This window comes from Arachis ipaensis, chromosome B3 (genome assembly GCF_059453495.1).
Source record: "Arachis ipaensis isolate K30076 ecotype BB chromosome B3, ASM5945349v1, whole genome shotgun sequence".
NCBI classification, from domain to species: domain Eukaryota; kingdom Viridiplantae; phylum Streptophyta; class Magnoliopsida; order Fabales; family Fabaceae; genus Arachis; species Arachis ipaensis.
Window position 1 is genome coordinate 43895452 of NC_142438.1, and position 72089 is coordinate 43967540.

General features: G+C 38.9%; 1 non-coding gene and 1 pseudogene across 1 annotated transcript; one reads left to right on the forward strand and one right to left on the reverse strand.

Moving 5' to 3' along the window:
* Positions 1-16943: 16943 nt before the first annotated feature.
* On the reverse strand, positions 16944-17047 carry LOC148570457 (small nucleolar RNA R71). Its single transcript, XR_015908419.1, has one exon. It is a non-coding gene; the product is annotated as a small nucleolar RNA R71 (small nucleolar RNA).
* Positions 17048-66426: 49379 nt separating this feature from the next.
* On the forward strand, positions 66427-66517 carry LOC148570458 (small nucleolar RNA R71; annotated as a pseudogene).
* Positions 66518-72089: the final 5572 nt, after the last annotated feature.

Genomic DNA, 72089 nt, shown 5'->3' on the forward strand with positions numbered 1-72089 from the left:
TTCGGATTAGAGAGGAAGCCCTAAAGCATCGAATGGCTCTGAGGTATAATCGGAAGGTAGTCCAGCGAAGCTTCACCACTAATGACCTCATTTTAATCTGAAATGATATCGGAGCAGGTCGGTCAGGAGAAGAGAAGCTAGCAGCTAACTGGAAAGGACCATACCGAGTAGCAGAAGTACTACGGAAAGGTTACTACAAGGTGTCCGACCTCGAAGGGCGAGAGCTACCAAGGTCATGGCATGCCTGTAACCTAAGAAGGTACTATAGCTAGAGAAAAGTAAAGATCTTAGGTCAAGGGGCACTCTTTTTCCTGAAAAGGTTTTTATAATGAGGCGTCAGGCCAAGATCTAAGAAACTGCCCAACTTCTAAGGGTAAGCACTCATATGTACATATATTTATGTTTTTATTTCATTTATTATTCAAATAAAAGTCGCCAATTTCCTAAAAAGTTTCCTACCAAGACGCATTAATCTAAGTGATGAGCGGATATTTTATACGCTTTTTGGGGATAATTTCATATAGTTTTGAGTATGTTTTAGTTAGTTTTTAGTTTATTTCCAGTAGTTTTTAGGAAAAATTCATATTTCTGGACTTTACTATGAGTTGTGTGTTTTTTTGTAATTTCAGGTATTTTTCTGGCTGAAATTGAAGGAGCTGAGCAAAAATCTGATTCAGGCTGAAAAAGGACTGCTAATGCTGTTGGATTCTGACCTCCCTGCACTCAACTTGGATTTTCTGGAGCTACAGAACTCGAAATGGCATGCTTCCAATTGCATTGGAAAGTAGACATCCAGGGCTTTCCAGCAATATATAATAGTCCATACTTTGCACAAGGATAGATGACGTAAACTGGCGTTCAACGCCAGTCCTCTGCCCAATTCTGGCGTCCAGCGCCAGAAAAGGATAAAAAACTGGAGTTGAACGCCCAAATTGGCACAAAAACTGGCGTTCAACTCCACAAATGGCCTCTGCACGTGAATTGCTTAAAGTCTCAGCCCCAGCACACACCAAGTGGGCCCCAGCACACCAAGTGGGCCCCAGAAGTGGATCTCTGCATCATCCATCATAGTCCACTCATATTTTGTAACCCTAGGCTACTGGTTTAGTATTTAAACAACTTTTAGAGACTTATTTTGTATCTCATGACATTTCAGATCTAAACTTTGTATTCTCTGACGGCATGAGTCTCTAAACCCCATTGTTGGGGGTGAGGAGCTCTGCTGTGTCTCGATGAATTAATGCAAGTATTTCTGTTTTCCATTCAAACACGCTTGTTCCTATCTAAGATGTTCATCCGCGCTTAACTGTGATGGAGGTGATGAGCTGTGACACTCATCACCTTCCTTAAATCATGAACGTGTGCCTGACAACCACCTCCGTTCTATATACGATTGAATGAGTATCTCTTAGATTCCTTAATCAGAATCTCCGTGGTATAAGCTAGAACTGATGGCAGCATTCATGAGAATCCGGAAAGTCTAAACCTTGTCTGTGGTATTCCGAGTAGGATTCAAGGATTGAATGACTGTGACGAGCTTCAAACTCATGAAGGCTGGGCGTTAGTGACAGACGCAAAAGGATAGTAAATCCTATTCCAACCGGATCGAGAACCAACCGGTGATTAGCCGTGTTGTGACAGAGCGCGTGAGCGTAGTTTTCACTGGGAGGACGGAAGGTAGCCATTGACAACGGTGATCCACCAACACACAGCTTGCCATAGGAGGGCGTGCGTGCGTGAATCAAAAGACAGAGGAAAGCAGAGATTCAGAAGACAAAGCATCTCCAAAACTCCAACATATTCTCCATTACTGCACAACAAGTAATCTTTAATTTATGTTCTCTTGGTTATTCACAATTCAACTGATAAACATAATTGACTTCCTGACTAAGATTTACAAGATAACCATAGATTGCTTCAAACCAACAATCTCCGTGGGATTCGACCCTTACTCACGTGAGGTATTACTTGGACGACCCAGTGCACTTGCTGGTTAGTGGTACGCGTTGTGAAAAGTGTGATTCACAATTCGTGCACCAAGTTTTTGGCGCCGTTGCCGGGGATTGTTCGTGTTTGAACAACTGACGGATTATTTTGTTGCTTAGATTAGGAAAAATCTTTCTTTTCTTTGGTTTAGAGTCTTTTATTATTTATCCCTTGTTAAAATACTTTAAACTTATAGCTCAGTTATTTAGAACGTGGTGTTTATGTTCATGATAATTGGCTATCATATTTTTTTTAAAAAAAAAAAAACCTTTTTCAAAAATAATTTTTCTATTAAATTCTGTGCCAAACTTTAAGTTTGGTGTTTTCAAAAATAATCTTTCTCAAAATTTTTGAAGGTCCCATAACTCATTTGGCTAGAGCATTAATCTGTGTTCTTGGTAATTGGGTTAGAGTCTTTTATATTCTTTTCAAAACCTTCTTTTTCATAAATAATATTTTCTCTATTAAATTTTGTGACAAACTTAAAGTTTGGTGTTTTCTTGTTGATTTCCCTTTGGTTTTCGAAAATTTTGGTTTGGTTTTCTAAAAATTTTAAGTTTGATGTTCTTTCTTCATGTTCTTGTGTTCTTGTGAGTCTTCAAAGTGTTCTTGAGTTTTCCTTGTGTCTTGATCTTAAAATTTTTAAGTTTGGTGTTCCTTGGTGTTTTCCCTCCAAATTTTTCGAAAACAAGGAGCATTAGATCTAAAAATTTTAAATCTTGTACTATCTTATTATTTTTCTCTCTCCTCACTAAATTCAAAAAAAAAATATCTTTTCAAAATATCTCTTCTAACTTCCTAACTTCTTATCTTTTCAAAATTTGTTTCAACTAACTAACTAACTTTTTGTTTGTTTCTTAACTTTTTCAAAACTACCTAACTAACTCTCCCTCTCTCTAAATTTCGAAAATATCTTCCCTCTTTTTCAAAAATTTCTTTTTTATTAACTAATTAATTTCTTTTTTTCATAAACGAAAAAAAAAAAATTTTCAACTTCAAAATTCAAATTCTTTTTAGTTATTTTATTTAAGTATTTACTTCTTATAAAATAAAATAAATAAAAAGATAAATCAGTCCAAGTTATATCCATAGATCCATCATGGACATAAGTGGAAATGAACAGTCCAGGAGGACTCTGGGGTCATATTCTAACCCCTCTACTGCTTCATATGGGAGTAGCATCTGCATACCCTTCATTGGAGTCAGTAGCTTTGAGTTGAATCCTCAGCTCATTATCATGGTGCAGCAAAGTTGCCAGTATTCCGGTCTTCCACAGGAAGAACCTACAGAGTTTCTGGCACAATTTTTACAAATTGCTGACACAGTACATGATAAGGAAATAGATCAGGATGTCTACAGACTAATTACTGTTTCCATTTGCTGTAAAAGATCAAGCTAAGAGGTGGTTAAATAACCAACCTAAGGCCAGCATAAGAACATGGAAACAGCTGACAGAAAAATTCCTGAATCAATATTTCCCTCCAAAAAGGATGACACAGCTAAGGCTGGACATCCAAGGCTTTAAACAAGGAGATAATGAATCTCTTTATGATGCCTGGGAGAGATACAGAGAGATGCTACGAAAATGCCCCTCTGAAATGTTTTCAGAGTGGGTTCAGTTAGACATCTTCTACTATGGGCTTGCAGAAGGAGCTCAGATGTCTTTAGATTACTCAGCTGGTGGATCTATCCATATGAGAAAGACAATAGAAGAAGCTCAAGAGCTCATTGATACAGTTGCCAGGAATCAGCATCTGTATCTAAGCAGCAACCCTTCAATGAATGAAGAGGTTAAAACAGTAACTGCTGAATTCAGTACTGTAAAACAAGCTGCTGAATTCAATCAGCAATTAGATTTTCTGACAAAGCAGCTAGCTGAATTCAAAGACAGGTTACAGGAGACAAGGATAGCTAATATACATATGGACGAACAGTTTAAGCAAACAAAGCAGCAGCTATCAAAGCAAATAGCAGAAGAATGCCAAGCAGTTCAATTAAGAAGTGGGAAAACATTAAATACCCCACCTCAAGGCATCAAAAATTCAAGAAATGAGCGACCCACCAAAGATTCACCTGAGGACAGTAAGAGCCCAAGGAAAAATAATTCTGGCACTAAAACGCCAGAAAATGGGTGGAAGGCTGGCGCTGAACGCCCAGACCATGCCCAAAACTGGCGTTCAGCGCCAGAAACAAGGCAGGATTGGCGTTCAACGCCAGAAATGGGCAAGAATCTGGCATTGAACGCCTAAATGGGGCAGAATCCAGCGTTGAACGCCCAACAGGGGCATATTTCTGGCGTTCAGGCGCCAGGAACAGACAGTGAGTTGGCGTCTAACGTCACTCCAGCTTCTGACTCTGGTACTCAATTGCCAGTGAGGGATCAGACACACACAAGTGCTGATAACAACCCCTCTAAAAAGGCTTCTTTAACCACTAAGGTTGAGGAATATAAAGCCAAGATACCTTATCCTCAAAAACTCCGGAAAGAGGAGCAGGATAAGCAATTTGCTCGCTTTGCAGATTATCTAAGGACTCTTGAAATAAAGATTCCTTTTGCAGAGGCACTTGAGCAAATACCTTCTTATGCCAAGTTCATGAAAGAGATCTTGAGTCATAAAAAGGAGTGGAGAGAAACAGAAAGAGTTCTCCTCACTGAAGAATGCAGTGCAGTCATTCTAAAAAGCTTTCCTGAAAAGCTTAAAGACCCTGGGAGTTTTCTGATACCATGCATATTGGAAGGTGATTGCACCAAGACAGCCTTATGCGATCTTGGGGAAAGCATCAACCTAATACCTGCATCCACTATCAGGAAGCTTGGCTTAACTGAAGAAGTTAAACCAACCCGGATATGTCTCCAACTTGCTGATGGTTCCACTAAATACCCATCAGGCGTGATTGAGGACATGATTGTCAGAGTTGGGCCATTCGCCTTTCCCACTGACTTTGTTGTGCTGGAAATGGAGGAGCACAAGAGTGCTACTCTCATTCTAGGAAGACCCTTCCTAGCAACTGGACGATCCCTCATTGACGTCCAACAGGGGGAAATAACCCTGAGAGTCAACGATGACGAGTTCAAGTTGAACGCTGTCAAAGCCATGCAGCATCCAGACACATCAACAGACTGCATGAAAGTTGACCTTATTGACTCTTTGGTAGAAGAGATCAACATGGCTGAGAGTCTCGAATCAGAGTTGGAAGACATCTTTAAAGATGTTCAGCCTGATTTGGAGGATTCAGGGGACATGAAAGAGCCTCTGAACTTTCTTCTGAAAGAGGAAAAACCTCCTAAACCAGAGCTCAAGCCACTGCCACCATCCTTGAAATATGCATTTCTAGGAGAAGGTGACACCTTTCCAGTGATCATAAGCTCTGCTTTAAATTCACAGGAAGAGGAAGCACTTATTCAAGTGCTAAGGACACACAAGACAGCTCTTGGGTGGTCCATAGGTGACCTTAAAGGCATAAGCCCAGCTAGATGCATGCACAAAATCCTACTGGAGGATAATGCCAAACCAGTGGTTCAACCACAGAGGCGGCTAAATCCAGCCATGAAGGAAGTGGTGCAGAAAGAGGTCACCAAATTACTAGAGGCTGGGATTATTTATCCCATTTCTGATAGCCCCTGGGTGAGCCCTGTTCAAGTCGTCCCAAAAAAGGGAGGCATGACAGTGATTCATAATGAAAAAAATGAACTGGTTCCTACAAGAACAGTTACAGGGTGGCGCATGTGTATTGACTACAGAAGGCTCAATACAGCCACCAGAAAGGATCATTTTCCTTTACCATTCATAGACCAGATGCTATAGAGACTAGCAGGTCATGATTATTACTGCTTTTTGGATGGCTATTCAGGCTTTAACCAGATTGCAGTGGATCCCCAGGATCAAGAGAAAACAGCATTCACATGTCCATCTGGAGTGTTTGCTTATAGAAGGATGCCATTTGGGCTATGTAATGCGCCTGCAACCTTCCAGAGATGCATGCTCTCTATTTTCTCTGACATGGTGGAAAAATTTCTGGAAGTCTTCATGGATGACTTCTCAGTATATGGAGACTCATTCAGCTCCTGTCTTGATCACCTGAAACTTGTTCTGAAAAGATGCCAAGAAACCAACCTAGTTTTAAATTGGGAAAAGTGTCACTTCATGGTGACTGAAGGAATTGTTCTTGGGCATAAAATCTCAAACAAGGGAATAGAGGTGGATCAAGCAAAAATAGAGGTAATTGAAAAATTACCACCACCTGCCAATGTTAAGGCAATCAGAAGCTTTCTGGGGCATGCAGGATTCTATAGGAGGTTTATAAAGGATTTTTCAAAAATCGCAAAACCTCTAAGCAATCTGTTAGCTGCTGACACGCCATTTGTGTTTGACACAGCATGCCTGCAGGCATTTGAAACGCTGAAAGCTAAGCTGGTCACAGCACCAGTCATTTCTGCACCAGACTGGACATTGCCATTTGAGTTAATGTGTGATGCCAGTGATCATGCCATTGGTGCAGTATTGGGACAGAGGCATGACAAGCTTCTGCATGTCATTTATTATGCCAGTCGCGTTCTAAATGATGCCCAGAAAAATTACACAACCACAGAAAAAGAACTACTTGCAGTGGTTTACGCCATTGACAAGTTCAGATCATACTTAGTAGGATCAAAAGTGATTGTGTATACTGACCATGCTGCTCTTAAATATCTACTCACAAAGCAGGATTCAAAACCCAGGCTCATCAGATGGGTATTGCTTCTGCAAGAGTTTGATATAGAAATAAGAGACAGAAAAGGGACAGAGAACCAAGTGGCTGATCATCTGTCCCGGATAGAGCCAGTGGAAGGGACGTCCCTCCCCTTTCTTGAGATCTCTGAGATGTTCCCTGATGAGCATCTATTTGCCATTTAGAAAGCACCATGGTTTGCCGATATTGCAAACTATAAAGCTGCACGGTTCATACCCAAGGAGTACAATAGAATACAAAAGAAGAAATTAGTCACTGATGCAAAGTACTACTTGTGGGATGAACCCTATCTCTTTAAGAGATGTGCAGACGGAATTATCCGTAGGTGTGTCCCCAGAGAGGAAGCACAGAGAATCCTATGGCATTGCCACGGATCTCAATATGGAGGCCATTTCGGAGGTGAGCGAACAGCCACCAAGGTCCTCCAATGTGGCTTCTATTGGCCCACACTCTATAAAGATTCCCGAGAGTTTGTACGTAATTGTGACAGTTGCCAAAGAGCTGGTAATCTGCCTCATGGTTACGCCATGCCTCAACAAGGAATCTTGGAAATTGAGTTATTTGACGTATGGGGAATTGACTTCATGGGACCTTTTCCACCATCATATTCAAACACTTATATTCTGGTGGCAGTTGACTATGTATCAAAATGGGTTGAGGCTATTGCCACACCCACCAATGATACTAAAACAGTGCTGAAGTTCCTCCAGAAACATATCTTTAGCAGGTTTGGTGTCCCTAGAGTGTTAATCAGTGATGGGGGCACTCACTTCTGCAATAAACAGCTTTACTCTGCCATGGTTCGGTATGGAATTCGCCACAAGGTGGCCACTCCATATCATCCACAAACCAATGGGCAAGCTGAAGTCTCTAACAGAGAATTAAAGAGAATCCTGGAACGGACAGTAAATACCCGTAGAAAGGATTGGGCACGAAGCTTGGATGATGCTCTGTGGGCTTACAGAACAGCATTCAAGACCCCTATAGGGACCTCTCCATACCAACTCGTGTATGGTAAGGCATGTCACCTGCCCGTGGAACTGGAACACAAGGCCTACTGGGCAACCAGATTCCTAAACTTTGATGCCAAACTAGCAGGAGAAAAACGATTGCTCCAGCTAAATGAGCTAGAGGAATTCAGATTCACAGCTTTCGAAAATGCCAAGCTTTATAAAGAAAAATAAAAAAAATGGCATGACAGAAAGCTGTCATCTAGAATCTTTGAACCAGGACAGAAGGTTCTGTTGTTTAACTCTAGACTCAGGCTATTCCCCGGGAAACTAAAATCCCGGTGGAGGGGACCATACGTGATTACAAGTGTATCACCATATGGTTATGTGGAGCTTCAAGATATTGATTCTGATAAGAAGTTCATTGTCAATGGACAGAGAATCAAGCATTATCTTGAGGGCAACATTGAGCAAGAATGCTCAAGGCTGAAGCTAGATTAAAAGCTCAGCAAGGTCCAGCTAAAGACAATAAAGAAGCGCTTGCTGGGAGGCAACCCAGCCATGGGGCAACAATCCTCTAAGCATTTTGCCCTATTTTTATTTTTATTTGTTTATATAAAGTTCACTGACACTAAGGTAAAGAATCATTTGCATAAGTTTACAGGGTTACAGAAGGAATCTACACACAAAACAGAGATAGGGAGCTTACTGGCAAGAAAACGCCAGTGAAGGCCATTTTGGGCGTTCAGCGCCCAAAATGGGCATCCAGTGGGCGCTGAACGCCAGTAAGGATAGCTATCTGGCGTTCAACGCCAGAAAAGGGCAACAACTGGGCGTTGAACGCCCAGGAGAGCAGCATTTGGGCGTTGAACGCCCAAAACAGGCAGTGTTTGGGCGTTCAAACGCCAGGATGGTGGGGAGGAGCTCTCCTTCTACCCATCTCCTTCTTTTTCTTTTGCTTGAGGACAAGCAAAGCTCTAAGTTTGGTGTGCTTATCCGTGATCACTAAGATCATGGCCCCTAAAGGAAAACAACCCACTCCAAGAGGAGCAAGGGCGTGATTTAAAGGAACTGAAGCGCCAGAAATTCTCTCTTGAAGGACCAAGCACCTCACAGACTAGAGGAACATCCACTTCCCAAACCTCAAGGTTGTTGAGTTCTAATCTTAGCCTTAACTCTGTGATAACTGTTCTTATTTTAATTTTACCTTAGGAGTCATATAGTAGTAATTAGTATCTATTTTGATTTTATCTCCAATTAAGCTATAGTTTATTTTTCTCATCATCAGCAAACATGAATAAAGTAGTAGATCTTTTGAATAAGAAGCAATAAAATTTCGAGTTTTAATAAGAGAAATTCTAATTAGTTAAATGTGGTGGCAATGCTTTCTGTCTTCTGAATGAATGCTTGAACAGTGCATATATCTTTTGAATTTGTTGTTTAAGACTGTTAAATATATTGGCTCTTGAAAGAATGATGAACATGAGACATGTTATTGAGAATCTGAAAAATCATAAAAATGATTCTTGAAGCAAGAAAAAGCAGCAAAGAACAAAGCTTGCAGAAAAAAAAAAAAGAAAAAAAAAAGAGAAAGCAAGCAGAAAAAGCCAAAGCTCTTAAAACCAAAAGGCAAGAGCAAAAAGCCAAAGCCCTTAAAACCAAAAGGCAAGGGTAATAAAAAGGATCCCAAGGCTTTGAGCATCAGTGGATAGGAGGGCCAAAAAGGAATAAAATCCTGGCCTAAGCGGCTAAATCAAGCTGTCCCTAACCATGTGCTTGTGGCGTGAAGGTGTCAAGTGAAAATTTGAGACTGAGCGGTTAAAGTCAAGGTCCAAAGCAAAAAGAAGAGTGTGCTTAAGAACTCTGGACTCCTCTAATTGGGGACTTTAGCAAAGCTGAGTCACAATCTAAAAGGTTCACCCAATTAAGTGTCTGTGGCATTTATGTATCCGGTGGTAATACTGGAAAACAAAGTGCTTAGGGCCACGGCCAAGACTCATAAAATAGCTGTGTTCAAGAATCATCATACTGAAATAGGATACTCAATAACACTATCTGAATTCTAAGTTCCTATAGATGCCAATCACTCTGAGCTTCAATGGATAAAGTGAGATGCCAAAACTGTTCGGAAGCAAAAAGCTACTAGCCCCGCTCATCTAATTAGAATATGAGCTTCATGCAAAAAAACTCTGAGATATTATTGCTTCTCAACCTACTAGTCTTCTATTTTATTTGTCTAGTTGCTTGAGGACAAGCAACAGTTTAAGTTTGGTGTTGTGATGAGCGGATATTTTATACGCTTTTTGGGGATAATTTCATATAGTTTTGAGTATATTTTAGTTAGTTTTTAGTTTATTTCCAGTAGTTTTTAGGAAAAATTCATATTTCTGGACTTTACTATGAGTTGTGTGTTTTTCTGTAATTTCAGGTATTTTTCTGGCTGAAATTGAAGGAGCTGAGCAAAAATCTGATTCAGGCTGAAAAAGGACTGCTAATGCTGTTGGATTCTGACCTCCCTGCACTCAACTTGGGTTTTCTGGAGCTACAGAACTCGAAATGGCATGATTCCAATTGCATTGGAAAGTAGACATCCAGGGCTTTCCAGCAATATATAATAGTTCATACTTTGCACAAGGATAGATGACGTAAACTGGCGTTCAACGCCAGTCCTCTGCCCAATTCTGGCGTCCAGCGCCAGAAAAGGATCAAAAACTGGAGTTGAACGCCCAAACTGGCACAAAAACTGGCGTTCAACTCCACAAATGGCCTCTGCACGTGAATTGCTTAAAGTCTCAGCCCCAGCACACACCAAGTGGGCCCCAGCACACCAAGTGGGCCCCAGAAGTGGATCTCTGCATCATCCATCATAGTCCACTCATATTTTGTAACCCTAGGCTACTGGTTTAGTATTTAAACAACTTTTAGAGACTTATTTTGTATCTCATGACATTTCAGATCTAAACTTTGTATTCTCGGACGGCATGAGTCTCTAAACCCCATTGTTGGGGGTGAGGAGCTCTGCTGTGTCTCGATGAATTAATGCAAGTATTTCTGTTTTCCATTCAAACACGCTTGTTCCTATCTAAGATGTTCATTCGCGCTTAACTGTGATGGAGGTGATGAGCTGTGACACTCATCACCTTCCTCAAATCATGAACGTGTGCCTGACAACCACCTCCGTTCTATATACGATTGAATGAGTATCTCTTAGATTCCTTAATCAGAATCTCCGTGGTATAAGCTAGAACTGATGGCAGCATTCATGAAAATCCGGAAAGTCTAAACCTTGTCTGTGGTATTCCGAGTAGGATTCAAGGATTGAATGACTGTGACGAGCTTCAAACTCTTGAAGGCTGGGCGTTAGTGACAGACGCAAAAGGATAGTAAATCCTATTCCAACCGGATCGAGAACCAACCGGTGATTAGCCGTGCTGTGACAGAGCGCGTGAGCGTAGTTTTCACTGGGAGGACGGAAGGTAGCCATTGACAACGGTGATCCACCAACACACAGCTTGCCATAGGAGGGCGTGCGTGCGTGAATCAAAAGACAGAGGAAAGCAGAGATTCAGAAGACAAAGCATCTCCAAAACTCCAACATATTCTCCATTACTGCACAACAAGTAATCTTTAATTTATGTTCTCTTGGTTATTCACAATTCAACTGATAAACATAATTGACTTCCTGACTAAGATTTACAAGATAACCATAGATTGCTTCAAACCAACAATCTCCGTGGGATTCGACCCTTACTCACGTGAGGTATTACTTGGACGACCCAGTGCACTTGCTGGTTAGTGGTACGCGTTGTGAAAAGTGTGATTCACAATTCGTGCACCAAGTTTTTGGCGCCGTTGCCGGGGATTGTTCGTGTTTGAACAACTGACGGATTGTTTTGTTGCTTAGATTAGGAAAAATCTTTCTTTTCTTTGGTTTAGAGTCTTTTATTATTTATCCCTTGTTAAAATACTTTAAACTTATAGCTCAGTTATTTAGAACGTGGTGTTTATGTTCATGATAATTGGCTATCATATTTTTTTTAAAAAAAAAAACCTTTTTCAAAAATAATTTTTCTATTAAATTCTGTGCCAAACTTTAAGTTTGGTGTTTTCAAAAATAATCTTTCTCAAAATTTTTGAAGGTCCCATAACTCATTTGGCTAGAGCATTAATCTGTGTTCTTGGTAATTGGGTTAGAGTCTTTTATATTCTTTTCAAAACCTTCTTTTTCATAAATAATATTTTCTCTATTAAATTTTGTGACAAACTTAAAGTTTGGTGTTTTCTTGTTGATTTCCCTTTGGTTTTCGAAAATTTTGGTTTGGTTTTCTAAAAATTTTAAGTTTGGTGTTCTTTCTTCATGTTCTTGTGTTCTTGTGAGTCTTCAAAGTGTTCTTGAGTTTTCCTTGTGTCTTGATCTTAAAATTTTTAAGTTTGGTGTTCCTTGGTGTTTTCCCTCCAAATTTTTCGAAAACAAGGAGCATTAGATCTAAAAATTTTAAATCTTGTACTATCTTATTGTTTTTCTCTCTCCTCACTAAATTCAAAAAAAAAATATCTTTTCAAAATATCTCTTCTAACTTCCTAACTTCTTATCTTTTCAAAATTTGTTTCAACTAACTAACTAACTTTTTGTTTGTTTCTTAACTTTTTCAAAACTACCTAACTAACTCTCCCTCTCTCTAAATTTCGAAAATATCTTCCCTCTTTTTCAAAAATTTCTTTTTTATTAACTAATTAATTTCTTTTTTTTTTATAAACGAAAAAAAAAATTTCAACTTTAAAATTCAAATTCTTTTTAGTTATTTTATTTAAGTATTTACTTCTTATAAAATAAAATAAATAAAAAGATAAATCAGTCCAAGTTATATCCATAGATCCATCATGGACATAAGTGGAAATGAACAGTCCAGAAGGACTCTGGGGTCATATTCTAACCCCTCTACTGCTTCATATGGGAGTAGCATCTGCATACCCTTCATTGGAGTCAGTAGCTTTGAGTTGAATCCTCAGCTCATTATCATGGTGCAGCAAAGTTGCCAGTATTCCGGTCTTCCACAGGAAGAACCTACAGAGTTTCTGGCACAATTTTTACAAATTGCTGACACAGTACATGATAAGGAAATAGATCAGGATGTCTACAGACTAATTACTGTTTCCATTTGCTGTAAAAGATCAAGCTAAGAGGTGGTTAAATAACCAACCTAAGGCCAGCATAAGAACATGGAAACAGCTGACAGAAAAATTCCTGAATCAATATTTCCCTCCAAAAAGGATGACACAGCTAAGGCTGGACATCCAAGGCTTTAAACAAGGAGATAATGAATCTCTTTATGATGCCTGGGAGAGATACAGAGAGATGCTACGAAAATGCCCCTCTGAAATGTTTTCAGAGTGGGTTCAGTTAGACATCTTCTACTATGGGCTTGCAGAAGGAGCTCAGATGTCTTTAGATTACTCAGCTGGTGGATCTATCCATATGAGAAAGACAATAGAAGAAGCTCAAGAGCTCATTGATACAGTTGCCAGGAATCAGCATCTGTATCTAAGCAGCAACCCTTCCATGAATGAAGAGGTTAAAACAGTAACTGCTGAATTCAGTACTGTAAAACAAGCTGCTGAATTCAATCAGCAACTAAAATCTGGCGTTCAACTCCACAAATGGCCTCTGCACGTGGAAAGTTAAGGCTCGGCCCAATCACACACCAAGTGGGCCCAGGAAGTGGATTTATGCATCAATTACTTACTCATGTAAACCCTAGTGACTAGTTTATTATAAATAGGACCTTTTACTAGTCTTTTTGACCATCTTTGAACACATTGTTCTTAGACCATAGGGGCTGGCCACACGGCCATGCCTGGACCTTCACTTATGTATTTTCATACGGTAGAGTTTCTACACTCCATAGATTAAGGTGTGGAGCTCTGCTGTTCCTCAAAGATTAATGAAAGTACTACTGTTTTCTATTCAATTCATCTTATTTCGCTTCTAAGATATCCATTCGCACCCAAGAACGTGATGAAGGTGATGATTATGTGTGACGCTCATCACCATCTCCCCTACGAACACGTGCCCGACAAACACCTCCGTTCTACATGAAATAAAGCTAGAATGAATATCTCTTAGATCTCCTAACCAGAATCTTCGTGGCGTAAGCTAGAATGATGGCGGCATTCAAGAGAATCCGGAAGGTCTAAACCTTGTCTGTGGTATTCTGAGTAGGATTTAATGATTGAATGACTGTGACGAGCTTCAAACTCGCGAGTGCTGGGCGTTAGTGACAGACGCAAAAGGAGGGTGAATCCTATTCCAGCATGATCGGGAACCGACAGATGAATAGCCGTGCCGTGACAGGGTGCGTGAGCATATTATTCACTGAGAGGAGGGGATGTAGCCACTGACAACGATGATGCCCTTGCATAAAGCCAGCCATGGAAAGGAGTAAGACTGATTGGATGAAGATAGCAGGAAAGCAGAGGTTCAGAGGAACAAAAAGTATCTCCATTCGCTTATCTGAAATTCCTACCAATGATTTACATAAGTACCTCTATCCCTATCTTATTGTATAATATTCGAAAACACCATTATCACTTTATATCTGCCTGACTGAGATTTACAAGGTGACCATAGCTTGCTTCATACCAACAATCTCCGTGGGATTCGACCCTTACTCACGTAAGGTATTACTTGGACGACCCAGTGCACTTGCTGGTTAGTTGTATCGAAGTTGTGACAATTATGTATTGAGATCAGAGCACCAAGTTGCTCACGTTGCCGGGGATTGTTTGAGCCTGGACATAACAATTTCGTGCACCAAGTTTTTGGCGCCGTTGCCGGGGATTGTTCGAGTTTGGACAACTGACGGCTCATCCTGTTGCTCAGATTAGGTAATTTTCTTTTTGTTTTCTTTTCAAAAATATTTCAAAAAATTTCTCATCTGTTTTCGAAAAAAAATAAAAATGTTTTCAAAAATTTTATTCAAGATTTTTAAGAATGAATTCTAGTGTTTCATGAAGCATGTGAAGCCTGGCTGGCTGTAAAGCCATGTCTAAATTCTTTTGGACTGAGGCTTCCAAACCATCAGAGGTAAGTTACATACTTGATAAATGATGAGCAGCAATTTGTTATCAAGATCAATATACTCTGGTGTTAAATGCTGAAGCTTGGCTGGCCATTGGCCATGTCTAGTGTTTTGGACTGGAGCTTTCTTTGAAAGCTTGGCTGGCTAGTGAGCCATGTCTAATTCCTGGACTGAAGCTTTAGACTAAGAATGCAAGATTCCTGGAATTCATATTAAAAATTTTGGAATCCTTATTTTTCTTTTTTCAATTAATTTTTCGAAAAAAATCTAAAAAAAATTAGAAAATCATAAAAATCAAAAATATTTTCTGTTTCTTGTTTGAGTCTTGAGTCACATTATAAGTTTGGTGTCACTTGCATATGCATCTTGCATTTTTTCGAAAATATCATGCATTCATAGTGTTCTTCATGATCTTCAAGTTGTTCTTGGTAAGTCTTCTTGTTTGATCTTGATGATTTTTTGTTTTGTGTCTTTTCATGTTTATCATATGCATTCTTGAATTCTTAGTGCATAAGCATTAAAGAATTCTAAGTTTGGTGTCTTACATGTTTTCTTTGCATTAAAAATTTTTCAAAATTGTGTCTATGATGTTCATCGTGACATTCATAGTGTTCTTGGTGTTCATCTTGACATTCATAGCATTCTTGCATGCATCACATGTTTTGATCTAAAAATTTCATGCATTGCATTTTTTTGTGTTTTTCTCTCTCATCATAAAAATTCAAAAATCAAAAAAATATCTTTCCCTTTTTCTCTCATCAAATTCGAAAATTTGGATTGACTTTTTCAAAAATTTTTAAAATCAAATTGTTTCTCATGAGTCAAATCAAATTTTCAATTTGAAAATCTTATCTTTTTCAAAATCTTTTTCAAAAATCAAATCTTTTTCAAAATTCTTAGTTATTTTCGAAAATTCCAAAAATATTTTTCAAAAATCTTTTTCTTATTTTTATACCATATTTTCGAAAATAACAATAACAATTAATGTTTTGATTCAAAAATTTGAAGTTTGTTACTTGCTTGTTAAGAAAGATTCAAACTTTAAGTTCTAGAATCATATCTTGTGATTTCTTATGAATCAAGTCATTAATTGAGATTTTAAAAATTAAAATCTTTTTCAAAAACTAACTTCTATCATATCTTTTAAAAAATATCTTCTTATCTTATCTTTTTCAAAAATATCTTTTCAAAATATCTTTTCTAACTTCCTAACTTCTTATCTTTTCAAAATTTGTTTCAACTAACTAACTAACTTTTTGTTTGTCTCTTAACTTTTTCAAAACTACCCAACTAACTCTCTCTCTCTAATTTTCGAAAATATCTTCCCTCTTTTTCAAAAATTTCTTTTTTATTAACTAATTATTTTTATTTTTTCGAAAAAAATACTAACAATTTTCAAAAACCAATTTTCAAAAATCACTAACTCCTTTTCAAAAATAATTTTCGAAAATTCCCTCCTTCTCTCTCATCTTATTCTATTTATTCATTCATATCCTAACATCTCATCTCACATCTCTTCCATCCGTACAGTTGTGTTTCTTCCTTTACATCACATTCTTTGTCTCCCCCTCTTTTCTTCCACTCACAAAGGGATCCCTATACTGTGGTATAAAGGATCTCTATTATTATTATTATTATTTTTCTGTGCCTTCTTCTTTGTCATATGAGCAGGAGCAAGGATAAGAACATTCTTGTGAAAGCAGATCCAGAACCTGAAAGGACTCTGAAGAGAAAATTAAGAGAAGCTAAAATACAACAATCCAAAGATAACCTTTCAGAAATTTTCGAACAGGCAGAGGAGATGGCAGCCGAAAATAATAATAATGTAAGGAAGATGCTTGGTGACTTTACTGCACCTAATTCCAATTTACATGGAAGAAGCATCTCCATTCCTGCCATTGGAGCAAACAACTTTGAGCTGAAACCTCAATTAGTTTCTCTGATGCAGCAGAACTGCAAGTTTCATGGACTTCCATCTGAAGATCCTTTTCAGTTCTTGACTGAATTCTTGCAGATATGTGATACTGTTAAGACTAATGGAGTAGATCCTGAAGTCTACAGGCTCATGCTTTTCCCTTTTGCTGTGAGAGACAGAGCTAGATTATGGTTGGATTCTCAACCCAAAGACAGCCTGAACTCTTGGGATAAGCTGGTCACGGCTTTCTTAGCCAAGTACTTTCCTCCTCAAAAGCTGAGCAAGCTTAGAGCTGATGTTCAAACCTTCAGACAGAAAGAAGGTGAATCCCTCTATGAAGCTTGGGAAAGATACAAACAGTTGACCAAAAAGTGTCCTTCTGACATGCTATCAGAATGGACCATCCTGGATATATTCTATGATGGTCTGTCTGAGTTATCTAAGATGTCATTGGATACCTCTGTAGGTGGATCCATTCACCTAAAGAAAACGCCTGCAGAAGCTCAAGAACTCATTGACATGGTTACTAATAACCAGTTCATGTACACTTCTGAAAGGAATCCTGTAAGCAATGGGACGCCTATGAAGAAGGGAGTTCTTGAAGTTGATACTCTGAATGCCATATTGGCTCAGAATAAAATATTGACTCAGCAAGTCAATATGATCTCTCAGAGTCTGCATGGAATGCAAGCTGCATCCAACAGTACTCAAGAGGCATCTTCTGAAGAAGAAGCTTATGATCCTGAGAACCTTGCAATAGTAGAGGTAAATTACTTAGGTGAACCTTATGGAAACACCTATAACTCAACATGGAGAAATCATCCAAATTTCTCATGGAAGGATCAAAAGCCCCAACAAGGCTTTAATAATGGTGGAAGAAACAGGTTTAGCAATAGCAAGCCTTTTCCATCATCAACTCAGCAACAGACAGAGAACTCTGAACAAAATGCTTCTAATTTAGCAAATCTAGTCTCTGATCTATCTAAGGCCACTGTAAGTTTCATGAATGAAACAAGGTCTTCCATTAGAAATTTGGAAGCACAAGTGGGCCAGCTGAGTAAAAGGATCACTGAAATCCCTCCTAGTACTCTCCCAAGCAATACAGAAGAGAATCCAAAAGGAGAGTGCAAGGCCATTGACATAAGTGCCATGGCCGAACCTGTGAGGAGAAGAGAGGACGTGAATCCCAAGGAGGAAGACCTCCTGGGACGTCCAGTGACCAATAAGGAGCTTCCCTCTGAGGAACCAAAGGACTCTGAGGCTCATCTAGAGACCATAGAGATTCCATTGAACCTCCTTATGCCCTTCATGAGCTCTGATGAGTATTCCTCTTCTGAAGAGAATGAGGATGTCACTGAAGAGCAAACTGCCAAGTTTCTTGGTGCAATCATGAAGCTGAATGCCAAATTGTTTGGCATTGATGCTTGGGAAGTTGAACCTCCCTTGTTCATCAATGAACTAAGTGATCTGGATCAACTGACATTGCCTCAGAAGAGACAGGATCCTGGAAAGTTCATAATACCCTGTACCATAGGCACCATGATCTTTAAGGCTCTGTGTGACCTTGGTTCAGGAATAAACCTCATGCCCCTCTCTGTAATAGAGAAACTGGGAATCTATGGGGTGCAAGCTGCTAAAATCTCACTAGAGATGGCAGACAGCTCAAGAAGACAGGCTTATGGACAAGTAGAAGATGTATTAGTAAAGGTTGAGGGCCTTTACATACCTACTGATTTCATAGTCCTGGATACTGGAAAGGAAGAGGATGAATCCATCATCCTAGGAAGACCTTTCCTGGCCATAGCAAGAGCTGTGATTGATGTTGACAGAGGTGAAATAGTCCTTCAATGGAATGAGAACTCCCTTGTATTCAAAATTCAAGGATCTCCCTCTGCAACCATGGAGAGGAAGCTTGAAAAGCTTCTCTCAAAGCAGAGTCAACCAGAGCCCCCACAGTCAAACTCTAAGTTTGGTGTTGGGAGGCCACAACCAAACTCTAAGTTTGGTGTTGAACTCCCATATCCAAACTCTAAGTTTGGTGTTGGAGAGTTTCAACAAAGCTCTGCACATCTGTGAGGCTCCATGAGAGCCCACTGTCAAGCTATTGACATTAAAGAAGCGCTTGTTGGGAGGCAACCCAATGTTTATCTAATTCTTATTTTTATTGTTTTTCGTGTTTTCTTAGGTTCATGATCATGTGGAGTCACAAAATAAATAGAAAAATTAAAAACGGAATCAAAAACAGCAGAAGAAAAATCACACCCTGGAGGAGCATCTGTCTGGCGTTCAGCGCCAGAACAGAGCATGGTTCTGGCGCTGAACGCCCAAAATGGGCAGCTTCTGGGTGCTGAACGCCAGAACAGGCATGGTTCTGGCGTTCAACGCCAGAAATGGCACACAAATGGGCGTTGAACGCCCAAAATGGCCACCAACCTGGCGCTGAACGCCCAGAGTTGGATACAAAGGCATTTTTACATGCCTAAGGGGTGCAGGGATGTAAATCCTTAAAAACCTCAGGATCTGTGGACCCCACAGGATCCACTCAGGATCTGTGGACCCCACAGGATCCCCACCTACCTCCACTCACTTCTTCTCACCACTCTCTTTCACACAACCCCATAAACACTCTTCCCTAAAAATCCCTTCACCAATCACCTCAAACTCTCTTCCCCATCACCTCTTCACCACTCACATCCATCCTCTCTTCCCCATAAACCTACCTCATAAACTCCACCTACCTTCAAAATTCAAAACCAATTTCCCACCCAAACCCACCCATATGGCCGAAACCTTTCCCCCCCTCCCTTCCCTATATAAAGACCTCCATTCTTCATCAAATTCACACAACACACCCCTCTACACTCTCCTTGGCCGAAACCACATCTCCCTCTCCCTCTCCATATTTCTTCTTCTTCTTCTTCTTCTTCTATTCTTTTGTTTATTGCTCGAGGGCGAGCAATATTCTAAGTTTGGTGTGGTAAAAGCATAGCTTTTTTGTTTTTCCATTACCATTGATGGCATCAAAGACCGGAGAATCCTCTAGAAGAGGGAAAGGGAAGATAAAAGCTTCCACATCCGAGTCATGGGAGATGGAAAGGTTCATCTCCAAAGCCCATCAAGACCACTTCTATGATGTTGTGGCCAAGAAGAAGGTGATCCCTGAGGTCCCTTTTAAACTCAAAAGAAATGAGTATCCGGAGATCCGACATGAAATTCAAAGAAGAGGTTGGAAAGTTCTAACAAATCCCATCCAACAAGTCGGCATCCTAATGGTTCAAGAGTTCTATGCCAATGCATGGATCACCAAGAACCATGATAAAAGTAAGAACCCGGATCCAAAGAACTATGTTACAATGGTTCGGGGGAAATACTTAGATTTTAGTCCGGAGAATGTGAGGTTGGCGTTCAACTTGCCATACATGGAAGAGAACGCACGCCCCTACACAAGGAGAGTCAACTTTGATCAAAGGTTGGACCAAGTCCTTATGGACATATGTGTAGAAGGAGCTCAATGGAAGATTGACTCCAAAGGCAAGCCGGTTCAACTAAGAAGATTGGACCTCAAGCCTATAGCTAGAGGATGGTTGGAGTTTATTCAATGCTCAATCATTCCCACTAGCAACCGGTCTGAAGTTACTATAGACCGGGCCATCATGATCCATAGCATCATGATTGGAGAAGAGGTGGAAGTTCATGAGATTATACCTCAAGAACTCTACAAGGTGGCTGACAAGTCCTCCACTATGGCAAGGTTAGCCTTTCCTCACCTCATTTGCCACCTATGCAATTCAGCTGGGATTGACATAGAGGGAGATATCCTCATCAAAGAGGACAAGCCCATCACTAAGAAAAAATGGAGCAAGCAAGAGAGCCCAGTCATGGAGCTCAAGAGGCGCAAGAAGCTCATCACCATGAGATTCCGGAAATGCCTCAAATGCACTTTCCTCCACAAAACTATTGGGAGCAAATCAACACCTCCCTAGGAGAATTGAGTTCCAATATGGGACAACTAAGGGTGGAACATCAAGAGCACTCCATCATGCTCCATGAAATAAGAGAAGATCAAAAAGCAATGAGGGAGGAGCAACAAAGACAAGGAAGAGACATAGAAGAGCTCAAGGACATCATTGGTTCCTCAAGAAGGAAACGCCACCATCACTAAGGTGGATTCATTCCTTGTTCTTATTTCTTCTGTTTTTCGTTTTCTATGTTATGTGCTTATCTATGTTTGTGTCTTCATTACATGATCATTAGTAGTTAGTAAACTCTGTCTTAAAGATATGAATGTCCTATGAATCCATCACCTCTCTTAAAAGAAAAATGTTTTAATTCAAAAGAACAAGAAGTACATGAGTTTCAAATTTATCCTTGAACTTAGTTTAATTATATTGATGTGGTGACAATGCTTCTTGTTTTCTGAATGTATGTTTGAACAGTGCATATGCCTTTTGAAGTGTTGTTTAAGAATGTTAAATATGTTGGCTCTTGAAAGAATGATGACTAGGAGACATGTTATTCGATAATCTGAAAAATCATAAAAATGATTCTTGAAGCAAGAAAAAGCAGCAAAGAACAAAGCTTGCAGAAAAAAAAAAGAAAAAAAAAATAGGCGAAAAAAAATTTGTAGAAAAAAAAAATAGAAAGAAAAAGCAAGCAGAAAAAGCCAATAACCCTTAAAACCAAAAGGCAAGGGCAAATAAAAAGGATCCCAAGGCTTTGAGCATCAGTGGATAGGAGGGCCTAAAGGAATAAAATCCTGGTCTAAGCGGCTAAACCAAGCTGTCCCTAACCATGTGCTTGTGGCGTGTAGGTGTCAAGTGAAAACTTGAAACTGAGCGGTTAAAGTCAAGGTCCAAAGCAAAAGAAGAGTGTGCTTAAGAACCCTGGACACCTCTAATTGGGGACTTTAGCAAAGCTGAGTCACAATCTGAAAAGGTTCACCCAATTATGTGTCTGTGGCATTTATGTATCCGGTGGTAATACTGGAAAACAAAGTGCTTAGGGCCACGGCCAAGACTCATAAAGAAGCTGTGTTCAAGAATCATCATACTGAACTAGGAGAGCCAATAACACTATTCGAAATCTGAAGTTCCTATAGATGCCAATCATTCTAAACTTCAATGGATAAAGTGAGATGCCAAAACTATTCAAGAGGCAAAAAGCTATAAGTCCCGCTCATATGATTGAAGCTCTGTTTCATTGATAGTTTGGAATTTATAGTATATTCTCTTCTTTTTATCCTATTTGATTTTTAGTTGCTTGGGGACAAGCAACAATTTAAGTTTGGTGTTGTGATGAGCGGATAATTTATACGCTTTTTGGCATTGTTTTTAGTATGTTTTTAGTAGGATCTAGTTACTTTTAGGGATGTTTTCATTAGTTTTTATGTTAAATTCACATTTCTGGACTTTACTATGAGTTTGTGTGTTTTTCTGTGATTTCAGGTATTTTCTGGCTGAAATTGAGGGACTTGAGCAAAAATCAGATTCAGAGGTTGAAAAAGGACTGCTGATGCTGTTGGATTCTGACCTCCCTGCACTCAAAGTGGATTTTCTGGAGCTACAGAACTCGAAATGGCGCGCTTCCAATTGCGTTGGAAAGTAGACATCCAGGGCTTTCCAGAAATGTATAATAGTCTATACTTTGGCCAAGAATAGACGACGTAAACTGGCGTTCAACGCCAGCTCTCTGCCCAAATCTGGCGTCCAGCGCCAGAAAAGGATCCAAAACCAGAGTTGAACGCCAGAAATGGATCAAAATCTGGCGTTCAACTCCACAAATGGTCTCTGCACGTGGAAAGTTAAGGCTCGGCCCAATCACACACCAAGTGGGCCCAGGAAGTGGATTTATGCATCAATTACTTACTCATGTAAACCCTAGTGACTAGTTTATTATAAATAGGACCTTTTACTAGTCTTTTTGACCATCTTTGAACACATTGTTCTTAGACCATAGGGGCTGGCCACACGGCCATGCCTGGACCTTCACTTATGTATTTTCATACGGTAGAGTTTCTACACTCCATAGATTAAGGTGTGGAGCTCTGCTGTTCCTCAAAGATTAATGAAAGTACTACTGTTTTCTATTCAATTCATCTTATTTCGCTTCTAAGATATCCATTCGCACCCAAGAACGTGATGAAGGTGATGATTATGTGTGACGCTCATCACCATCTCCCCTACGAACACGTGCCCGACAAACACCTCCGTTCTACATGAAATAAAGCTAGAATGAATATCTCTTAGATCTCCTAACCAGAATCTTCGTGGCGTAAGCTAGAATGATGGCGGCATTCAAGAGAATCCGGAAGGTCTAAACCTTGTCTGTGGTATTCTGAGTAGGATTCAATGATTGAATGACTGTGACGAGCTTCAAACTCGCGAGTGCTGGGCGTTAGTGATAGACGCAAAAGGAGGGTGAATCCTATTCCAGCATGATCGGGAACCGACAGATGAATAGCCGTGCCGTGACAGGGTACGTGAGCATATTATTCACTGAGAGGAGGGGATGTAGCCACTGACAACGGTGATGCCCTTGCATAAAGCCAGCCATGGAAAGGAGTAAGACTGATTGGATGAAGATAGCAGGAAAGCAGAGGTTCAGAGGAACGAAAAGTATCTCCATTCGCTTATCTGAAATTCCTACCAATGATTTACATAAGTACCTCTATCCCTATCTTATTGTATAATATTCGAAAACACCATTATCACTTTATATCTGCCTGACTGAGATTTACAAGGTGACCATAGCTTGCTTCATACCAACAATCTCCGTGGGATTCGACCCTTACTCACGTAAGGTATTACTTGGACGACCCAGTGCACTTGCTGGTTAGTTGTATCGAAGTTGTGACAATTATGTATTGAGATCAGAGCACCAAGTTGCTCACGTTGCCGGGGATTGTTTGAGCCTGGACATCACAATTTCGTGCACCACAAACGAACAAGATATCTCGCAAACAGTAAATGAAGAAGTGAAAGGGAAGAAGAAAACCAAAAGTGAGAGCAAAAATTCTTCTTTAATTTCAAAATGAAATGTAAAAGAGGGAAAAGAAGAAACGGCAAAAAGGAATTAAATAAGCCTTTAAAGCCCTCGCACATTCCCAAGAAAGCGCAATGCGCACTACAGTTAAAGAAATAAAGAAACGCTTCGCATTCAAGCAGAAGCAATCCTAACAGGAGTTATACAGGAGATCAACCAAAAGACAGTGCTCGAGGACGACTTTCTCAAAGGGGTCGAAGTCAAAAGACACGGCCTCAAGGGAAAGATCGAACTCGAGCAGGGGCACTGTTCATACCATGAGTCGAGCTAGGCAAGCTGGGTTGGATAAAGACAAAAATGACCGACCTCTTACAAAGATTGGTTGACACCGACCTCTTTCCAAAGAGCTCGGCCAAATTGCTATAAGGGCGCAAGTAGGCCCAAAGCAGAAGATCGCAGCCCACTTAAAGGCGGCTCGCCAAAGATAAGGGGACCCTCCCACAAAAGATAAGATAAGATAAACTATCTTATCTCAAAGGGAGGTCACTCCACACTACTATAAATACACTGGAGCACCCAGGTATAACTCATACTCTGATTCTACACAAAAACCTGCTTAAAGCCCGTGCTAACTTAAGCATCGGAGTCTCTTGCAGGTACCTGATGGGAGGCAGAAGCTGGTGAATTAAAAATTTATTAAAATGGTTACGTTGCAAGTATAGTTCTTAACTCACCAAAAATCTGCCTATCAATTTAGAAATATGTCACAAAGAGTTTAAATTAAAATTACTGGGAGTTTTAAGTCCCAGGTTGTCTCCCAACGAGTTGCTGAAAAGTGTGCTGTTTTATTAATCAGATGTTCCAAGAAGTTGAGCTAAGTAAATTGGAATTTAAATTGAGGAATTTTAAATAATATAAATAAAAGCCTTGACTGGGAATTGATCAGTTAGAATCTCTATCATTGATGGAGTGATTTTTTTTAGATTGATTTATAATTAACGGTTACTCTGTTTGGTTATCCTTTACTAGGTAAGGGAAAGTCAAACAAGTTGGACTGCTAAATCTATTCACGAGTTACAACCCACTTAGTTCAAAGGGATTGGCGTTGGTGACAGGATAGCAATCCAACATTTAACCCAACTATAAATTTCTCCTTCGATCCTTCCAACTCAAGAGTTCCTCTTAATCAACTCCCTATCAAGTAATGAAACTACTCACGCATTGTAAATAAAGAATCCATGGCACATAAAAGGAAATTAAAAGAAGACATGATTATTGGAATTGAAATTGAATTGAAGAGAAATAATCCTTGCATTAATTAATCATAAAAGTATCTGAATGACAAAATTGAACATAACAAAGAACATGGAAGAATAAAACCAAGTTAAGAGAACAAACTAGAATGATGAAGTCTTGATGAGGAAATAACTCTTCTCAATGTTCCAATGCTAAGATCAACTGAAAATTAAAATCCTAAAAACTAGAGAGAAAAACCTAAGAGAGTGAAAAAACTATATCTAAAACTACTGAATGAATGTCTCTGTTGTTTCTGCATATTCTCTGGCTCTAGTCTGCTGTTTCGGGCCGAAAACTGGGCCGAAATAAGGTCCAAAATTGCCCCCATCGAATTCTGCAGATTATGCAGATCGCACATGTCACGCGATCGCGTCGTCCATGCGAGCGCGTCGCTTGCGCTTTTTTCTCTCCACGCGTTCGCGTCGTCCACGCTACTGCGTCGCTTGCGCTTTCCAATCCGCGCGGCTGCGGAAGCCATGCGGTCGCGTCACTGCGATTTGCGCTCCTTCGCGTGGTCGCGTGAGCCATGCGACCGCGTCACTTTTCGCTGGTTATCTCCTCAAATTCTTGTGTTCCTTCCATTTTTGCTAGCTTCCTCTCCAATCTCCATCTCATTCATGCCCTATAAGGCCTAAAACACTTGACACACAGATCACGGCATCGAATGGAATAAAGGAGAATTAAAAGTAAATAATTAAAGTCTCTAGGAAGCAATTTTCAAACATGTACTGAATTTAGGAAGGAAATCTAAATGCATGCTAAATTGATGAATAAGTGGGCAAGGATCATGACAAAATCACACAATTAAACACAATATAAACCATAAAATAGTGGTTTATCAACCTCCCCACACTTAAACATTAGCATGTCCTCATGCTAAATTGAAGGAGACAAGGAAATAAGTATGAACATGCAGAAACTCATGAAATGCAATGCAATCCTACGTATATAAATAAATGCAACTATATGATTATTGTCCACTTGATCAAAAGTAAATAAGCCTTTCAAAACAGTTACAAATCAAATTCCACTAATTCTATCGTTATACAATAAAACTGATAAAAGTGCAAGAAGATAGCTTATGAAGGCAGGAAACATGAAAATTCAAGCATTGAACCCTCACTGATAATGTATGTACGCTCTAATCTCTAGTGTATAGGGTAATCACTCAATTATTTTCTAGTCATGTTTTCTAACTTTTGTTTTTCTCTTAACCAATCAACAATAGTTAATATACCAATGCAAACATCATGAGGTCTTTTCAGGGTTGTAATGGGGCCAAGGTGCAGGTAAGGATATACATATGGCTAAGTGAGCTTTATAAATTGAATCTTTAATTAACCTAAGCTCTCACCTAATATACATATATTCTATATGCTTTTAAATTCATGCTTAGCTACCCATAATTCCCTTTTTCAATCCATACTCATGTTTCAACTTTGTATTTTAATTCTATCATATGTGCATTGATCTTTGAATTCTGAATTTAACATTGGGATAATTTTGTCCCCTTATTTATTGTTATATTTTTTTTGAAATTAAATAAAGCTTATCAATGCACATAGATTGTTCATTCTCATATTTTCACATGAGTAGGTATCCAAATTCCCTTTAAATTTTTATGACACATTCCCTCAACAACTTTTGTTCCCACAATTTCCCATACTTAACTAGCACACACAATTCTATCTTAAGCTAACCAAAGATTCAATTTGGGATATGCAATTGTTTTTCAGCTTAAGGTTAGTAATGTGGTAAAATATCGAACAAATGGGAATTAAAGGCTCAAAGTGGTTAACAAAGGTAATTGAGAAGGGTAGGCTTGATTTGGATAAGTGGGTTTAAACAAATAATGGCCTCAATCATGTGCAAGCATGTAAATATAATAAATACTGGACATATAAGATAAAACAAAATATAGATTACAATCTTAGAGAAGTAAACACACAAGAATAAAATGAGTATGGTTAAATAATGTAACCATACATAAAGGCTCAAATCTTTCACAGGTTGTGTGTTCTTTAGCTCAAACATCATGTTCCAAATACAACTCAAGCAGATTTATCATAAAAATTTTGAAAAATTAGTGAAATTTTGTTCCAAAGATAGATTTTTAAAAGAAACTTATTGTCTTTTCAATCAAGTAGAACATGCATGCAACTTTTCTAACCTATGCAATTTATTCTATTCTATAAAAGAAAGAAAAATTTAACTAAAATATCCTAATTATTGGTGCCAGAGAAGAGAATTTACCTCCGGAAGTCAGGTACTGACCGACCTCCCCACACTTAAGGCTTTGCACCGTCCTCGGTGCCATCTGTCAGAAACAGGGGTGGGCTGGTAGCAGTATCTCCACAGTCGAGACCATCATGGCTCCCGGTGCTGGTAAAAGAAGTAGAGTCCGGGGTGTCTGAGTCTCTGAAGCGTCCCTTGAGTAGCTCTTTGAGGTGTTTGAATCGGCACTCGTTACGGCGCTCTCTCATCTTAGCTTTCAGTTCATGCCGATCCAATTTTTCAAGTATCTGCTGGAGCAATTTCTTAGTTGTAAATGCTTGTGGTGTTGAAGAAGGAATATCTTCAACTGGCTCAGTAGGCTGGCTTGTAGTGGCTGCTGAAAGTCTGAGGTATTTCCCGTGAGGGACATATTGATCATCCTGTGGAATCATGGCTTTGGTGTCCCCAGCTCTGTAGGAGACTCCGGCTGCTGAGACAAGATCTGAGACCAAGGCGGGAAAAGGTAGGTTGCCCACGATTTGTACATGCTCCATAGCATTCCGGATGTGTCTTGAAAGATTCAGAGGTTGGTCTGTAAGGATGCACCATAGTAGAACAGCCATGTCTGCAGTGAAGGAGGACTCATGAGTGCTCGGAAAGACGTAATGGGACATGATCTGTGCCCATACACGAGCCTCCAAGGTAAGTGCGGAAGCCAAGATTCCCGTAGGGCGGGAACGGTGGTATCCGTAGATCCAACGGCTGCCAGGTAAAGCGATGACTCCGAGAACGGAGTCCCAGTCAAATTGGTATCTCTGGCGCTGAAGGGTGGCTTCTTGAAAAGCATCCATTCCTGCAGGAATAGGGGGAAGACTCAGAACTTGCTGAATGGCTTCTTCTGTGATGGGGACTTGCTTTTGCCGGACATAAACAGACTGCAGGGTCGGCATGTAGAAGTTGGAGTAGAACTCAACTACCCAAGAAAGATTGACCTGCCTTGGCTGTTTCCGTTGGAAACCCCATTGTCTTCGCTCAATTTGCGGCTCAACAAAGGTGGCAATATTGGACGGGAGGATAAGAAGGTATTCATTGTTATAGTTCCTTTCTGCCAGGATGGGGAACATCTGCTCACAGTAGCGATTGGAAAATTGCGCAGCGTCCTTTGCTGGAAAGGCTTTCTCCTTTTCGTCAACCTTTATTATCCTCTTGACTCGTTTTGTTGAGGGCTTGACTGCGGTTGAAGAAGGTTCTGCTACTAATGCTCTTTTAGTTCCTCTTCTTGCTGGTGATCTGGAAGTTGCTTTCTCCTTTCCTTCTTGGTGGCCATCCTGAAAGAAGGGAAGAGAAAGAAAATTAAATGCAAAGAGAGATACAGCAAGGAAGGAAACGAAAAAGAGGGTGAATGGTGCACAGTAAAATGTAGATGACATTAACATATGCTCTCGAGTACATATGAAAAGCCATCAATGGGAAATAGCTAGTGCATAAAAAGACAAGTGAATGCAAGGTGTTTATTGGCATGCTGGCAAAGGGCATGAGTAGCATAGACCAAGCATTACTTTGTAACAAGCCATCACGTTTGTATTGACAATTGAATTCAATTAATAAAATAATAGGGGAAAGTTGTGAAAAGCAAGCATTGAATAGTATAGGAACATAGAGAAGTGCATAATGCCACATGGGCTTTTTCACAAACACATAGCATGCATGTTAAACAAAATGTAAAAAATATGAAATTGAACGTGCAAGCAATCCCCTAAAAAAATAATAATAATAATTGTCAAATAAATTGTAACAAGTCACAAGCATATGGTGAGGGATAATGACTCAAAAAAAAATTTCTAACACCATGTAAAAAGGGAAAAGAAGAATAAAGAAAATAAAAGTTTGAAAAGAAAAAGAAAAGAAAAAGAAAATAATAATATATACATAATATAATAAGAATGATAGAAAAGAGAAGAAAGAAGAAGAAGGTAAAACCTTGTTAATGGAGGAGAGAGAGAGAGAGAGAGAGTGAGATAGAAAGGAGAAGGGGGAAAGAAGAAAGAAGGAGGGAAAAAAAAGAAGGAGGGAAAAGAAAAATTAGGATTTGGAGGAAAGAAAGATAAGATAATTTGACAATGGGGTTTAGCTATGCGGCGCATGCGACGCGGCCGCCTGGGGCACGCGTTCGCGTGGGGACGCGTCAGGGAAGGGGACGCGATCGCGTCGGTCCCGCGGTCGCGTGACCTATGTTGCGCTGCTAGCGCGAGTGCAGCCTCGCTCCAGCACAACTCTCTGTTCGATTCATTTTAATTGCCAAAATTGGGTGACGCGATCGCGTGGGTCATGCGATCGCGTGAGTGTGCGTCAGAAAATAATTGACGCGGCTGCGTCGACGACGCGGTCGCGTGACAAGGATTGTGCTTCCAGCACCAATCCAGCACCACTCTCGCACAATATAGCATTGTGCACCCTTTTACGTCGGAAATGCAGGGCACGCGGCCGCGTGAGGCACGCGGTCGCGTGGGAGGCCATGATTTCCATGCGACGCGGTCGCGTGGAATAATTTGTGCCATTGGCACGACTCCAGCGCTCCTCCTGCGTAACTTTCTGTTCATTTTTATTTTTCTTTACTCCTCCTGCCACGCGGACGCGTCGCTGGTGCGATCGCGTCGCGCGGCGGAAAAATTTTTTTTTTTAGAGAAATATAAAGACATGTAATTGAAAGAGCACGGAAGCACTAATAAAGAGAAGAGTTATTAAAGAAGAAAAACTAAAAGTGAAGAAAGGAACGATCATACCGCGGTGGGTTGTCTCCCACCAAGCACTTTGCTTTTACGTCCGTAAGTTGGACGCTCTACTAGCTCAATCTGCTGCTGTGTGGGGATCTTCCAAGTGGAAGATCTCAAGCTCCTTATTTTTTTGCACCTTCTCACCATGGTACAGCTTTAGGTGGTGTCCATTAACCTTAATAAGTTCAGAACTTGAAGGATGGCTTAGGTGATAAACTCCGTATGGTTCAGCCTTCTCTATTCTGTATGGACCTTCCCATTTTGATCTCAACTTACCGGGCATGAGCCTCAGTCGAGATTTGTAAAGGAGAACAAAATCTCCAGGTTGGAACTCTCTCTTCTTGATGTTTTGATCATGCACAGCTTTCATCTTTTCCTTGTATATTCTGGAGTTCTCATAAGCTTCTAGGTGAAAGTTCTCCAGTTCCTGTAGTTGCAACTTTCTTTCAGTTCCGGCTTTCTCAATTTCCATGTTGCACTCCTTAACTGTTCAGAAGGCTCTGTGTTCGATTTCAATTGGAAGATGGCAAGCTTTTCCATAAACTAGGCGAAAGGGACTCATCCCAATGGGTGTCTTGTATGCTGTTCTGTATGCCCACAGTGCATCTTGTAGTCTGGTGCTCCAGTCTTTTCTATGAGGCTTCACTATCTTCTGCAAGATACGCTTAATTTCTCTGTTTGACACCTCGACTTGCCCATTAGTTTGGGGGTGGTAAGCTGTTGCAACTTTATGGATTATCCCATGCTTCTTCATCAATCCTGTTAGTCTCCTGTTACAAAAATGGGTGCCTTGATCGCTCACGATCGCTCGTGGTGATCCAAAGCGGCATATAATATGGTTTCTCACAAAGGAAACAACAGTGTTAGCATCATCAGTGCGGGTAGGAATTGCTTCCACCCATTTGAAAACATAATCCACAGCTAACAATATATAAAAATATCCACTAGAATTTGGAAATGGACCCATGAAGTCAATGCCCCAGACATAAAAAATTTCACAGAAAAGCATATATTGTTGAGGCATCTCATCCCTCTTGGATATGTTACCAAATTTCTGGCATTGGTGACAAGATTTACAAAACTCAGAAGCATCTCTAAAAAGAGTAGGCTACCAGAATCCGCAGTCTAAGATCTTTCTAGCCGTTCTTTGAGGGCCAAAGTGTCCTCCACTCTCAGATGAGTGACAGGCCTCTAAAATGAACTGGAATTCTGATTGAGGTACACAACGTCTAATTATCTGGTCAGCGCCACATCTCCATAAATATGGGTCATCCCATATATAATATTTAGACTCGCTTTTCAGCTTGTCTCTTTGATGTTTAGAGAAATGTGGAGGAAATGTGCGGCTAACTAAATAATTAGCAACAGGTGCGTACCAAGGGACTACCTCAGATACTGCTTGCAGGTTGTCAAAAGGAAAATTATCATCTATAGGAGTAGAATCATCCTTAATATGTTCAAGGCGACTCATGTGGTCCGCTACTAAATTTTGATTACCACTCCTATCCTTTATTTCTAAATCAAATTCTTGTAACAGCAGTATCCAACGTATAAGTCTTGGTTTGGATTCCTTTTTAGCTAATAAATACTTTAGAGCTGCATGGTCCGAATACACTACTACTCTAGTACCAAGTAAATAAGCTCGGAATTTATCCAGAGCGAAAACAATAGCAAGTAGCTCTTTCTCAGTAGTAGTATAATTGGACTGGGCAGTGTCTAAAGTCGTAGACGCATAGGCAATAACAAAAGGATCCTTACCTTCACGCTGAGCCAGCGCTGCTCCTACTGCATGGTTGGAAGCATCGCACATGATTTCAAATGGCTGGCTCCAGTCGGGTCCTCTCACAATTGGGGCTTGAGTTAGAGCAGTCTTCAGCTTATCAAATGCTTGTTTACAATCTTCACTGAACTCGAACTCAATGTCCTTCTACAGTAATCTGGATAAGGGAAGTGCCACCTTACTAAAGTCCTTAATAAATCTCCTGTAGAAACTTGCATGGCCAAGGAACGAACGGACTTCCCTCACAGAAGAGGGGTAAGGTAAACTAGAAATAACATTCACCTTTGCTGGGTCTACAGAAATGCCATTATTAGATACCACATGTCCTAATACAATCCCTTGCTTTACCATAAAGTGGCATTTTTTGAAATTCAATACAAGGTTTGTATAAACACATCTATCTAATACTATAGATAATCCATCTAAGCAAAGGTTAAAAGAATCACCATAAACGCTAACATCGTCCATAAAAACTTCCATACAGTCCTTAATAAGATCAGAGAAAAGGCTCATCATGCACCTTTGGAAAGTAGCTGGTGCATTACACAAGCCAAAGGGCATTCTCTTATAAGCATATGTCCCAAAAGGACATGTAAAAGTAGTCTTTTCCTGATCCTCAGGAGCTATATGAATCTGGAAATAACCTGTGTAACCATCTAGAAAGCAATAATGTGATTTACCTGACAGGCGATCCAGCATTTGATCAATGAATAGAAGTGGGTAGTGATCCTTACGGGTAGCTTGGTTGAGACGCCTGTAATCAATGCAGACTCTCCAAGCATTCTGAACTCTAGTTGCTATGAGCTCTCCATGCTCATTCTTCATGGTAGTGACTCCGGACTTCTTGGGCACAACTTGTACTGGGCTTACCCATTCACTGTCTGAAATGGGATATATGATACTGGCCTCCAATAGTCTGGTCACTTCCTTTTTGACAACTTCCAAGATGGTGGGATTCAATCTTCTCTGGGGTTGACGGACAGGTCTTGCTCCCTCTTCTAAAAATATTCTGTGCTCGCATACTTGAGGGTTGATTCCCACTATGTCTGCCAAACTACACCCAATTGCCTTCTTATGCTTCCTCAGTACATCAAGTAACTGCTCTTCTTGTTGAGAAGTCAGTTCTCTTGCAATAATAACCGGAAGCTTCTGCTCATCCTCAAGATAAGCATATTTGAGATATGGAGGGAGAGGTTTCAATTCTAACTTTCAATCATGGGTAGGCTCTGGATTATCTGGGGCTTGCGAAAATGGCGAAGTGTCCTCATTGTCAGTTAAGAGGGTCCCCACACTTGTATCTTGTCCAATGTGCCTCTCTTCGAACTCTTCTTTTTGAACTTCAGTCACACTCTCGTCTATAACATCACACTGGAAGATAGAACAATCTTCTGGGGGGTTGTCAATGACTCCATTCAGATTGAAGATCACTATGCGGCCATCTATTTCAAAGGAGAATGTTCCTGAAAAAGCATCCAATTTGAATTTTGATGTCTTCAGGAATGGTCTTCCAAGTAGGATTGATGATGGCTTATCTGAATCATTATGGGGCATCTCCAAGATATAAAAATCAGTGGAAAATGTGAGCCCTTTAATGTTCACCAAAACATCTTCAGCAACTCCAGCCACTGTAATAATGCTTTTATCTGCTAACACAAAACGAGCTGCCGACCTTTTTAAGGGAGGGAGCCTTAAAACATCATATATAGACAAAGACATTATACTGACACATGCTCCTAAATCACACATGCAATCATAAATTACTACACCACCAATGGTACAACTAACTATGCAAGGACCTGGATCACTACATTTTTCAGGTAATCCTCCCATTAAAGCAGATATAGAACTACCTAAAGGAATAGTTTCTAATTCATTAATTTTATCTTTATGGATACATAAGTCTTTTAGAAACTTTGCATATTTAGGTACCTGCTAAATAACATCAAAAAGGGGAACATTTACCTCAACCTTTTTGAATATTTCTACCATTTTAGGATCAGGTTCCAGCTGCTTCCTGGGCTTCCTTGCGGGTTGTGGAAATGGAATGGGAGTAGTGTTTTCTGTGGTACCTGCGCCTTTTGGTGCTTCTTCCTGTGGTTGAGCTATCTCTTCTTCAGCCATGTCCTGTATATCCTCTTCCTCTTCAACATCTTCGATTTCCACCATCTCTTCAGCTGAGGCGTATTCTGGTGAGCTTGGTTCCTCCTGATTCCTCTCCTGCAGTGTGGTTCCGGACCTCAGGGTGATGGCATTAATGCCTCCCTTCTGATTGGGTAATGGTTGAGAGGGGATTCCAGTGGTGCTTGAAGGTTGGTTACTGGAATTTTGTGCTGAACCAAGTTGTGTCAATAAAGCTTGTAGAGTAGAGGTGAAACCATTCAGACTGGCGTTAATATTGTTCACGATGGTATTTTCCCTGGCCAGTTGTCTTTTCTCAAAAGCTTGTAATAAATCTTCATTAGAAGATACAGAAGAATGAGTAAACTGAGAGGTTTGCTGCTGATTGTTCGGTGGTCCTTGGTTTTGCCTCAGGTGAGGTGCTCGGTAAGGTTGATTTTGCTGCCTGTTGTTGTTATTATTCCACCTCTGATTTCCCTGGTTATCTCTGCCTCCCCTATTATTGTTGTCTCTCCAATTCTGGTTTGAATTGTCTTGCCATCTATGGTTATTATTTCCACTTTGGTTGTACCCTTGGTTGGGGCGGTCATAGAAGTTGTGAGTGAATGCCACCATGTTGTCTTCTTGTTGGAGCTGCGGGCATTCATCAGTGTAATGGCTGTAATCAGCACAAATTCCGCAAATTCTTTGTGGAACTAGTTGTTGGTTTTGCTGCGGTTGAGTTTGCTGAGCTTGTTGATTCAACTGCATTTGCTTCAGCAGGTTGGTCATCTCACAGATGCTTCGATTTAGAGCAGTAGTCTCTACGCCAGAAGATACTTCTGCAACGATTTTTGAACGACCTTGCTTCTGTCTGTGGTTCCGAGTAGATTCAGCTAAATCACTGATCAATTACCAAGCTTCATCAGTGGTCTTGTACTTCTTCATAGACCCATTGCTGGCACTTTCCAATGTGGTCTTATCTTGGGGCCTCATACCTTGTGTGATATAGCTGAGTAGCACGATCTTGTCATCATGTGGTGGGGGCATGCTTCCAGAAGATTATTGAAGTGCTCCCAGTATTCAAAGAGAGTCTTATTGTCATCCTAAACAATTGTAGAGATATCCTTCCTCAGTTTATCAGTAACTTCAGATGGAAAGAATTTCTCCAGAAACTCCTTTCTGAGTGTATCCCAGTTGGATACATTTGCTAGAGGTTGAGTGTAGTACCACTCTCTTGCTTTTCCCTCAAGACAGAACGGAAAAGCTTTCAGCAGAATTGAAGTTTCATCAGTGCCATCACGCCTGACAGTAGAACAGGCTGCCTGGAAATCTCTCAAGTGCTTGATAGGCTCTTGAGCAGGTAGGCCATGAAACTTGGGCATCAAATTCAGCAGTGCGGTCTTTATTTCAAAATCGGTAGCTACCGCTGGATGATGCGCTTGAAACAGTTGCATTGTAAAGTCAGGAGCTCCTTCCTCCTGAATGGTAACTCTTCTAGCTGCCATGTTTTCTGCGCGTAAAACAACCGAATCAGTAGAACGGGGGCTGGTTTCTTCCTCAAAATTTACTTTCAGATCCGCCTTCAGAGCGGGCTAACCTACGTTGTTCTCGCCTTATTCGTGAAATTGTTCTTTCAATTTCAGGATCGAAAATTAGCAAGCGCGGATCAGGAAGTGAACGTGTCATTAGACGGAAGAAACATGCAGCTCATAGTAGCAAAATTAAATAAAATGTAAATAAATAAATTCTAATTAATAAAATTAGCACTCTATTGCAACTCCCCGGCAACGGCGCCAAAAATTGATGGGAGGCAGAAGCTGGTGAATTAAAAATTTATTAAAATGGTTACGTTGCAAGTATAGTTCTTAACTCACCAAAAATCTGCCTATCAATTTAGAAATATGTCACAGAGAGTTTAAATTAAAATTACTGGGAGTTTTAAGTCCCAGGTCGTCTCCCAACGAGTTGCTGAAAAGTGTGCTGTTTTATTAATCAGATGTTCCAAGAAGTTGAGCTAAGTAAATTGGAATTTAAATTGAGGAATTTTAAATAATATAAATAAAAGCCTTGACTGGGAATTGATCAGTTAGAATCTCTATCATTGATGGAGTGATTTTTTTTAGATTGATTTATAATTAACGGTTACTCTGTTTGGTTATCCTTTACTAGGTAAGGAAAAGTCAAACAAGTTGGACTGCCAAATCTATTCACGAGTTACAACCCACTTAGTTCAAAGGGATTGGCGTTGGTGACAGGATAGCAATCCAACATTTAACCCAACTATAAATTTCTCCTTCGATCCTTCCAACTCAAGAGTTCCTTTTAATCAACTCCCTATCAAGTAATGAAACCACTCACGCATTGTAAATAAAGAATCCATGGCACATAAAAGGGAATTAAAAGAAGACATGATTATTGGAATTGAAATTGAATTGAAGAGAAATAATCCTTGCATTAATTAATCATAAAAGTATCTGAATGACGAAATTGAACATAACAAAGAACATGGAAGAATAAAACCAAGTTAAGAGAACAAACTAGAATGATGAAGTCTTGATGAGAAAATAACTCTTCTCAATGTTCTAATGCTAAGATCAATTGAAAATTAAAATCCTAAAAACTAGAGAGAAAAACCTAAGAGAGTGAAAAAACTAGATCTAAAACTACTGAATGAATGTCTCTGTTGTTTCTGCATATTCTCTGGCTCTAGTATGCTGTTCCGGGCCAAAAACTGGGCCGAAATAAGGTCCAAAATTGCCCCCATCGAATTCTGCAGATTATGCAGATCACACATGTCACGCGATCGCGTCGTCCATGCGAGCGCGTCGTTTGCGCTTTTTCCTCTCCATGCGTTCGCGTCGTCCACGCTACCGCGTCGCTGCGATTTGTGCTCCTTCGCGCAGTCGCGTGAGCCATGCGACCGCGTCACTTCTCGCTGGTTATCTCCTCAAATTCTTGTGTTCCTTCCATTTTTGCTAGCTTCCTCTCCAATCTCCATCTCATTCATGCCCTATAAGGCCTGAAACACTTGACACACAGATCACGGCATCGAATGGAATAAAGGAGAATTAAAAGTAAATAATTAAAGTCTCTAGGAAGTAATTTTCAAACATGTACTGAATTTAGGAAGGAAATCTAAATGCATGCTAAATTGATGAATAAGTGGGCAAGGATCATGACAAAACCACACAATTAAACACAATATAAACCATAAAATAGTGGTTTATCAGTACCACCCCCCTCTGGCGATCAAGGATCAGCAACATCTCAAGGATCAACAAGTCGGACATAGCAGCGCTGACCATAACAGCAGATCTCCTCCGAGATCGACCTTTAGTTTCAGGTAATCGCCGGAACACCAACTCTCGGGAAAATGTACCAGAGAGCGCTAGCATCCCTTTGACACGTGCACGTCGATGACGCTTACGCATGGGATGCGTCCTTTTTTTTTGTTATATAATACTCAGAACAAAAGGGAATTATGCTTATGGGAAAATTAACAAAGATATTTAATGAAACAAATATAAGCAAAGAAATAAAATAGAACTACAAAAAATGGAAGATCATACCCTGGTGGGTTGCCTCCCACCTAGCACTTTTCTTTAAGGTTCTTAAGTTGGACGGTCCATAGGCTCAGTCCTCTTCCTTTGCTGGATCCCTCAATAGGAAGATCTCCAGCTCCTTGTTGTTTATCACTTTCGCACCATGATACAGCTTTAAACGGTGGCCATTGACTTTGAAGAAGGTAGGGTTTCAGGGGTGACTTAGGTGGACAACTCCATACGGTACTACCTTATCCACCATGTAGGGTCCATCCCATCTTGACCTCAGTTTGCCCAGCATTAACCTCAACCTTGAGTTGCAGAGAAGGACTTGATCCCCAGCTCTAAACTCTCTCCTCTTGATGTACTTATCATGCACCGCTGATGGGTGGAAATCAGAATTCCACATAAAAACTCACCGGCAAGTGTACCAGGTCGTATCAAGTAGTAAAACTCACTTAGAGTGAGGTCGATCCCACAAGGATTGATGGATCAAGCAACTTTAGTGAGTGATTAGTCTAGTCAAGCTAACATTGAAGTGAATTGAAGTGAAATTGAAGCAACAGAATATAAAGAGCAATGAATTGTAAATTGCAGAAAGTAAAGTGGACAAAAGCTTAAAGAGCAAGAAATGTAAATTGACAGAATCTTAAATGACAAGAAATGAAAATTGCATTAAATATAAGGGGGGCTGGGTGCTGGAAATTAAAAAGGCTGAAAATCAAAGCTCAGGACAATTGCAGGAATTGTAAATTGCAGGAAATGTAAATCAAGCTCACAGCAAGCATCAAATGTAAAGTGCAGAGGAACAAGAAGATTTAAATTGCAAAAAAGTAAATTTAGAGCAATGAGAACAGAAAGCAATGAGAACAGAAGATTAAAATCAAGCTCATGTAAATTGAATTGTAAAATTACAGAAAGAGAAATTTGTAGCAGAGAAGGAATTTGAAACTTTCATAAGCCAATTTGAATTCAATACTTGAAATGTAAAAGTGCAGAAAATTAAAAGTGTTTCAAAGAGGAATTTCTATTCTACCCTACTCCTAATGCTCTCTAGCAGAGCCAGCATCCTTTTCTAAAATGGAACAGATGCCTTTTTATAGGCTTTTACAAAATTAAAATGAAATTGAAATTAAAAACCAATTACAATTAAATGAAATTCCTAATCTAACTATTTCTTGTGCCTTTGAGTGATGTCAATGAGTTCTGCTTGCTTTGAGACTTCAATGGGCTTGAATTAATTGAGTCAGATTGTACTTATGGTGGACTTTTTAAATTGGTGAAGAAGTGAATCCAAGATGGCTTTTTAATTGAAATTGGACCAGAGGCTAACTCCAGTAGAGCGCTCGGTTAAGTGAGGTAACGCAGCGCTCACTAGCCCCCTTGTGTGCCTTCAATTTGTCTCGTGCCAAGCTCACATAGCGCTCAGTGAGTTGTTTTAACGTAGCGCCCCTTACTTCCTCTTGTCTCCCTCTTCGAATCTTAGCTCTCCCATTTTGAACCAATTTCCTCATGCTTTTCTTTGTGCCAAGCCCGAAAATGTTAAAAGAGTTAACGTAGCGCTCCATTCTTGTTGCGCTTTGCTTCCTTGGCTTTGGTGAGCGCTACGTTGTTTTTTTGAACGCTATGCCTCTCTTTAATTGAACGCTAGGCTTCACGTTCTTAAGCTTTCATTTTGTTCTCTTTAATGAACGCTATACATGCTTTATATTGCAATGCATTAATGTAAGCTTTAATAATCAAATGATTCATGCATGCATTCATCTTTATTAATTAATGCTAATGTATTAACGTTAAAGCCATTTGCTTTAATAATGTATTACATGCATTTTTTCACTGGCTTTAATTAATAATGCATGCATTTCATTCATTCATTTAGCGTTCATTTCATTGGCATTATATGTTTCATGCATGCATGCTTTTATTTATTTAATTAATAATGCTAATGCATTCATGCATTGCATAATTATTAAATGCATGCATACATATGCATTAATGCATATGCCAAAGCTTCATAGTCATGGGCCATGCTTTTAAAAGCGTGGCCTAAGACATCAAAGTGTGCTCCAACTTCAAAGTGTGTTCCAAAACTCTTTTTTTCTCCTTTTTAGCTTATTTTGTGCTTTTTTACTTCTTTTTCTTCTTATTTCCTACAAAGTTTATCAAATCAAAAGATCAAATAAATATACCATTTAAGCACAAAAGAATGCAATATTTAAGCACTAATTATCAATTTCTTGTATGAAAAAGCATAGAAAAACATGACATGATGATATGTCATCACAACACCAAACTTAAATCTTGCTTGTCCCCAAGCAAGAAAAGAATCATGCAATAAAGATTGACAATCCAAGGTAAGAAGAATAGCAACTCAATATTCATGGTAGGCTAGTTTTCTATGCATGCCACAATCACAAAAGAAATGTAAATGATTGATGCTTCTATCTAGCTCATTTTATGAAATCTTTTCCTTATATTTCTTCCTTGAAACAAGCTTTTCATTTTCTTATTAGCTTCTCCTTTTGGGTGCTTTGCCCCCTGAGTTGATAACAAAGCTACGACTTCTAAATGCTTTGTTTTCAAGTATTACCACTTGATACATAAACACCACAAGCATTTAATTAGAGGACTTCATTAAGCTCATTTGTTTCTTTTCTTAACTCTCTAATCATTGATGCTCAGAGCCTTGAGCCTAACCTTAACTCTAAGTGTTTTGTTTTCAAGCTTTTTGCTTGATACATAAACACCACAAGTACTTAGCAACTTAATTTCCATTGGTACTCAGAGCCTTCAGCTTTCTCATTCTTTCCCTTTTTCTTTTCTTGCATTAATTTGCAATTGCTTCTTCAAGGTTTTTATGATTTCAAAAGATTTCACAAAATGTCCTAGATGAAAACTTCAATTAAATAAGATCTAATGCAATTGAGCAACAATTAACCATACCAGCCTTCCAATACTTGTATGCACATGCTGAATTCTTCTTTAATGCCTTGTTTGTTTATGATCATGATGCTTTATTACTTTTAAATTCACAAAACTCAAGTTGGTAGTCATAATGTCACAGCAACATGTTGCAAATCAAGATGCAGGTTATGCTTATTCATACACACATGTAAACAGAGAAGATAAAGACAATCATGCAATTTCAAGTGCTGAAAACAAATGAGAGGAAAAGGAACTTTACAACCTTGTAATTCATCTTCTCTATTGTTGTCATTTTCCTCCCATTCTTCCCTTTCCCTTGCCAAACTCAGAATGCTTGCTTATTCTCAAGCAACAATTAGAACAATGACAATGGGGCTAAGATGGATCATGAATATCTTACACAATGAAATATTAGTAGTACATGTGTTTTAAGCAAGCAAAATTAAAGATAACAATCAAGGCACAAAATACAGAGACATTGTGATTGCAAACATAAGAGGGTGTGCATGATACATGGCATAAAAGATAAGTGGCACACCAAACTTAGTATGATACTTTCACTTGGAATTGATGCAAGTATCTAGTGCAACCTTACTGAAGTCCTTGATAAAACGCCGGTAGGAACCTGTTTGACCAAGAAAAGAACGGACTTCCTTCACAGAGGAGGGGTAAGATAAACTAGAAATAACATTAACCTTTGCAGGATCAACAGATATACCAGTATTAGAAACAACATGGGCTAGAACAATACCTTGCTTCACCATAAAATGACATTTTTCAAAATTAAGCACAAGGTTTGAACTTGCACATCTTTAATTTCTAATACTCTAGCAAGATTATCCAAACAAAGATCGAAAGAATTACCATAGACACTAAAGTCATCCATAAATACTTCCATACAATGTTCAAAAAGATCTAAGAAGATACTCATCATGCACCTTTGAAACATAGCCGGTGCATTACATAAACTAAAAGACATTCTTTTATATGCATACGTTCCAAAGGGGCACGTGAAAATTATTTTCCCCTGATCTTCTGGAGCAATATGGATCAGAAAATAACCAGTATAACCATCTAAAAAGCAATAGTGTGATTTACCATTTAAAGGTAGTGGATAGTGATCCTTGCGAGTGGCCAAGTTCAAGCGCCTGTAGTCGATGCACACTCTCCAGGAATTCTGCACCCTTGTGGCCATGAGTTCCCCATTCTCATTCTTCACTATTGTGACGCCGAACTTCTTCAGAACCACTTGTACATGACTAACCCATTCACTATCTGAGATTGGATAGATAATGTCGGCTTCAAGAAGGAAAAGGAAGAATATTAAATATAGACAACTAAAGAACCGGAAGGAAGAAATTCCAAGTGATAATGAATGCCAAAGAGAAGATAATAGCTTAAATATATGGTAGCTACAACATGTAGGTAAGACAGCAATTAAGATCAAGAAGGAAATTCATAATAATTAGATGCAAGATGGTAAAAGCATGCAAGTGATAGGCATGAGAAGCATAACTCAAGCATCAAGTAATAAATGTGCCAAATTAGAGGGCATTTGTAATGATGACAATTGTGAATGATAATCTCAAATACATGTGGAGCATAAGTGTTGAGAAAAAGGAGCATTCAAGTAAAAGAGTAAAAGAAAATAGGATTCAAAATGCCATAAAAGCTTTTTCACAAACACTTGGTGTACAGGTTAAAATAGGAATGAAAATAATGAATCCAAATGTATATGAGAGCCAATAATTACATGTCAATTATCAAATTACTCTTCATAAGATCCATAAGGTCAAATTAATAAAATAACATCCAAATAAAGCTCCAACACCAACATAAAAATTGCATGAAAAAGAAGCCATAAATAACTAAGATCACATAAAAATTGAGAAGAAGGAAAAATTGTTAAATGCAGTAAATAAAAGAAGAAGAAAAAAGTAGAGGAGAGGAAGAAAAGAACCTGAGGTAGAAGATGAAGAATGAAAGAAGAAAGTAATAGATATGAAGAAAGAATAAGGAAGAAAAAAGAAAGAAGAAAGAAGAAATAATTAGGATTGAAAAGAATTAGGATTGGAGGGGTGGATGATTTGAAATCAGGCGCTGAGGTGGTTTAATTGTGCGTCGCATGCGACGCATACGCGTAAGGCACGCGTACGCGTGAGTCGCACAATTTCCAAGCGACGCGTAAGCGTCAGGGACGCGTACGCGTGACATGGGTTGTGCAATTGGCGCGAAGGCAGTCCTGCACACGCACAACTCTCTGTTTGATACACATGAGATCCAAAAATGCGCATGACATGTGCGCGTGAGGGACGCGCAAGCGTGGATGGCCATTTTGGAAAAATGACGCGCACGTGTCAGGGACGCGTACACGTGATGGGGCTTGTGCTCCCAGCACAGTTCCAGCCCCACACCAACATAACTCTCTGGCCAAACACCCATTTACACTGATTTCCTCATCCAGGCGTGCGCGTGCGTGACGCGTACGCATGATGGACACGTACGCGTGATCTTGTTTGTGCGCAACGCACACTTCCTGTGCCACTCCGGTGCAACTCTCTGTTCAATCCTTCTTATTCTCGCACTCACATATGACGCGTACGCGTCGTTGACGGATTTTTGCTAGTAAAGAATTCACAAATAATATCTCGTTGAAAGTATAGTTTCTAAACCAACAATAATCCTTTCATAAAAAAATTTGGTTGTCACTAAAGCAAACCCAATAAAAATAATAACCGAAGTATTTAAACCTCGGGTCGTCTCTCAAGAAATTGCAGGGAGGTGTATTTGTTATTGGTTATGGAAAAGTATGTTTTTTGGTTTTTTGAATAAGGAGCAAGAAAAGTAAATTGTAAGAAATTAAATTAATAACTAAGAAAACTCTTGGCAAGGTATGAAAATTAGACGTCCTATCCTAGTTATTCTTATCAATTGTGATGAGAATTGTCCATTGATACCACTATGTTAACCTCTAACTGTGAAGGAAAGTCAAGTGGATGAATCAATTTGATTCCTCAAGTCCTAGTCAACTCCTAAGGAAAGACTAGCTTTAGAGGGATCCAAATCAATTAGCAACTTTTAATTATCAATCAACAAAGGAGTTTGATAACTCAAGAGTCTCCAATTACTCAACCAAATCCAAAAGTATAAAATTCTAACTTAAGACCCTCCCAAGCATTTTATCAAACACTTGGAAGGCATAATTGATGAGCGGATAATTTATACCCTTTTTGGCATTGTTTTTAGGTAGTTTTTAGTATGTTTTAGTTACTTTTTATTATATTTTTATTAGTTTTTATGCAAAAATCACATTTCTGGATTTTACTATGAGTTTGTGTATTTTTCTGTAATTTCAGGTATTTTCTGGCTGAAATTGAGGGACCTGAGCAAAAATCTGATTCAGAGGCTGAGAAAGGACTGCAGATGCTGTTGGATTCTGACCCTCTTACACTCGAAGTAGATTTTCTAGAGTTATAGAAGCCCAATTGGCACGCTCTCAATTGTGTTGAAAATTAGACATCTTGGGCTTTCCAGCAATATATAATAGTCTATGCTTTGCTCAAGATTTGATGGCCCAAACTGGCATTAAACGCCAGCTAGAGTCCCTTTTCTGGCGTAAAACGCCAGAACTGGCACCAGAACTAGAGTTAAACACCCAAACTGGCACCGAAGCTGGCTTTTAACTCCAAGAATGGCCTATTCACGTGAAAGCTTCAATGCTCAGCCTAGCACACACCAAGTGGGCCCTGGAAGTGGATTTCTACACTATCTGCACTTAGTTACTCATTTTCTGTAAACCTAAGCTACTAGTTTAGTATAAAAACTACTTTTAGAGATTCATTTTGTAAATTATGACATTTTTACATTTCATATTGTATCTTCTACGGCATGAGTCTCTAAACCCCATAGGTGGAGGTGAGGAGCTCTGCTTTGTTTCAATGGATTAATGCAATTACTACTATTTTCTATTCAATCACGCTTAATTCTATTCTAAGATACTCACTTGTACTTCAATATAGAGAATATGACGATCCGTGACACTCATCATTATTCTCAAATCTATGAACGCGTGCCTGATAACCACTCTCATTCTATCTGAGCTCAACGTAGTCATTGGGCGACAGCTTGAGTGCGTATCTCTTGGGTCTCTGATCCACGGACCGAGTCCGTGAGATTAGAACCTTCGTGGTAGAGGCTAGAACCAATTGGCAGCATTCCTGGGATCCAAAAATTCTAAACCTTGTCTGTGGTATTCCGAGTAGGATTTGGGAGGGGATGACTATGACGAGCTTCAAACTCACGAATGTTGGGCGCAGTGACAGTGTGCAATAGGATAGAGATATCCTATTCCGACACTAGTGAGAACCAACAGATGATTAGCCGTGCAGTAACCGTACCTGGTATTTTTCATCTGAGAGGACGGATGGTAGCCATTGACAATGGTGATCCACCAACATACAGCTTGCCATTGAAGGGAGCCATGCGTGTTTGGAGAAGAAGACAGTAGGAAAGCAGAGATTCAGACGACAGAGCATCTCCGGAACTTCAACCTGTTCCTCATTACTGAATCACAAGTACCATTTATTTCATGTTATTTACCTTTCATAAACAAAATCATTTTTATCATTAATCTCCTGACTAAGATTTACAAGATAACCATAGCTTGCTTCAAGCCGACAATCTCCGTGGGATCGACCCTTACTCACGTAAGGTATTACTTGGACGACCCAGTGCACTTGCTGTTTAGTTGTGCGAAGTTGTGAAAAGTGTAATCACAATTTTGTGCACCAAATTTTTGGCGTCGTTGCCGGGGATTGTTCGAGTTTGGACAACTGATGGTTTATTTTGTTGCTTAGATCAGGAAAAATTTATCTTTTTGGTTTAGAGTCACTAAAATTGAGTCTTCTATTATTGTTTTTGTTAACATTTTAAAATCTTTGTTTTGTTTTTCTAGATTTTTTTCAAAAATTTTTAATAAAAAAAGACCAATAAACTAATAATTGAGTCTTCTGTTTGAGTTTAGATTCATGTTTTAAGTTTGGTGTCAATTGCATGTTTTTATTTTCCTTCAATTTTTCGAATTATATGTTCTTTTTGTTCTTTATATTTTCGAGTTTTTATGTTCCTTGTTCTTTCTTGATCTTCAAATTATTCTTGTCTATTTTCCTTATTTGATCTTTAGTTTTTCTTGTTTTGTGTCTTTCCTTATTTTTCTTGTGCATTTTCGAATTATTAGTGTCCGAAGTATAAAAATCTTTAAGTTTGGTGTCCTTTGTTTTTATTTTCTTAAAGATTTCCAAAATTTGTTCTTGGTGTTCATCTTGACATTCAAAGTTTTCTTGTTTGTTTTTTTTGTTTTGATCTAAAAATTCTAAGTTTGGTGTCATTTTTTTGTTTTTCTCTTTCCTCATTAAATTCAAAAAAAATATCTTTTCCTTTATTTACTCATCATTTTCGAATTCCTTAGGTTGACTTAGTCAAAATTTTTAAAATTTGGTAGTTTCTTGTTAGTCAAGTTAAAATTTCAACTTTAAAAATTTATCCTTTTAAATCTTTTTCAAAACAAATTATTTTTCAATTTTCCTTTTCGAAAATCATTTATAAAATTTTTCAAAATTTTTTTTTATAATTTTTGAATTACTCGTCCTATTTTTTTATTTTGATTGAAAAATTTTAAGTTTGGTGTTTTCTTGTTAAGAAAGTTTCAATCTTTAAAATTTTAAAATCATATCCTTTTCAAATCTTTTTATTTATTTATTTTATTTTTTTTACAAGTATCTTTGATTTTAAGATATATCTTTTTCAAAACTTCCAAACCACTTTCTCTCTCTTCATTTTTCGAAAATCCTCACCCACAATTTTTCAACTCTTTTTAATCAGTTAATTATTTTAGTTTTCAATTTTTTTATTTCTTTTTCTTCTAATTTTTGAACTTATATTCAGTTTTTCATTTATTTTATTTTATTTTCTTTTCTTTTAATTTTGGTTTTCAAAAAAAAAAAGTTAAATAAAAAAATAATAAATAATATTTTTATTTTACAATCAACATTATCTCCCTTTCTCCATCATGGACCTAAGTGAAAATGAACAGTCCAAAAGGACTCTGGGGTCATATGCTAACCCCACTACTGCTTCATATGGGATTAGTATCTGTATACCCCCCATCAGAGCCAACAGTTTTGAGCTAAACCCTCAGCTCATTATCATGGTGCAGTAAAATTGCCAATATTCCGGTCTTCCACAAGAAGAACCTACTGAAATTCTGGCACAGTTCTTACAAATTGCTGACACAGTACGTGATAAGGAAGTGGATCAGGATGTCTATAGATTATTACTGTTTCCATTTGCTGTAAAAGATCAAGCTAAGAGGTAGTTAAATAACCAACCCACAGCAAACATAAGAACATGAAAACAGTTATCAGACAAATTCCTGAATCAATATTTCCCTCCAAAAAGAATGACATAGCTAAGGCTGGACATCCAAGGCTTTAAACAAGAGGATAATGAATCTCTTTATAATGCCTGAGAGAGGCACATAGAGATGCTAAAGAAATGCCCCTCTGAAATGTTTTCAGAATGGGTGCAGTTAGACATCTTCTACTACGGGCTTACAGAAAAGGCCCAGATGTCTCTAGACCACTCATCTGGTGGATCTATACACATGAGAAAGACAATTGAAGAGGCTCAAGAGCTCATTGATATAGTTGCTAGAAAGAAGCATCTGTACTTAAGTAGTGAGTCCTCCATGAAAGAAGAGGCTAAAGCACTATCAACTGAACTTAGTCCTCCAGAACAAGTTGTTGAACTCAATCAACAATTGCTTCTTATAACAAAACAGTTAGCAGAATTTAAAGAGATGCTACAAGACACTAAAAATGCCAACAAGAATATGGAAGCACAATTGAACCAGACAAGACAGCAGCTATCTAAACAGATAACAGAAGAGTGCCAAGCTGTTCAGATAAGGAGTGGGAAGACATTGAATGTCTCAACTCAAGGCAGCAGAAAGCCAAGAAATGAACAACTGACAAAGGATGACCAAGCCACTGCCCAAAATCCCTCTGAGGACGGTAAGAGCCCAGAGAAGAATGATTCTGGCATTCAAATGCCAGAAAAGGGGGAAAAATTGGCGTTAAACGCCCAATGGATGGCCAATTCTGGCGTCCAAACGCCAGAAAAGGGTGGAAATCTGGCGTTACATGCCCAAAAAGCACCCAATTCTGGCGTTCAAACGCCAATGGGGGATCAAGCACCTACAAGTGCTGATAACAACCGCTTAAGCAAGCTTCTCCAACCACTTCTGTAGGAAATAAACCTGCAGCAACTAAGGTTGAAGAATATAAAGCCAAGATACCTTATCCTCAGAAACTCCGCCATGCGAAACAGGATAAACAATTTGCCCGCTTTGCAGACTATCTCAGGACTCTTGAAATAAAGATTTCGTTTGCAGAGGCACTTGAGCAAATACCCTCTTATGCTATGTTCATGAAAGAGATCTTAAGTTATAAGAAGGATTGGAGAGAAACTAAAAAGTTTTCCTCACTGAAGAATGCAGTACAGTCATTCTGAAAAGCTTACCAGAGAAGCTTAAAGATCCCAGAAGCTTTATGATACCATGCACATTAGAGGATGCCTGTACCAAGACATCTCTATGTGATCTTGGGGCAAGTATCAACCTAATACCTGCATCCACTATCAAAAAGCTTGGTTTGACTGATGAAGTTAATCTAACCCAGATATGCCTCCAACTTGCTGATGGCTCCATTAAAATTCCATCAAGTGTAATTGAAGACATGATTGTCAAGGTTGGGCCATTTTCCTTACTGACTTTGTAGTGCTGGAAATGGAGGAGCACAAGAGCGCAACTCTCATTCTAGGAAGACCTTTCCTAACAACTGGACGAACCCTCATTGACGTCCAAAAAGGGGAGATAACCCTGTGAGTAAATGAGGATGAGTTTAAGTTGAATGCTGTCAAAGCTATCCAGCATCCAGACACATCAAAAGACTGCATGAGCGCTGATATTATTGACTCCCTGGTGGAAGAGGTTAATATGACTGAGAGTCTCGAATCAGAGCTAGAGAACATTTTTAAAGATGTCCAGCCGGATCTGGAGGAACCAGAGAAAACAGAAGAACCTCTGAAAACTCCTCAGGAATAGGAGAAGCCTCCTAAACCTGAGCTCAAACCACTACCACCATCCCTGAAATATGCATTTCTGGGAGAAGATGACACTTTTTCGGTAATCATAAGCGCTGTTTTAGAGCCACAGAAAGAGAAAGCACTAATTCAGGTGCTAAGGACACACAAGACTGCTCTTGGGTGGTCCATAAGTGATCTTAAGGGAATTAGCCCAGCCAGATGCATGCACAAGATCCTATTGGAGGATGATGCTAAGCCAGTTGTTCAACCACAGAGGCAGCTAAATCCAGCCACGAAGGAGGTGGTGCAGAAAGAGGTCACTAAGTTACTAGAGGCTGGGATTATTTATCCTATTTCTGATAGCCCCTGGGTGAGCCCTGTCCAAGTTGTCCCCAAGAAGGGAAGCATGACAGTGGTTCATAATGAAAAGAATGAACTGGTTCCTACAAGAACAGTTACAGGGTGGCATATATGTATTGACTACAGAAGGCTCAATACAGTCACTAGAAAGGATCATTTTCCTTTACCATTCATAGACCAGATGCTAGAGAGACTAGCAGTTCATGAATACTACTACTTTTTGGATGGCTTTTCAGGTTACAACCAAATTGCAGTAGATCTTCAGGACCAAGAGAAAACAGCATTCACATGTCCATCTGGAGTGTTTGCTTACAGAAGGATGCCATTTGGTCTGTGCAATGCACCTGCCACCTTTCAGAGGTGCATGCTCTCTATCTTCTCTAATATGGTAGAGAAATTTCTGGAAGTCTTCATGGATGACTTCTCAGTATTTGGAGACTCATTCAGCTCCTGTCTTGACCATCTAGCACTTGTTCTGAAAAGGTGCCAAGAGACTAACCTAGTTTTAAACTGGGAGAAATGTCACTTTATGGTGACTGAAGGAATTGTCCTTGGACATAAAATTTCGAATAAGGGAATAGAGGTGGATCAAGCTAAGGTAGAGGTAATTGAAAAATTACCACCACCTACCAATGTTAAGGCAATCAGAAGCTTTCTGAGGCATGTAGGATTCTATAGGAGGTTTATAAAGGATTTTTCAAAAATTGCAAAATTTCTGAGCAATCTGCTAACTGCTGATACACCATTTGTCTTTGACACAGAGTGTCTGCAGGCGTTTGAGACTCTGAAAGCCAAGCTGGTCACGGCACCAGTCATTTCTGCACCAGACTGGACATTACCATTTGAAATAATGTGTGATGCCAGTGACCATGCCATTGGTGCAGTATTTGGATAGAGGCATGATAAGCTTCTGCATGTCATTTATTATGCTAGCCTATTTTAAATGACGCACAGAAGAATTACACAACCACAGAAAAGGAGTTGCTTGCAGTGGTTTATGTCATTGACAAGTTCAGATCTTATTTAGTAGGATCAAAAGTGATTGTGTACATTGACCATGCTGCTCTAAAATATCTCCTCACAAAGCAGGATTCAAAACTCAGACTCATAAGATGGGTGTTGCTTCTGCAAGAGTTTGATATAGAAATAAGAGACAGAAAAGGGACTGAGAACCAATTAGCTGATCACTTGTCCCGGATAGAACCATTAGCAGGAGCGTCCCTCCCTCCTACTGAGATCTCTGAAACCTTTCCGGATGAGCAAGTCTTTGCCATTCAGGAAGTACCATAGTTTGCAGACATTACAAACTATAAAGCTGTGAGATTCGTACCCAAAGAGTACAGTAAGTAGCAAACGAAAAAATTGGTTTCTGATGCAAAGTACTACTTGTGGGATGAACTATATCTCTTTAAGAGATGTGCAGATGGAATAATCCGTAGGTGTGTTCCTAGAGAAGAGGCACAGAAGATCCTATGGCATTGCCATAGATCACAATATGGAGGACATTTCGGAGGTGAGCGAACAACCACAAAAGTTCTCCAAAGTGGCTTCTACTGGCCTACTCTCTATAGAGACTCCCGAGAGTTTGTATGTAACTGTGACAGTTGCCAGAGAGCTGGTAATCTACCTCACGGTTATGCCATGCCTCAGCAAGGGATCTTAGAGATTGAGTTGTTTGATGTATGGGGTATTGACTTCATGGGGCCTTTCCCACCATCATATTCAAACACTTATATTCTGGTGGCAGTAGACTATGTATCTAAATGGGTAGAGGCAATTACAACACCCACTAATGATACTAAGACAGTGATGAAGTTCCTCTAGAAGCATATCTTCAGCAGGTTCGGTGTCCCTAGGATACTGATCAGTGATAGAGGCACTCATTTCTGCAATAAACAGCTTGACTCTGCTCTGGTTCGATATGGAATTAACCACAAAGTGGCAACTCCATATCATCCACAAAAAAATGGGCAGGATGAAGTCTCAAATAGTGAACTAAAACGAATCCTGGAACGGACTGTAAGTACCCGTGGAAGGGATTGGGCAAGAAGTCTGGATGATGCTCTGTGGGCATACAGAACCGCATTCAAGACTCCTATAAGGACCTCTCCATAGCAGCTTGTGTATGAAAAAGCCTGTCATCTTCCAGTGGAACTGGAACACAAAGCCTACTGGGCAACCAGATTTCTCAACCTTGATGCTAAGGTAGCTGGAGAGAAAAGATTACTCCAGTTGAATGAGCTGGAGGAGTTCAGACTCAATGCTTTTGAAAATGCTAAAATTTACAAAGAGAAAGCAAAAAGATGGCATGACAACAAGTTGTCATCTAGGGTCTTTGAGCCAGGGCAGAAGGTTCTGCTGTTTAACTCTAGACTCAGATTGTTCCCTGGGAAATTGAAATCCCGGTGGAAGGGACCATATGTGATTACAAGCATGTCACCATATAGATATGTAGAGCTTCAGGATATTGACTCTGACAAAAAATTCATTGTTAATGGACAGAGAGTCAAACATTATCTTGAAGGCAATGTTGAGCAAGAGTGCTCAAAACTGAGACTAAATTAAAAGCTCAGTACAAGTCCAGCTAAAGACAGTAAAGAAGCGCTTGCTGAGAGGCAACCCAGCCATTATAAAAAAAATTAGATGTTTATAACAATTATATAAGTCTATTTAATTTTTTTATTCATGTTAGTTAATACATTTCAGTGAATAAGTCAGGAAAATGGAGGTTCAGGACATAAAGCAGAGGAATCACAGAGAAAAATAGCTTACTAGCGTCAAAACACCAGTAATGGAGCATTTTGGGCGTTAAACGCCAGAATGGCTACCATTCTGGGCGTTTAACGCCATAAAAGGTATCATTCTAGGCGTTAAACGCCATAATGGGCAGCATTCTGGGCGTTTAACGCCAGAAATAGCAGCATCCTGGGCATTCAGAAAAAATCCCAGTAACAAAGGATTTCTGGTGTTTAACGCCAGCCAGCATACCTGGCTGGGCGTTAAACGCCCAAAATGGCCACAAGATGGGCGTTAATTGATGCGCATAAACTAGTTATGCTACGATTTAGGAAATTGCACGATCGGCAAAATTCCTTCCGGCAAGTGCACCGGTTATCGTCAAGTAAAAACTCACAATAGAGTGAGGTCGAATCCCACAAGGATTGGTTGAATGAGCAATTCGGATTAGAAGTGTGTCTAGTTGAGCGGAATCAAGAATTAGATGAGAATTGCGGAATGTAAAATTGGCGGGAAACGTAAATGGCAAGAAATTGAAATAGCGGAATCTTAAATTGCATGAATTAAAGAGCAGAAGCTAAATTGCTGAAATTAAAAGGGAATGGGGGTGATTGCATGAATTGAGTTGCAAAATGTAAAGAGAAAGTGGAAATCGGAGATGGGGAATTCATTGGGTTATAGGAGATATTGAGATCTCCGAATCAAAACATTTTTATCTCTTCCTCAACCAATGCGTTCATTGAATTTTGCTTGGCAATCTTATATGATTGGATCCCAATCCCTTGGCTCACCAATTCTCTCTAAAAACAAACAAATTCCCAATCCCTTGGTTTAAATGTTCATAAGAAGAGATGATGCTCGATCACTGATTATACCACACAGTTTCATGAACCACAATTTGGTAGGATTACATGTCACAATATCCATCCAAACCCCAATCCAATTCACTGTGAGAAAGCTTCTCTAGCATGAATCCTCCATTCCTTTCCCAAGGTTCCGAAGGATTCCAATTATGGGTAGTTTCTTTCCCAAGACAACTACCCAATGGAATTAGATCGAGAAGCTTTCTAACAAAATTCAAGAGAAAAGATTGAAGAAGAAGATAAACTATTATTGATTCATTGAATTACAATAGAGCTCCCTAACCCAATGAAAGGGGGTTTAGTGAGTCATAGCTCTGAATTCAATTACAAAGGTATGAAAACTAGCAAAATGAAAAGGTAAAAGTTCCCCTAACTTAAATTCTATCCTATTTATACACTTTCTATATTGAGCTTCTGTTGTGTTTCTTGGGCTTTGAGGCCTCTCCCTGCTTTCCTTTTGCTTTGGGTTTATGATCCATAATCTTGATGAGGCTGCTGATCCACATTCTGTAACATTCATTGAGCCAACTTAGTGATAATCAAGTAATGACACATGACTCAACAATTTGAAATTCCAGACTCATCAATCCTTCAGGCCCAATCCCATAAACCATGATATTCAATTAGGTTTCATCCCAGAGTAAGTTTAAGTTAATGTTTGTGCTCAAAAGCTAACTTAAACTGCAATATTTTTGGCCCAGAAACCTTTTCCAATAGTGGCGTTTAAGTTGCAGTTTAAGCTTAAACTGCAGCTTAAACGCCAGACACTTCCAGTGATGCCTTTTGTGGAAGCACGTTTAAGCTTCAGTTTAAGGTTAAACTGAAGCTTAAACGTGGAAATGGAAGAAGGCAGCCCTGGAGGGTAACGTAGTCGAACACGTTTAAGCTTCAGTTTAAGGTTAAACTGAAGCTTAAACGTGGAGATAGGAAAGGCAGCCCTGGAGGTCGAGCACGTTTAAGCTCCAGTTTAAGGTTAAACTGGAGCTTAAACGTGGAAATAGAGAAAGCCATCCTGGAGGTCGAACACGTTTAAGCTCCAGTTTAAGGTTAAACTGGAGCTTAAACGTGGAAGCGGAGAAAGGTAGCCCTGGAGGTCGAACACGTTTAAGCTCCAGTTTAAGGTTAAACTGGAGCTTAAACGTGGAAGCGGAGAAAGGTAGCCCTGGAGGTCGAACACGTTTAAGCTCTAGTTTAAGGTTAAACTGGAGCTTAAACGTGGAAATGGAGAAAGCAACCCTGGAGGAGAAAACTTGGTCGAACACGTTTAAGCTCCAGTTTAAGGTTAAACTGGAGCTTAAACGTGGAAATGGCTCCCTGGTGCATTTCCCATTTCTGGCGTTTAACTTCTAGTTTAAGGTTAAACTGGAGGTTAAACGCCACTTTCACCCTTTTCTCAGCTTTCATGATTTTGGCCGTTTAAGTTCCAGTTTAAGCTTAAACTGGAACTTAAACTCCACATGTGATATTCAAGCTTCCTTTATTGATTTTTGTTGCTTCCTTGCCTAGCCTCTTCTTCCCTGAAATCATCCAAACAACTGCATCAAAGTCTTGCAAATTTTCATGAGAATCTTCCATTCATAGCATTCAAGTAATATAACTAAAAACTCATGAAATTTGCATAAAAATCATGCTGTTTGGATGGTTCATTGCTTTGTTATTCATTTAACCATTCTTGGTTACTTTAAGCTCAAGAAAGTGCATAAAACAACTAAAACTAACAGAAAAATGCTAGTGAAACTCGCCTAAGATGCCTTGGCATCATTAAACGCCAGAATGGCTATCATTCTGGGCATTTAACACCAGAACAACAAAGGGGAGGTAGTTTCGTTTCCAATTCAAATTTTTTTCGAATTTTCATGTTTTAATTCATAATTTTCTGCATAAACATATTACAAACATTCATCTTTCAATTTCCATCCCCAAAAATTGATAGTCTTATAAATTCTTTTCAAATCTTTTTTTCAATTCTTTTCAATTCTTTTTCAAAACATTTTAAAACTCATTTATCTTTCCAGTTTCTTTCCAAATATTTTTAATTCATCCATATTATCTTTTATTTCTTAGATGCATTAACAAAAATTCAGATTTAACTTCCTCATATCTTTTTCAAATCTTTTTTATATCATGTTTATTTATTTTTTTTATCAATTATATCTTTCTATCTTCTCTTTTTCTAAAAATTCGAAACACATTCCCTCCCTCCCTTTTAAATATACATTCGGCCAGCCCCTTTTCACCCATCATTCGAATCCTTCTCTCCATCTAGTCATCTTCTTTCTTTTTATTTTGCTTGAGGGCAAGAAAATCTCTAAGTTTGGTGTGATTTCCGTGATCCCTGAGCTAAAACAAACGAATCTCATTACTCTCAAAGGAAGACAAACCACTTCAAGAGGCAAGAAAGAAAGCAATCCAAAGCCACTTTGGATGCATGAGAATTTCTGCACCAAAGTACATGCAGACCATTACTTCAAATTTGTGTGCAGAAGATTAGTGATCCCAAAAGTTAGGTTCAATCTAAAAGAAGATGAATACCCGGAGATCCAAGAACAGATTCGAAACAGGGGCTGGAAAGTCCTGACTAATCCTGAGATACATGTTGGAAGAAACATGATCTAGGAATTCTATGCAAATCTGTGGATGACGGATAAGCAAAGATTAGAGGGAACTGCTTTCCACTCCTTTCGGACCATGGTCAGAGGGAAGATTATTTACTTCCACTTTGACAAGGTGAGAGAAGTTCTCAAGCTTCCTCAACTACAAGATGATCCAGAATCCTTTAATAGGAGAATGGCCAAAGATAAAAGGCTAGATCAAGTTCTAGAGGACATATGCCTCCCTGGAACCGAGTGGATTACCAATACAAAAGGTGTCCAAAACCAGCTAAAGAGAGGAGATGTCAAACTAGTTTCTAGAGGTTGGCTGGATTTTATTGGGCGTTCTATACTCCCAACCAGCAACCGTTCTGAAGTCACTGTCAAGAGAGCAGTGATGATTCATTGTATTATGCTGGGGTAAGAAGTAGAGATTCATCAGCTGATTCCTGGTGAAATTTACATATCTGCAAACAAGGAATCCACTGATGCTGAATTGGCTTACCCAAGCTTGATCAGTCTGTTATGTAAAGATGTGGGGGGTACAGATAGGCGTGGATGAATATATCCCAGTTGAACGCCCAATCACCAAAAAGGTGATGGATGGACCAAAAGTTCAAGACAACCCCATCAAAAGAAGGGTGCATGAGCTCCTCCCAGAAATTTCTCAATTTGAATATTGGGCCCGCTTAGAAGCATCTGTCACCAAGCTGCAAGAAGCTATGGATCAACTCAAAGAAGAGTAGCAGAATCAAAACAACATGCTTTGCAAACTGCTCAAAGAACAAGAGAAACAAGGGCATGAGATACAGGAGCTAAAGCGCCAGAAGCTGCCCCTTGAAGAGCTAGACGTCCCACAAATTGAAGGAGCAAGTATCTCCCAAAATAAAGGTTGTTGAGTCCTAACTCTGTGATAACTTTTGTTATTAGAGACCTATTTTAAGAGTTACATGAGCATTAGTATTAGAGTCGTTTATTTTTATGTCTTTAATTTTCTTTCTTTTATTGTTATTTGTCTGCCTTTATGTTTAGTTTCTGTCTTGTTTTTATTTTTATTACATGATTATTAGTGTTTAGTGTCTATGTCTTAAAGCTATGAATGATTCCATGAATCCCTCACCTTTCTTAAAAGAAAAATGTTTTATTTGCAAAAGAACAAGAAGTGCATAATTTTGAAATTTATCTTGAAATTAGTTTAATTATTTTGATGTGGTGACAATACTTCTCGTCTTCTGAATGAATGCTTGAACAGTGGATATTTTTTATAGTGAAGTTTATGAATGTTAAAATTGTTGGCTCTTGAAAGAATAATGAAAAAAGAGAAATGTTATTGATAATCTGAAAAATTATAGAATTGATTCTTGAAGCAAGAAAAAGTAGTGAAAAACACAAAGCTTGCAGAAAAAAATGGCAAAAAAATAAAGAAGGAAAAAGAAAAAGCAAGCAGAAAAAGCCAGTAACCCTTTAAACTAAAAGGCAAGGGAAAAAAGAATCCAAGGCTTTGAGCATTAATGGATAGGAGGGCCCAAGGGAATAAAATCCTTGCCTAAGCGGCTAAATCAAGCTGTCCCTAACCATGTGCTTGTGTCATGAAGGTCCAAGTAAAAAGCTTGAGACTGAGTGGTTAAAGTCGTGGTCCAAGGCAAAAAGAGTGTGCTTAAGAACTCTGGACACCTCTAACTGGGGACTCTAGCAAAGCTAAGTCACAATCTGAAAAAGTTCACCCAGTTATGTGTCTGTGGCATTTATGTATCCGGTGGTAATACTGGAAAATAAAATGCTTTGGGCCACGACCAAGACTCATAAAGTAGCTGTGTTCAAGAATCAACATACTGAATTAGGAGGATCAATAACACTATCTGAATTCTGAGTTACTATGGATGCCAATCATTCTGAACTTCAAAGGATAGAGTGAGATACCAAAACTGTTCAGAAGCAAAAAGCTACTAGTCCTGCTCATCTAATTAAAACTAATCTTCATTGATATTTTTGAAATTTATTGTATATTTTATTCTTTTTATCCTATTTTGTTTTTAGTTGCTTGGGGACAAGCAACAATTTAAGTTTGGTGTTGTGATGAGCGGATAATTTATACCCTTTTGGCATTGTTTTTAGGTAGTTTTTAGTATGTTTTAGTTACTTTTTATTATATATTTTATTAGTTTTTATGCAAAAATTACATTTCTAGACTTTACTATGAGTTTGTGTATTTTTCTGTAATTTTAGGTATTTTCTGGCTGAAATTGAGGGACCTGAGCAAAAATCTTATTCAGAGGCTGAGAAAGGACTGCAGATGTTGTTGGATTCTGACCCTCCTGCACTCGAAGTGGATTTTCTGGAGCTACAGAAGCCCAATTGGCGCGCTCTCAATTGCGTTGGAAAGTAGACATCTTGGGCTTTCCAGCTAGAGACCATTTTCTGGCGTAAAACGCCAGAACTGGCACCAGAACTGGAGTTAAACGCCCAAACTAGCACCCAAGCTGGCGTTTAACTTCAAGAATGGCCTATGCACGTGAAAGCTTCAATGTTCAGCCCTAGCACACACCAAGTGGGCCTCGGAAGTGGATTTCTGCACTATCTGCACTTAGTTACTCATTTTCTGTAAACCTAAGCTACTAGTTTAGTATAAAAACCTCTTTTAGAGATTCATTTTGTAAGTTATGACATTTTTACATTTCATATTGTATCTTCTACGACATGAGTCTCTAAACCCCATAGGTGGGGGTGAGGAGCTCTGCTGTGTTTCAATGGATTAATGCAATTACTACTATTTTATATTCAATCACGCTTGATTCTATTCAAAGATACTCACTTGTACTTCAATATAGAGAATATGATGATTCGTGACACTCATCATTATTCTCAAATCTATGAACGCATGCCTGACAACCACTCCCATTCTATCTGACCTCAACGTAGTCATTGGGTGACAGCTTGAGTGCGTATCTCTTGGGTCTTTGATCCACGGACCGAGTCCGTGAGATTAGAACCTTCGTGGTAGAGGATAGAACCAATTGGTAGCATTCCTGGGATTTGAAAAGTCTAAACCTTGTCTGTGGTATTCTGAATAGGATATGGGAGGGGATGACTGTGACGAGCTTCAAACTCACGAATGTTGGGTGTAGTGACAGCGTGCAAAAGGATAGAGAGATCCTATTCCGACACTAGTGAGAACCGACAGATGATTAGCCGTGCGGTAACCGTTCCTGGTATTTTTCATCCGAGAGGACGGATGGTAGCCATTGACAACGGTGATGCACCAACATATAGCTTGCCATTGAAGGGAGCCATGCGTGTTTGGAGAAGAAGATAGTAGGAAAGCAGAGATTTAGATGACAGAGCATCTCCGGTACCTCAACCTGTTCCTCATTACTGAATCACAAGTACCATTTATTTCATGTTATTTACCTTTCATAAACAAAATCATTTTTAACATTAATCTCCTGACTAAGATTTACAAGATAACCATAGCTTGCTTCAAGCCGACAATCTCCGTGGGATCGACCCAGTGTACTTGCTGGTTAGTTGTGCGGAGTTGTGAAAAGTGTAATCACAATTTCGTGCACCAATAACATAAGAACATAGAAAAGTAATAGGGAATGTGAAATCTAAAACCAACAATTGCAAGCATAAATAATAACAATTAAAGTAAGAAGCAATAAATCTGAAATACCTCAAATTGCATTTAATGGAAAAATCAAATCTAACATGAAAAGTTCATAAATTCAATTGGAAAGCTAAATAAACTAGAATGCTAAGACAATCAAAAGTAGAAGAGAAACTAAATTAAAGGAACATTGAACCTGGAATTGAAAAGAAATAAACCTAAAACTAAGAGAAATCCTAAAACTTAGAGAGAGGAAAGATCCTCTCTCTCTCTCTAGAAACTACATTTAAAACCTAAAATTGTGAATAAATTGATGTGTGAATGTTTTTTTTCTTCTGACTCTCGACTTGTCCCCTGGCTTTAATCTGCGTTTCTGGGCCAAAAACTGGGTCTAAACTCAGCCCAAAATCGCCCCCAGCGTTTTCTGCGATTTCTGCATGTGGCGCATGTCACGCGTATGCGTACTCGTTGATGGTCATCTTTGCGTGTCACGCGTACGCGTCAGACAGGCGCACACGTCGCCATGGAAAGCTCCAAATTATGCGCACGCGTCAGGTACGCGCACACGTTGTTCCTCGCTGGTCAGCTCCTTAGTTTCTTGTGTTCCTTCCATTTTTGCAAGCTTCCTTTCCATCCTCTAAGCTATTCCTTCCCTATAAAGCCTGAAAACACTTAACGCACAGATCACAGCATCGAATGGTATAAAGGGAGTTAAAATACACTTTAAAGGCTTAGGAAGCAAGTTTTCAATCATAGAACAAAATTAGGAATGAATTGTAAAATCATGCAAATTGTATGAATAAGTGTGCAAAGACTTGATAAAAATCACTCAATTGAGCACAAGATAAACCATAAAATAGTGGTTTATCAATCTCCCCACACTTAAACATTAGCATGTCCTCATGCTAAGTTCAAGAGATATAAAGAATGAATGGGGGAAAGTAAGACTCATGAGATGCAATCTATGAATGCAACTATATGCTAAGATGATTCTGTCTACTTGGTTAAAAGTAAACAAGTTCTCCAAGACAAACATAAATCTGATTTCACTCATTCAAATCATACAGTAAAAGACAAGTAAACTTGAAAGATGATAGCTCATGAAAGCAGGGATCATAAAATCAAGCATTGAACCATCACTGGTAGTGTATATGCACTCTAATCGCTCAAGTGTCTAGGGTTAATCACTCTACTATTCTCTAGTCATGCTTTCTAGACCTTGTTCTTCATCTAACCAATCAACAAAAATTTAGTATACCAATACAAACATCATGAGGTCTTTTCAAGGTTGTAATGGGGCTAAGGTAAGGGTGAGGATATATGTATGGCCAAGTGAGCTATAATATGAATCTTTGACTAAGCTAAGCTCTCACCTAACATACACACACACGCACACACTATATAATTCCAAAATCATGCCTAGCTACCCAAAATTCCTACTTTTGCATCACATACTCATGTATCAACTTTTCTTTAATTTTATCACATATGCATTGATCTTTTATTAAACTTAACATTGGGGTAATTTTGTCCCTTTATTTATTTATTTATTTATTTGAATAGTTTTTTTATTAAAAATATAAAAATAAACATAACATATCAATGCACATGGATTTTTAATTTTTTTGGTCTCACATGAGTAGGTACCCAAATTCTCAATATTTTGTCAATGAAACACTGTACACTTTTATCAACCCAATTTCCCATAGTTTCCCACACTTAATTGACACACAATCTTTATCTTAAGCTAACCAAAGATTCAATTGGGGTAATTAATTATTTTTCCGCTTAAGGCTAGTGATGTGGTAAAATATAGAACAAACGGGGAGTAATAGGCTCAAGGTGGCAAACAAAGGTGATTGAAAGGGTAGGCTATTTCGGATGAGTGGGCTAATAACAAATGATGGCCTCAATCATATGCAAGCATGTAAATATACTAAATAATGGACATATAGAATGGAACAAAATATAGATTGCAATCATAGATAAGAAAACACACAAGAATAAAATATTATGGTTAAATAATGTAACCTTGTAAGTAAGCTCAAATCTCACAGGTTGTGTATTTTTTAGCTATAATTCCTGTTCTAAATTACAATCTTCAAACAAGTTTAACAAAAAAGTTTTAATTTAAATTAGTGAAATGCTATAAAATAGGGTCTTGAAAAGAAACTCATTACTTTAATAAAGTAGTGGTAAAATATGCACAAAATCAAACAAACATGCAATCAAACATGCAAATGCAATAACTAACAAATTAACATTGGTATTGAAAAAGGAAGTAACTAACCCATGGAAGTCGGTATTGACCTCCCCACACTTAAAGATTGCACCGTCCTCGGTGCATGCTAAGATGTGCAAGTGGACGGGGTGCTCCAACTGACGCTTTTTCTGCATTATCAACTTTGATGATCCTCTTCACCCGCTTTGTTGGCGGCTTGATGCCTGTAGATTGAGATGCCTTAGCCGGAGGTCTTTTGGTTCCTCTCCGTGCTGGTGTCTTGTCAGTGGCTTTCTCTTTTCCTTTCTTGGTACCCATGTCTAAAGAAGAAAGAAAAGGAAGAATATTAAATATAGATAACTAAAGAACTGGAAGGAAGAAATTCCAAATGATAATGAATGCCAAAGAGAAGATAATAGCTTAAATACATGGTAGCTACAACATGTAGGTAAGACAGCAATTAAGATCAAGAAGGCAATTCATAATAATTAGATGCAAGATGGTAAAAGCATGCAAGTGATAGGCATGAGAAGCATAACTCAAGCATCAAGTAATAAATGTGCCAAATTAGAGGGCATTTGTAATGATGACAATTGTGAATGATAATCCCAAATACATGTGGAGCATAAGTGTTGAGAAAAAGGAGCATTCAAGTAAAAGAGTAAAAGAAAAAAGGATTCAGAATGCCATAAAAGTTTTTTCACAAACATTTGGTGTACAGATTAAAATAGGAATAAAAATAATGAATCCAAATATATATGAGAGCCAATAATTACATATCAATTGTCAAATTACTCCTCATAAGATCCATAAGGTCAAATTAATAAAATAACATCCAAATAAAGCTCCAACACCAACATAAAAATTGCATGAAAAAGAAGCCATAAATAACTAAGATAACATAATAATTGAGAAGGAAAAGTAGTTAAATGCAGTAAATAAAAGAAGAAGAAAAGAGTAGAGGAGAGGAAGAAAAGAACCTGAGGTAGAAGATGAAGAAGGAAAGAAAAAAGTAATAGATATGAAGAAAGAATAAGGAAGAAAAAAGAAAGAAGAAATAATTAGGATTGAAAAGAATTACGATTGGAGGGGTGGATGATTTGAAATCAGGCGCTGAGGTGGTTTAATTGTGCGTCGCATGCGACGCGTACGCGTGAGTCGCGCGATTTCCAAGCGACGCGTAAGCGTCAGGAACGCGTACGCGTGACATGGGTTGTGCAATTGGCGTGAAGGCAGCCCCGCGCACGCATAACTTTCTGTTTGATATGCATGAGAGCCAAAAATTCACATGACGCGTGTGCGTGAGGGACGCGCACGCGTGGATGGCCATTTTGGGAAAATGACGCACACGCTTCAGGGACGCGTATGTGTGATGGGGCTTGTGCTCCCTGCACAGTTCCAGCCCCACACCAACATAACTCTCTAGCCAAACACCCATTTACGCCGATTTCCTCATCCACACGTGCGCGTGCGTGACGGTACGCGTGGTGTGCCAAATTTGCAAACCACGCGTACGCGTGATGGATGCAAACGCGTGATCTTGTTTGTGCGCAACGCACACTTCCTGCGCCACTCCGGCGCAACTCTCTGTTCAATCCTTCGTATTCTCGCACTCACATATGACGCGTACGCGTCGTGGACGCCCGCGCGTCGTGTGCCCTCCACTTTTTTTTTTATGCAGAATGCAGAATGCAGATGCTGATGCAGGCATTATGAATGAATACTAATAAAAATAGAATAAAATAAAACTAAGGATAAAAATGAAAGATCATACCATGGTGGGTTGTCTCCCACCTAGCACTTTTAGTTAAAGTCCTTAAGTTGGATATTTGGTGAGCTTCTTGTCAGGGCGGCTTATGCTTGAACTCGTCCAGAAATCCCCACCAATGTTTGTACTTCCAATAGCCTCTGGGTTCCCAAACCTTGCTTTTGTACCCGTCTTTTTGTTGATCATCATTTTTCCAACCGGGCGGTAAGCAATCTGAATTCTCAATGAAGTACCCAAACAACTTCCTAGACCCATTCAATCGAGCTCCCCACCAATCCTTGCACTTCAACTTGGAGCATGTCACCATATTGAACCTTGCATGGCAACTCCAACCAATAACCATCTTCCTTTTACTCTTAACGCCACAAAGAGCTCTAAGTTAACCATCTGTCTCAAGTAAACCATATTCAAGTGGAATGAGAAAGCTAAGGGATATGAATTTTACCCACTTGAATGTTGTATTAGATGGTAATGGCTTTGGGGGAAAGGTCTTCGACAACTTTGGCAAGGTGATTTCGAGCTCCATTCCCTTGTGCTCTTCCTTGACAACTTCCACCTCTTTGCAAGCTTCTTCAATTTCAATCCTTTGTTCATCAATTTCATCTAACTCCCTTCCATCACTTAAATCACAAATGGGAGGATGAGAGAAATCTACCTCCACATTGCTTTCTATCTCATCGGAAGAAGGTTCTTCAAGTTCAAAGGATTCACCAACAAGAAGGTTTGATGCATGATCTTCATCACCAAGGGAACTCAACTCTTGCTTCATTCCTTCTAAGTCTTCATTCAACAATAGTTTTGGAGGTTGGGCACTCTCCTCCTCAACATCAAATTCAATCTTTTTGGAGGGATTTTCTTCCATTCTAGATTCCTATGGAGGTTCCGCATCTCCTAAGTCTTCAACCACTTCTTCCTCTTCTTCTATAATTTCGGCTTTCTCCACTTGCTCTAATATAAAATCGAACTCTGGTGCACGAAATTGTGATCTCAGGCAACGGCGCCAAAAACTTGTATGCACGTCTTAATAAATTGTTTTTCATTCACAACTTCGATACAACTAATCAGCAAGTGCACTGGGTCGTCCAAGTAATAAACCTTACGTGAGTAAGGGTCGATCCCACGGAGATTGTTGGTATGAAGCAAGCTATGGTCACCTTGTAGATCTCAGTCAGGCGGATATAAAATAGTTATGGAGTTTTCAAAAATATATAATAAAATGAGGATAGAAACACTTATGTAGATCATTGGTGAGAATTTTAGATAAGTGTATAGAGATGCTTTCGTTCCTCTGAACCTCTGCTTTCCTGCTGTCTTCATCCAATCAGTCTTACTCCTTTCCATGGCTGGCTTTATGTAAGGACATCACCGTTGTCAATGGCTACTTTTTATCCTCTCTGGAAAATGGTCCGATACGCTGTCACTGCATGGCTAATCGTCTGGAGGCATCACCCTTGTCAATGGCTGCATCCCATCCTCTTGTGAAAATGGTCCAAATGCTCTGTCACAGCACGGCTAATCATCTGAGGTTCTCGATCATACTGGAATAGGATTCACCCTCCTTTTGCATCTGTCACTACGCCCAGCACTCGCGAGTTTGAAGTTCGTCACAGTCATTCAATCCCAGAGTCCTACTCGGAATACCACAGACAAGGTTTAGACTTTCCGGACTCTCATGAATGCCACCATCAATCTAGCTTATACCACGAAGATTCTGATTAAGAGATCCAAGAGATACTCATTCAATCTAAGGTGGAACGGAAGTGGTTGTCAGGTACGCGTTCGTGGGGGAATGATGATGATTGTCACGTTCATCACATTCAGGTTGAAGTGCGAATGAATATCTTAGAAGCGGAATAAGTTGAATTGAATAGAAAAATAGTAGTACTTTGCATTAATCTTTGAGAAACAGCAGAGCTCCACACCTTAATCTATGGAGTGTAGAAACTCTACCGTTTGAAAATACATAAGTGAATATAGGGTAAGCATGGCCAAGTGGCCAGCCTCCCATGGAGGTCTAGAGATCTAAAAATGATCAAAAGATGATCAAAAGATGATCAAAAGATGGTTAATACAATAGTAAAAAGTCCTATTTATACTAAACTAGTTACTAGGGTTTACAGAAGTAAATAATTGCTGCATAAATCCACTTTCGGGGCCCACTTGGTGTGTCCTTGGGCTGAGCTTGAATGTTACACGTGCAGAGGCTCTTTCTGGAGTTGAACGCCAGGTTGTAACGTATTTCTGGCGTTCAACTCTGGTTTGTGACATGTTTCTGGCGTTTAACTCCAGACAGCAGCGTAGAACTGACGTTCAACGCCCTTTTACGTCATCTAAACCCAGTCAAAGTATGGACTATTATACATTTCTGGAAAGCCCTGGATGTCTACTTTCCAACGCAATTGAAAGCGCGCCATTTTGAGTTCTGTAGCTCCAGAAAATCTACTTTGAGTGCAGGGAGGTCAGAATCCAACAGCATCAGCAGTCCTTCTTCTACCTCTGAATCTAATTTTTGCTCAAGTCCCTCAATTTCAGCCAGAAAATACCTGAAATTATAGAAAAATACATAAACTCATAGTAAAGTCCAGAAATGTGAATTTAACATAAAAACTAATGAAAACATCCCTAAAAACATCCCAGTTTCTCTATTACAGAGAGGGGCATGAGGTTTATCCCTGACCCAAGGTCACATAGAGCCTTCTCAAAGGTCATGGTGCCTATGGTACAAGGTATTAAGAACTTTCCAGGATCCTGTTTCTTCTGAGGCAATGTCAGTTGATCCAGATCACTCAGTTCATTAGTGAACAAGGGAGGTTCATCTCCCCAAGTCTCATTACCAAATAAATTGGCATTCAGCTTCATGATTGCACCAAGGTACTTGGCAACTTGCTCTTCAGTAACATCCTCATTCTCTTCAGAAGAGGAATACTCATCAGAGCTCATGAATGGCATAAGGAGGTTCAATGGAATCTCTATGGTCTCTAGATGAGCCTCAGATTCCTTTGGTTCCTCAGAGGGAAACTCCTTATTGATCACTGGACGTCCCAGGAGGTCTTCTTCCTTGGGATTCATGTCCTCCCCTTCCTCTTTGGATTCGGCCATGATGGTCATTTCAATGGCCTTACACTCTCTTTTTGGATTTTCTTCTGTATTGCTTGGGAGAGTACTAGGAGGGATTTCAGTGACTCTTTTACTCAGCTGGCCCACTTGTGCCTCAAAATTTCTAATGGAGGACCTTGTTTCATTCATGAAACTTACAGTGGCCTTAGATAGATCAGAGACTAAGTTTGCTAAATTAGAGGTATTTTGTTCAGAGTTCTCTGTCTGTTGCTGAGTGGATGATGGAAAAGGCTTGCTATTGCCAAACCTGTTTCTTTCACCATTATTAAAGCCTTGTTGAGGCTTTTGTTGATCCTTCCATGAGAAATTTGGATGATTTCTCCATGATGAGTTATAGGTGTTTCCATAAGGTTCAACTAAGTAATTTACCTCTGCTATTGCGGGGTTCTCAGGATCATAGGCCTCTTCTTCAGAAGGCGCCTCTTGAGTACTGTTGGATGCAGCTTGCATTCCATTCAGACTCTGAGAAATCATATTGACTTGCTGAGTCAATATTTTGTTCTGAGCTAATATGGCATTCAGAGTATCAATTTCAAGAACTCCCTTCTTTTGAGGCATCCCATTACTTACAGGATTCCTCTCAGAAGTGTACATGAACTGGTTATTAGCAACCATGTCAATGAGTTCTTGAGCTTCTGCAGGCATTTTCTTTAGGTGAATGGATCCACCTGCAGAAGTATCCAATGACATCTTAGCCAATTCAGATAGACCATCATAGAATATATCCAGGATGGTCCATTCTGAAAGCATGTCAGAAGGACACTTTTTGGTCAGTTCTTTGTATCTCTCCCAAGCTTCATAGAGGGATTCACCTTCTTTCTGTCTGAAGGTCTGAACATCCACTATATGCTTACTCAGCTTTTGAGGAGAAAAAAACTTGGCTAAGAAAGCCTTGACCAGCTTATCCCAAGAGTTCATGCTATCCTTAGGTTGAGAGTCCAACCATATTCTAGCTCTGTCTCTCACAGCAAAAGGGAAAAGCATGAGCCTGTAGACTTCATGATCTACTCCATTAGTCTTAACAGTATCACAGATCTGCAAGAATTCAGTTAAGAACTGAAAAGGATCTTCAGATGGAAGTCCATGGAACTTGCAGTTCTGCTGCATCAGAGAAACTAATTGAGGTTTCAGCTCAAAGTTGTTTGCTCCAATGGTGGGGATGGAGATGCTTCTTCCATGTAAATTGGAATTAGGTGCAGTAAAGTCACCCAGCATCCTTCTTGCATTATTATTATTTTCGGCTGCCATGTCCTCTTCTTGTTCAAAAATTTCTGAAAGGTGCTTGCTGGCTTGTTGTAATTTAGCTTCTTTTAGTTTCCTCTTCAAAGTCCTTTCAGGTTCTGGATCTGCTTCAACAAGAATGTTCTTGTCCTTGCTCCTGCTCATATGAAAAAGAGGGACAGAAAAATAATAATAATAGGGATCCTTTTTGCCCAAGTATAGAGGTTTCCTTATGTGAGTAGAAGAAAAGAAGAAGAGAAAATCTGAACTCAGAGAGAGAGAAAGAGGATTTTCAAAAATAATTTTTGAAAAAGAGTTAGTGATTTTCGAAAATAGTTTTTGAAAAATGTTAGTAATTTTCGAAAATTAAAATCAAAAATTAAAATAATTAGTTAATTAAAAAGAAATTTTGAAAAAGAGGGAGATATTTTCGAAAATTAGAGAGAGGGAGTTAGTTAGGTAGTTTTGAAAAAGATAAGAAACAAACAAAAAGTTAGTTAGTTAGTTGAAACAAATTTGAAAATCAATTTTGAAAAGATAAGAAGATAAGAAGTTAGAAAGGATATTTTAAAATCAAATTTTGAAAAAGATAAGATAAAGAGATGTTTTTGAAAAGATATGATTGAAATTAGTTTTGAAAAAGATTTGATTTTTAAAATCACAATTAATGACTTGATTCACAAGAAATCACAAGATATGATTCTAGAACTCAAAGTTTGAATCTTTCTTAACAAGCAAGTAACAAACTTGAAATTTTTGAATTAAAACATTAATTGATGATGTTATTTTCAAAAATTATGATATAAAATTAAGAAAAAGATTTTTGAAAAATATTTTTATAATTTTCAAAAATAAATAAGAAAAATGAAAAAGATTTGATTTTTGAAAGAGATTTTGAAAAAGATAAAATTTGAAAATTTGATTTGACTCATAGAAAACAACTAGATTTTAAAAATTTTTGAAAAAGTCAAATCTAATTTTTGAAATTTTAAGAGAGAAAAAGGGAAAGATATTTTTTTGATTTTTGAATTTTTAATGATGAGAGAGAAAAACATGAAAATGATGCAATGCATGAAGATTTTGGATCAAAACAATGAATGCATGCAAGAATGCTATGAATGTCAAGATGAACACCAAGAACACTTTGAATGTCAAGATGAACATCAAGAACTTATTTTTGAAAAATTTTTAATGCAAAGAAAACATGCAAGACACCAAACTTAGAAATCTTTCATGTTTAGACTCTATGAATGCAAGAATGCACATGAAAAACAAGAAAAGATGCAAAACAAGAAAACATCAAGATCAAACAAGAAGACTTACCAAGAACAACTTGAAGATCATGAAGAACACTATGAATGCATGATTTTTTTCGAAAAATGCAAGATGAACATGCAATTGACACCAATTTTCAACTTGACTCAAGACTCAAACAAGAAACATGAAATATTTTTTATTTTTATGATTTTCTAATTTTTTTGTATTTTTATTTTATATTTTTCGAAAATTAGGGTAAAAAAAGAAAAATAAGGATTCCAAAATTTTTAATATGAATTCCAGGAATCTTGTATTCTTATTCTAAAGCTCCAATCTGAGGGTTAAGCATGGCTTAATAGCCAGCCAAGCTTTAGTATGGAATTACATGCATTGAAGAGATTAGTTGAATCCTCAGTCCAAAGGAATTTGGACATGGCTTCAAAGCCAGCCAGGATTCAACAAATCATCATGAAACACTAGAATTCATTCTTAAAAATTTTGAAGAAAAATATATTTTTTTTGAAAACATTTTTTTTTAAAAAATTTTTCGAAAACAAAGGAGAAATTTTTGAAAGAAATTTTTTTATTGAAAAATTTTTGAAAATGAAACAAAAAGAAAATTACCTAATCTGAGCAACAAGATGAACCGTCAGTTGTCCAAACTCGAACAATCCCCGACAACGGCGCCAAAAACTTGGTGCACGAAATTGTGATCTCAGGCAACGGCGCCAAAAACTTGTACGCACATCTTAATAAATTGTTTTTCATTCACAACTTCGATACAACTGACCAGCAAGTGCACTGGGTCGTCCAAGTAATAAACCTTACGTGAGTAAGGGTCGATCCCATGGAGATTGTTGGTATGAAGCAAGCTATGGTCACCTTGTAGATCTCAGTCAGGCTTATATAAAATAGTTATGGAGTTTTTGAAAATATATAATAAAATGAGGATAGAAACACTTATGTAGATCATTGGTGAGAATTTCAGATAAGTGTATAGAGATGCTTTCGTTCCTCTGAACCTCTGCTTTTCTGCTGTCTTCATCCAATCAGTCTTACTCCTTTCCATGGCTGGCTTTATGTAAGGACATCACCGTTGTCAATGGCTACTTTTTATCCTCTCTGGAAAATGGTCCGATGCGCTATCACTGCATGGCTAATCGTCTGGAGGCATCACCCTTGTCAATGGCTGCATCCCATCCTCTTGTGAAAATGGTCCAAATGCTCTGTTACAGCACGGCTAATCATCTGAGGTTCTCGATCATACTGGAATAGGATTCACCCTCCTTTTGCGTCTGTCACTACGCCCAGCACTCGCGAGTTTGAAGTTCGTCACAGTCATTCAATCCCAGAGTCCTACTCGGAATACCACAGACAAGGTTTAGACTTTCCGGACTCTCATGAATGCTGCCATCAATCTAGCTTATACTACGAAGATTCTGATTAAGAGATCCAAGAGATACTCATTCAATCTAAGGTAGAACGGAAGTGGTTGTCAGGCACGCGTTCGTGGGGGAATGATGATGATTGTCACGTTCATCACATTCAGGTTGAAGTGCGAATGAATATCTTAGAAGCGGAATAAGTTGAATTGAATAGAAAAACAGTAGTACGTTGCATTAATCTTTGAGGAACAGCAGAGCTCCACACCTTAATCTATGGAGTGTAGAAACTCTACCGTTTGAAAATACATAAGTGAATATAGGGTAAGCATGGCCGAGTGGCCAGCCTCCCATGGAGGTCTAGAGATCTAAAAATGATCAAAAGATGATCAAAAGATGGTTAATACAATAGTAAAAAGTCCTATTTATACTAAACTAGTTACTAGGGTTTACAGAAGTAAGTAATTGCTGCATAAATCCACTTCCGGGGCCCGCTTGGTGTGTCCTTGGGCTGAGCTTGAATGTTACACGTGCAGAGGCACTTTCTGGAGTTGAACGCCAAGTTGTAACGTATTTTTGGCGTTCAACTCTGGTTTGTGACGTGTTTCTGGCGTTTAACTCCAGATAGCAGCGTAGAACTGGCGTTCAACGCCCTTTTACATCATCTAAACTCGGTCAAAGTATATACTATTAAACATTGCTGAAAATCCCTAGATGTCTACTTTCCAACGCAATTGGAAGCGCGCCATTTTGAGTTCTGTAGCTCCAAAAAATCCACTTTGAGTGCAGGGAGGTCATAATCCAACAGCATCAGCAGTCCTTCTTCTACCTCTGAATCTGATTTCTGCTCAAGTCCCTTAATTTCAGCAAAAAAATACCTGAAATCACAGAAAAACACACAAACTCATAGTAAAGTCCAGAAATGTGAATTTAACATAAAAACTAATGAAAACATCCCTAAAAGTAACTAGATTCTACTAAAAACATACTAAAAACAATGCCAAAAAGCGTATAAATTATCCGCTCATCACAACACCAAACTTAAATTGTTGCTTGTCCCCAAGCAACTGAAAATAAAAATAGGATAAAAAGAAGAGAATATACTATAAATTCTAAACTATCAATGAAACATAGCTCCAATTAAATGAGCGGGACTTGTAGCTTTTTGCCTCTTGAATAGTTTTGGCATCTCACTTTATCCATTGAAGTTCAGAATGATTGGCATCTATAGGAACTCAGAGTTCAGATAGTGTTATTGATTCTCCTAGTTCAGTATGATGATTCTTGAACACAGCTATTTTATGAGTCTTGGCCGTGGCCCTAAGCACTTTGTTTTCCAGTATTACCACCGGATACATAAATGCCACAGACACATAATTGGGTGAACCTTTTCAGATTGTGACTCAGCTTTGCTAAAGTCCCCAATTAGAGGTGTCCAGGGTTCTTAAGCACACTCTTCTTTTGCTTTGGACCTTGACTTTAACCGCTCAGTCTCAAGTTTTCACTTGACACCTTCATGCCACAAGCACATGGTTAGGGACAGCTTGGTTTAGCCGCTTAGGCCAGGATTTTATTCCTTTAGGCCCTCCTATCCACTGATGCTCAAAGCCTTGGGATCCTTTCTATTTACCCTTGCCTTTTGGTTTTAAGGGTTATTGGCTTTTTGCTCTTGCCTCTTGGTTTTAAGAGCTTTTGGCTTTTTCTTTTTATTATTTTTTTTCGCCTATTTTTTTTTCTTGCAAGCTTTGTTCTTTGCTGCTTTTTCTTGCTTCAAGAATCATTTTTATGATTTTTCAGATTATCAAATAACATGTCTCCTTGTGATCATTCTTTCAAGAGCCAACATATTTAACATTCTTAAACAACAACTTCAAAAGACATATGCACTGTTCAAGCATTCATTCAGAAAACAAGAAGCATTGTCACCACATCAATATAATTAAACTAAGTTCAAGGATAAATTCAAAACTCATGTACTTCTTGTTCTTTTGAATTAAAACATTTTTCATTTAAGAGAGGTGATGGATTCATAGGATATCCATAACTCTAAGACAATGTTACTAAATACTAATGATCATGTAATAAGACACAAACATGGATACGCACTTATCATAAAGAAAACAAAAAACAGAGAAAGTAAGAACAAGGAATGAGTCCACCTTAGTGATGGTGGCGTTTTCTTCTTGAGGAACCAATGATGTCCTTGAGCTCTTCTATGTCTCTTCCTTGTCTTTGTTGCTCCTCCCTCATTGCTTTTTGATCTTCTCTTATTTCATGAAGGATGATGGAGTGCTCTTGATGTTCCACCCTTAATTGTCCCATGTTGGAACTTAATTCTCCTAGGGAGGTGTTGATTTGCTCCCAATAGTTTTGTGGAGAAAGATGCATTTGAGGCATCTCCGGGATCTCATGGTGATGAGCTTCATGCGTCTCTTGAGATCCATGAATGGGCTCTCTTGCTTGCTCCATCCTTTTCTTAGTGATGGGCTTCTCTTTCTCAATGGGAATGTCTCCTTCTATGAAAGCTCCAGCTGAGTAACATAGATGGAAA